Source organism: Vulpes vulpes, chromosome X, assembly GCF_048418805.1.
Source record: "Vulpes vulpes isolate BD-2025 chromosome X, VulVul3, whole genome shotgun sequence".
Lineage (NCBI taxonomy): Eukaryota > Metazoa > Chordata > Mammalia > Carnivora > Canidae > Vulpes > Vulpes vulpes.
Window position 1 is genome coordinate 46,659,117 of NC_132796.1, and position 71,516 is coordinate 46,730,632.

General features: G+C 43.2%; 2 protein-coding genes and 2 pseudogenes across 3 annotated transcripts; 1 reads left to right on the forward strand and 3 right to left on the reverse strand.

Moving 5' to 3' along the window:
- Positions 1-3,673: 3,673 nt before the first annotated feature.
- AMER1 (APC membrane recruitment protein 1) lies at positions 3,674-23,198 on the reverse strand. 2 transcript variants are annotated; one of them, XM_025989171.2, is made up of 2 exons: positions 22,960-23,198; positions 3,674-11,914 (listed from the first exon to the last, which is right to left on the reverse strand). In XM_025989171.2, the coding sequence occupies exon 2, from the start codon at positions 11,813-11,815 to the stop codon at positions 8,438-8,440; it is 3,378 nt and encodes a 1,125-aa protein (XP_025844956.1). In that variant the 5' UTR covers positions 11,816-11,914; positions 22,960-23,198; the 3' UTR covers positions 3,674-8,437. The 2 variants fall into 2 exon arrangements, with proteins under 2 accessions (XP_025844956.1, XP_025844957.1); XM_025989172.2 differs by having other exon boundaries at positions 22,801-23,187.
- A 411-nt stretch (positions 23,199-23,609) lies between these two features.
- On the forward strand, positions 23,610-27,337 carry LOC112912477 (integral membrane protein GPR137 pseudogene; annotated as a pseudogene).
- A 10,374-nt stretch (positions 27,338-37,711) lies between these two features.
- On the reverse strand, positions 37,712-44,539 carry ASB12 (ankyrin repeat and SOCS box containing 12). Its single transcript, XM_025989170.2, has 3 exons — positions 44,378-44,539; positions 38,480-39,329; positions 37,712-38,043 (listed from the first exon to the last, which is right to left on the reverse strand). Exons 2-3 carry the CDS (start codon positions 39,303-39,305, stop codon positions 37,910-37,912), a joined length of 960 nt encoding a protein of 319 aa, XP_025844955.1. The 5' UTR covers positions 39,306-39,329; positions 44,378-44,539; the 3' UTR covers positions 37,712-37,909.
- A 3,486-nt stretch (positions 44,540-48,025) lies between these two features.
- Positions 48,026-49,205, reverse strand: LOC112912482 (dnaJ homolog subfamily A member 1 pseudogene; annotated as a pseudogene).
- Positions 49,206-71,516: the final 22,311 nt, after the last annotated feature.

Here is a 71,516-nt window from a genome sequence, read left to right on the forward strand (position 1 = left end):
GACAGATGGCATAGGAAGAATTTAAGCATCAAAAGGGGAAGGGTAAAAAAAGGACTGAAGCTTGAGATTCTATGTTCTCCAGCCCTCTCATTTACAGATGAATAAACTGAGGTTCTGAGAAATCACCCAAATTTCCATCAGTTGCAGACAGAGCAGGGACTAATATCATGGTGTCCTCAATTCTAGAACAGTGAAATTTTTTTTTCAATAAAGCAGTTTTTTTGTGGCAGGGTGATTTCCAGAAATATTCACATTTGTGTGTGTGTGTGTGTGTGTGTGTGTGTGTGTGTGTGTGTGTGTGTTGTCCCTCTATGTCCTCACTTCCTATCTCCCTGCTTTTTGGAAGCCCCTAACAGACCTCTTGCAACAGGGATTTCACAGTGTAGAAAGCAGAAGCAAGCTTAGGTGACCAAATATTTTTTTATAAAAGCCTGAAAATCTCATTGATTATATACTATCATAAAGGAAAAGGAAGAGGCATTGGAAAGCCCAATGGGAAAAAAAATAGGAGAGGTCCCTACCCCTCCCAGCCCTACCGAGAATGGAAGAGTATGTCTGAGGCAGCAGGAACTCAAACACTGATTGAGTGCGATTCCTCAAGGATGGGGAGGGGATGGCTCTAAGGTACCTAGAGGGAAGCAGAGTTTATATCCCTAAGGCTCTCAGCTTTCTTTCTCCTACTGCTGGCATGGAAAATGAGGGTGTCAGTAGTGATTGGAATAAGTTAGAGATTAGTTGCCGTCACCCTAATTAATGGGTACCACAAATGTACCCTGAATTCCAGTTCTACCCTTGAAGGAGTCCTCAGTCATGACTGACAGAATTTTCTGCTTCTCTGTTAGGATAGGGAGTTTGAAGTCAGAATTTAGGTACAAAACAAAACAAAGTACTATTTATTACCTACCCACATCTTAGTTTGTGGACAGATAGATGCTCATTCCATTTTTGTTTCCTTGGAGAACATAACAGTACTTTTAATCTTGGGATTTCTGGCCAGGCAGATCATCCACTTCCTGTTAGCAATGGGTGCTGCACAGAAGCCTTTGAGAAACCTCATCAGATGCTCCATGTACTGAGAGAACAACATGGAAAATGTGCTCAGGCATCCAAAAAGAGAAAGTGGAAAAGCAGGAAAGAAACTGAAGGAGTGGAGGAGAGCAGCCTTCAAGAGCCCACCAGACAGCAGCTATTCTCCCAGAGAAAGAGACTGTTTCCCATTGTGGCTATTAAGTGATTTATAATTAAGTACCTCTTCATAAGGTGGTGCTCCAATTGTCATCATGTTTCCCAGACCACTTATTAACAGGTTTAAGGGGGTCTACCTGGCTGGGAACAATTCCCAGAGATCCAAGGCTAGGGGTGGGAGTAGGGGGAAGGGAGTCCTTTCTTGGGCTTACAAGGGCCTCTGATCTAGGCTTGGAGCTGGGAGACTGATCTGGGCTCAGTGGAATAAGGAAGCAGCCAGAGGTCCTCTTTAGTTTTAGGATGCTATTACTTTGGGCTTGCTGCTGAAGTCATTTCTGGGATTTATTCATCCGTAACATCCCTAATGTGCAACTAACCTGAAGCTTCACTACAAGTATGATAGAAAAATGGAGATTTGGAGTCCACTTATCTGTCTGTGTGAACTTTGGTAAGAGTCTTAACCTTTCTGAGGCTCAGTTTTCTCTTCTTAAAATGAGACATCCTAAAATGTACATAACAACATTAACCTCATAGAGTTAAAGATTGCACAAGATGACATGATTAAAGTGTCTAGTGCCTGCACATATCAATGATACAATTCATTTGGTGATGGATGAATTATTAGCAGTGATCTTTTCCATCATATCTTCCACCCCTACCTGCCCATTCTGTTTCTCATCTTGACTTACAGTCGATGTACTCCATTACCATGAGCAAATCATTTCACTTTCCCATGGCTCCTTTCCCACCTCTATAAAGTGGGGATGAGATCTTCTGCCTACTCACCTGCATCAGGGACCTTTTAAAAGATAATGGAGATGAAAGGAGGTTGAAGATTAGAAAGTGCTACCCTCTGGTCCCTTGCTTTTATTGGCCAGGTCTGGATCCCAGAAGCTATGCATCCCAGCTAAAGTGTAGGAACTATCCAGAGAAAGAACATGGTCGGTAAGGCCTAGAACCCACTGGGGGTGGGGGCAGTGGGGAGCTAGTAGCTTACCCACAGTGTCATCCAAAAGGCTTGTACAAAGATATTTTTTCTGTCGTATTTATATCTGTTCTAAACAGATACTAGGAACAAAGGCCTGTTCACCAGGCACAACCCCAGTCCTTAAGCAGACTAGAGAACAACTCTGGAGCTGACCAAGTTGGGTTTGGTTTCTTGGTGATCCAAAGAACCCTCCACCAACAACATCTCTCCACTGACATCCCCTTCCAGTATTGCAAAGGACTCCCCAGAGGGTCACAGCCATCAGTCACAGCAGAACAGAAAAAGCAATCATCTTGTCCAGCAGGTCCAACGCACCTGTTATGTGGGATCCACACCACAGAAAATAACTCCATCCCAGGCCAACTGAGTCAGAAAGGGGTGAGGAGTGCTGGATTTAGGCAGTTGAGAAAGTTCTATAGGTTACTCAGTGGTAGCCCAGTCCTCTGACTTGCATATGGAAACTAGCCTAGTAAAATCTATGCCCGTGCCACCCACATATTATTGATGGGGAAACTAAAACTCAGAAGGGATTTTCCCAAACCCAACTGATTAATGAGGGATGAAGATTAAGGCAGAAATTTAGGCTTCCCATACTACAAAACTACTTGAATTTCCAATGGATGTAATAAGACCTTCCTAAAAGGTCTTGCTACAAAAGCTGAGCAACCATGACCCCATTCCTTCCATGAGCAGTACATGGCAGGCAATTCAACATCTATGAATTATTAACTCCCCTCCCAGGAGCTTCTCTCTTTTCTCTCTCATTAAATTGCTTTTATTTTGGGTTTGCTTGATTCATGAGGTACTGGGGGCCACAAACTTCTTTTCTAGTCTGGGAAGGGACCCCAGGGAGCTTTCCTATGTGTCTGTGGCGATGGTCTACAGTCCATAGCAGTTTCAAGCAGCGACTATTTTAGGTCTTCTGGCTTGGGCATGGCAATTGGGAAGAACTCAAAGGAGCCCACTAGCAGGTGTCAGAATCCCTTGCTTATCAGGAGCCAAGGGTAAAACACATTTTTCCCACTCAGCCCCATAGCTGAATAAGTGGAGCAGGCAGCTGCCCAGGCAACATCTTTGCCCATAAACCTAGGTGAGGAATGCCATTTCTGCTGCTTGGCTGGGGAGTCCCACCATTGGTCTTATCCTTTTCATGGAGTCATCAGTAGGAAGTTGACACCTCTGCCTCCTGGCTGGTTGGAGATGCCAGCACACTTGCATTAACGGAGGCTAATTTTAGAAGTGCTAACCAGCCTCTGGCAGTTCTCAAAATGTGAAAAGTGTGATGGAGAGATTACCAACACATCATCAGACATATGGAGGGCATGACTTGGATAAAGAACTGGTTTCCCATACTTTTAGTTTCAGGTCTGGCTTCTGTTTCCCCAATGGATGACCCCCACCCCCTGACAGCCTTCTTGCTTTCTCCATCTCCCTTCAAGGGCAAACTCAACAACCATGGGTCACAGGTATGCTGCTATGGAACAAACCACAAAAATGCACTTTTGTGATGGGGAAGGGTCCTTCTTGAACCCAGTTTATTAGCATTCAGCAAAAGAAATATATGTTGTTACAAATAGGCAGTGCATCAAGATATCCAGGTGTCAGTGAGAGCTAGGATTGGAGAAGTCACAATCCAGACAATTATGTGATATCTCAGGGATAAGGAAGGGGAAACTAGGGCACATCCAGGGATCATGCTCCCCATTTTACACTGGGAGAGAAAAACTCTTACACTTGGGGTGGGTATGTACTGCAGTTACCAATTTCTTCCCTCTGTCCTCCAGCCATTTTATTTAATGTGACTTAAATATACATTCCTGGTTTCTTCTCCACTCCACCCCCATCTACAGCAGGGAAAATAAGCACCAATAGTAACAGGAATAGTAAATCCCTGCCTCTTGGGATGCCTGGGTGGTTCAGTGGTTGAGCGGCTCAGGGAGTGATCCCGGGACCCCAGGGTCCCGGGTTCGAGTCCCACATTAGGCTTCCCGCATGGAGCCTACTTCTCCTCTCTCTGCCTGTGTCTCTGCCTCTCTGTGTATCTTTCACGAATAAATAAAATATTTTAAAAACTCCCTGCCTCAGTAGGCCAACCCTCACACATACACATGCCATGTGGATTTTCTTCTTTGGAGTGACTGTAGGATAGAAAAGTGGGAATCAGGCCAGCAATCCATTACCCTCATAGTCACTGTTCCCCCAATGAACTGGAGCAGAACAGGGCAGGAGGAATGGTGGTAGGGGGATAGATACCCCCAAAGCAGCAAGAGGGGTCAAGGAGTTCTCCAACATCTCTTCTGGGCAAATGTCACAATTGACTGAGCTATTTGGAAAGCTTCACACAAGGGTTTCCCCAATGAGGTGGTTGAAGCATCACAGCCATCTGTCTCCTCAGCTTCTTAGGGAGAAAGGGCATGATAGAAACTCCATGTACTCCCCACTGGGTGGAGAATGTCCCCAAAATGCTCCTTTGGAGAAATTCAGTATGACAGCACAACATAGGGACTTATTTCAAAATGAAAGCATAAAACATAAAAATAACAGAGAGACAGAGACAGAGACAGAGAGATGGGTTCTTCCAGAAAGTCTACATGTAGGGAAGGGGTAGGGCTCAATAGAAAAAATAAAGCCATAAAACAACATGCTATCTACCAGGTTCTCCATGCCTGAGTCACCTGGCATTTGTCATAGTACCTGGGAATCTTTTGTTATCCCTATCATGGAGGGAGGGGATGGACACATTGGGGTGAAGAGACGGGAAAGAGAGAGGGCCCTAGGCAGTTGAGATACCAGCCCTCTGCACAAGCAGCAGCAATTTCTGTGTCATCTTTGTTTTGTTTAAAACTGTAAACAGCACCACTTAAAAATAAAATATATCAGAAAAGAACAATTGATACATTGTTTTCCATGAATATAAAATGCAAACAATACAAAAATAGATAATTGACTTTTGAGATATATATATGTATGTGTATATATATATACATATATATGTGTATATATATATATATATATAAAACAACTTATATGCAACATACACATGGGTAAACTTGAAGTCTCCCTGCTAAATCCCCCATGCCTCCCTCTAGCAATTGGGCCCAGGAGCCAAGTGTGAGTGGGGTGGTAGTACTGACAAGGGTGGGAAAGTTGCTGACAACAGGATGAGAGGAACACACTCTGGGTGTAGGAAGCTACTTCCCTGCTTGATACAGCACTAAGGAAGGAGAGAGACTAGTGTTGACCAAAGCTTTTGGCCCAGGAGGCTCATGGACAGGTGCCCAAGATGGGTGCCCCACGGCAGGGCTTTCTTGAAGGTGTTAAAACACTAAGAAACTGGTAGCCCTGAAAGAAGCCTGCTATTTGGACTTCTCTATCCAGTCACTGGTTCCCCAAGGATTGGCCTCATCTGAGGATTCTCAGGTCAGAGCTGTCTGACACTAGATTAGCCTGATGGGTAGCAAGATGATGGCAAACACCTCCTCTCAAGTCATATCTTCCCTTAAATCACAACCACAAGCATGATCCCAGGACTCTGCAATGCAGACATGTTGTTCATCTGGACACAGCCTAAGATATGTGGGCTTGACATCAATACCTTTAGTAGTCCAGGGCATACCTGGTGTCAGCCAAGCAAGCACTGGCTATCTTTGGGGAGAGGCCTGGTTGGTTCTCCCATTGTCAATCTGTACTGCCATCACACATTCCCAGCTAGATCTTCCTTCCTCTTCTAGGCTGCAGCTGGGATTTGAACATGAACTATTTGGATATAGAATGAGACTCAAAGGAGCCTGCTTCTGCAGCCATGTACCCTGATTATACCACTTCTGGTGGTGAGAATCCTGTCCCTGGGCTGGCAAGGACATTGAAATGGCTTGCAGGCAGCAATGTACAAACCATGACATGTTGCTCAGTTCTAGGCCCTACTCTGTGGTATATGACCTTCCAAAGCCCAACAGAGTGTATCAGTACAATGGCTGTTCCCCTCAGGGGCAGCACCTCTCTTATTTCCCTCTTTTCAATGAGAGAAGCCCTCTGCCCTTGGCCAAAGGCTGACCACCTACTTTTTCTCTTCTTAGATAGACTGGAGGCCCGGCAGGCTCTGGAGGCTGGTGATGGCTCTACTACCTGCTGTGGCTGGCACAGTCCACATACAGATAGGAGTTGAACTGCCCTGAAGGCCAAGCAGAGAGAAAGGAGGCAAGTAGTGGGATTTCCCCTGTTGTAAAGGCATTTGGTGTTTACTTCCTGCTAAACAGCCAGGCCTATTTCAGCCCCACCCTCCCAGGGCAGCTTTGATAAGAGGCCAGACAGTTGGAATTTGGGCACTTCTCTCCTGGAATGCTGTGCTTGGGGTGAGGGCCTTCCTTGTCCTCTTTCTCCAAATCCATGATTTATGTATTTCTTCACAATGCAAACAGCCTGGAGAGTTGGACTAGGTCCCTTGAGCAGTGGTGTTAAGTATAAACTCATTTGGTACTTCCAGTGGGTAAAGCTTTTATCAGAAGTTTGCTTTTTGTGGGAAGAAGCACTACCAACCCTAATCTGAGAAATGGTGATAAAAACCAGCACAAATACATTTCCTGGCCAAGGGGAAGTTTGCCATAAATTTTGCTTCCTTGACTCAGAGGCCAACATTCTGTTCACAAGAGCCCAGTTGCCCTCCTCTCCTAACAGGCATAGAGATAAGTGGGGTAAGGGACAGGGGTAAGGAGGCAAGCATTATAATTTAGGTCAACACATCCAGGCAAAAAATGTCCCATATTCTATTTCCAAAAAAGAAATTAAAAATAATTTTTCTCTTCTTGATTAATGAGAGGTTGAGTCAGGTTAGATTAAACTGTTGCAATGACTTCCTGACAGCAACTCTTCCTCACCAGTATTTCCCAGCTAGTTTAACATGAAAACTGTGGATGCAGAAGCGTGCACCATTCACTCCATAAAGGGCATGGAGTGAATGCAAATCAGAATCCTGAAGCTTAGTAGAGTGAGGGCAGGTCATAGTCTTTCTCTTAAGAAGGCCAGTCCTTTGAGGATGCTAAGGACTAGGCTAATTAGAAATGAAAGCTCTTTAGAGAGACCAGAATAGCAGCCTAGATGCTTTTGGTATCCTGTCTCTTGAGAGTGCTAGCCTGGTGTCTCTGGAGCCTCTTTACAGCATCCAAATGAAGGGGTGGGCAAATGTTGAGGAACTTTTTCTCTTCTAAGAAGCTGGGTTACCTTGAGCTCTGCAATGTCGAAAATTCTCTCCTGCCAGCAGGGACAAATGTACCTCCTCTTCCTATCCTTCCCTTGCAAGCTGCAAGAACCCTGACACCCTATAGCCAAGCCTAATTTAGGCCACTTCTCTTCCTGTATCTCAGTTAAAAGAATATTTTCCTTGTGAAGAAATTATTAAAATTTCCTTTGGAGTAAAAAAAAATTCAAGTGACTACAACTCAGGCATCACAAGCCTAAGAGAAGAAGAAGGAAAAAAAATCCCATCACTCCACAACTCAAGACTTATGGTAGTATCTACAATAGAGCCCTAATTTGTCTTATGTTTGTAACTGAATGAATTTGATCATTCCATTAAGTGGATAGCATTTTTGTCTTTAACCTAAGCTATGGCAGACCAGATTAAAAGGCCCCCATCTGGTTACAATGACAAAGTCCATAGCAATAGGCAGTGAAACACATGCTACTTGATCCTCTCTAAGGGCAGCTAGCTGGGGTGAATAGATTATAATCATCTGATGTAATGGTGAAAGCTATGCCAAGACTGAAGGAAGTGGGGGTGGGGAGGATCTGTACCATTATTTCACATTGTTAACAGCAAACAAGCCCCCTGTCCTAAAGTGGAAAGCAGTGCAGACCTGGCTGCTCATCAGTGGTTCATCATTCACTGTGTGGGGGGGGAGGGTGGCAGGGGTACTAAGCCTGTGTCAAGGATGCATGCTATATATATAATCATTAACTGGGCAACTGGAATAGGCACAAAAGTACAGCATCCCAAAAAACCCTACGTGGGTAACAAGAAACCCCAAAAGGAAAAGCTGGAGCACAGAGCAATAGCAGCCTCCTAGGGCAGATGTACTCAAGCTGAATGTGACCACAGATTGGCAGAAGAGAGAAGTGGGAAAACAAAGGCAAAAACTCATTGGAGCTTTCCTTGGCCAAAAGGATTTTCAAGTTAAATAGCAACCCCCACCACCCACCCCTCTGCCCAACCCCTGTTCCCCATTCACATGCTCAGGCCCCATGCCCCCACTCCAGAATAGATAATGACTACTCAGCTAGCTTTCCATTCACAGCAGTGGAGTAGCTGGTGGGAAGGGGGAGAGAGGCACCTTGCTCAGCCATCTCCTTTGATAGGTCAAGGCTGGAAGCCTTGCAGTGAATGGGTTGAGGTTGTTGGGGCTCAGGCTGGACCCTGAGCAGCTGAGGGATGCCATGAGTGACGCCCACAGGCTTGGCCTGGGACAGAGGACTGGAGCTGAAGCCTCCAGAACTGGAAGAGCAATTGGGCTCATCAATAGGCAGCAGCATATCTTGAGGCCTGGCCCTCACACTCTGAAAGGCCTGTGGCTGCAGGTTATAACAAGAGACCATAGGCAGGGGTAGGTACGAAGGCCGAGATAGCTGAGGCCTGGATATCCCAGGTACCCTTGGCTCTGGCCCTGGTACTGACAACAACATTGACATGGCCACAGGAGGTATGCAACAGGCTGTCTGCTCATATGGAGACTGGCTAGAAGACCCATCCAACTGGCTGGGACTTATCCAGGCAGGACCTGGCCCCACTGGGAGAGTACAGGGAGCCCAGGCAGACCAGTCGTAGGCCCCTGGTGGTTCAGTATAAAGGGACAAAGGACTGTCTCGACCCCATTCTTCCTCTTCTTCTTCTTCATTTGAATCTTCCTGCTGAGCCTGAAGCTCATCAGACACTATGTATCCCTGGGCAAGGCGGGAATTGGAAAGCTCCAGCTCCAAGGTCTCTGCAGTGTCCAGGGAGCGACTCCTCCTGTTGAGGGCCATAGCAGCAGGTGGAGGTCGAGGGTGCATGCCAGGCAGTCCCAAATAGCGAGGAAGACTGCTCACACCCCAGGGCAGGCCTTGGTAGAATCGGCTGTAGTAGTTGTTGAATGTATGTTTCTGGTAGTAGCCCAACTCAAAAGCTTCCAAGGAGGCTGCAAGGTCTTCATTGTGGAACTCAGGATGCTCTTCACACTTGCCTTCCCCCTCCCGTTCCACATCAGCGATGTCAAAAGTCACCATAGGGGGCAGTTCAGGGAGGTTTTGAGCGAAGGATGAGTCAGAATCAGAGCTGCAGGACATGCTGGAGAAGAGGTTCCCGCTGCTGGTAAACTCCACAAGGGCCTGTGAGAAGCTCACTGTGGCATTCCCTTCCTTTTCAGCCTCCTCTTCCTCTGGCTCCTCAGAGGGTGAATAAGTAGGGTAGGCCCTCCTGGGAGATCCTCCAAAGTTTGCTTCTTGCATGTCTGGCTCAAACATAGCATCACTTTGGAAGAGCTGCATCAGACAGGTACTTTGATCTTTCTTGGAGCAGATTCCCTCAAAACGCTTCTCCAGAGGACGGAAGTCCCTCCAGTCTGGCTCACTGCTTGCAGTGGCAGGGAAAGCTGAGGTGGTTGCCCGATGAGATGTCTGAGAGGCCCCTGATGCCCCTGCTACCAGGCCCATCACTGATGGGCCTAAGGGCCTCATATGATATTCTATGATGGGCTTCTCCTGCCAGGCCTGAACCTCTCGGACTTGAGCCTCTTGAGCCTCCCGGACCTGGGCTTCCCTGGCATAGGCCTCTCGGGCCTCTCTGACATGAGTTTCTCGGACATGGGTCTCTCTGGCATGAGTTTCTTGGGTATAGGCCTCCCTGGTGTGAATCTCTTGGGCACATGCCTCCTGGGCCTCTCGGGCCTCAAGCTGCTCTCGCCGAAGCTCCCAACACAACAACTGTTTCTGGATAGTCACTAGCCGTTCTTCCTCTGTCTCCATTGCCCCAGGTGGCCTAGAGGAAGAAAAGGGCTCAAAGTTCAAGAAGGGGTCAAATATCTCAGAGCTGTGACCATGGAGGTCATAAAGACAGTCATCCACAGGTGGGGAGGTCTCAAGACTATCATCTGGCTCATAGAACTCATACAGGGCATCTCCACTGTAACTGTCTCGGGGAAGGCAATCCCTGCGGATAAGCCCCAAGGCCTCGCCTGAATCATCCTCAAATCCAGGTGTTGTGGAGTCATAATAACCCTCATCACTATTGGGGGCAGACTCTTGATGGTCACTCTGAGGAGTCAAAAGTTCCCCAGGAGCTAAGCCAGGATAAGATCGAACTGAGTCAAGGAGCATGTAGCCATGGTGGCCTGGGGATGTGATGGGATGGTAGCTCAAATTCAGATTAGACTTCGGATACATCTGGGCACTTGCCCACAGATATTCTAAGTCATAATCTTCTTCCTCCTTGACATCCTCTTCTTCCTCCTCTAATTCCACCTCATCTTCCTCCTCTTCCTCCTCATCATCATCTGGCAAGGCCATCTCCTCTCCACCTCCTTGGTAGGTCACCAGGCAGGAACTTCGCTTGGTCCCATCTCGATTGGCTCTCTGGCCTCCAGAAGCCATGCTGTCTGTCATACTGTCCATGTCTTGTTCTGCTATGATATCACCACAACCTGTCAGTGAGTCAAAACTTTTCAGGGATGTGACATCCCCAAACAAGAGGCTCAGCTGGTCCCCAACAGGGCCATTTGGTGGATTTACCTCTTCTGATACCACTTTCTCCCCTGTTTCTGGACTATGGGGCTCTTCTGGGCCACTAGCTTCTAAGGTAGGCTTGGGTTGCATAAGTGCTGAAGCACAGGCCTCCACAGATTTTTCTGGATCTTTACAGGCTGTCTTCTCAATGACAGCTGGAAAAGGCTCTGGTACTAAAGAAACTTTTGACCCAGGAGCATCTTGAGGTTTGGCATTTTCCTTTCTGGGGGCTTGGAGGATATCCTCAGTATGGTGCAGAATGACCGAGCTCACATGTTCGTGAGGCCTAGCTCTAGCCCCTTCAGGCCCCTTGGCCCTTAGCTCACTTTTTTCAGCCCCAGAGACCTTGCTTTTCCGGTGACGGCGGATACTGCTAAAAAAACCTTTCAGGCCTTTCTTTGGCTTGGACACAGAAAGAGCCTTCTCAGCCTCAGCTTTCTCTGTGGCTCCAGCCACAGATGTCTTGCATCTGGAGTCTGTCTCTAAAACCCCATGGACACTCTGGGAACTGGGAAGTTGGCAGGATGATTCAGGCAAAGGTAAGGCAAAGCTGGTTCCTTCACTAAAAATGTCTTTAGGGCCATGGGCTGCTTCAGTCAGGCCATCATGAGTCTTGCTCTTGCTAAGACCCTTCCTGGAGATGCTTTTCCCAGAACCTTTGCTTCGCCCCCCTCCAAAGAAACTAGGCAGGGTACAGATGCCCTTCTTGCCACCAAAAAGTTTCATGGCAGTTTTCCTTAGCCTACCTGGGCCAGATGAGGGTGGTTCTGACACTGGCCCTTCTGTTATCTCAGCTACCTTGTTCTTAGCTCCTTTCTCTGCCCCTTGGTCCTGAGTGTCCATAGAGGCTGATGCTCCTTTGGCCTGAGAAGCTTCATCCTTTCCAGTCTCCATGGTGATGGAGACAACTCAGGTATGTTCAGCTGAAAAAGCAGCCTTCTGGCTTCCAAGCACTGTTATAACATCATCAGTCAGGAAGCATCCCAGTTGGGTCTAGAGAAGATGAGAGAAACAAAGATAGAAAGAGTATACTGGTAAGCAAGCATCTAGGCTGGGTTTGTTTTCACAGATGTCTGTTATTTCAGGCTTGAGTGGAACCAGAAAGAAAATAAATGAAGGGAAAACCTTAATGCATTCCATATGATTGGCTTGCTGGGCCAGCCTCCTCTGGGACCCATGCCAACAAAGTCCTACATTGAACAATAGGCAGCCATCACCCAGCCACTCACGGGGTTCACTCCCTTCAGGCCACCCTAGGCTCAGGAGAACACTAGGCAGGGAACTGCAGATGTGGGAAATGCCCAGTTGTGCTGACCACAAAAGGAATTATCAAAGGGGGTAGAGTAGGGGGAGGCAAGAAAAGCAGCAGGGAGGTCAGCTCCAATGACAGAATTTTTGAAAACCTGGCAAAATGGCCCATTGAGTCCTCACTGGGCTCTGCAAGACCCAGGCCATTAGTCTGGTTTCTCACTGACATTTTTCCTGGGGCTATATAGAAATGTAGACCTGAAGTTTTACCTCTTTCCCACAGGATCCCTAGATTGCCTACATGCCCATGCTCAGACCTTCAGAAGCCCAGAATAGGAACCTCATAAATCCACATTCCAGAGCTAAAATCCAGGATCTGCTAAAAGCACATGGTGGCCTTGGGGCAAGGCACTCTCCAAACTTTAATATCCTTGGCCTAAGAGGCCTGGCAATACTTCCCCCGCATAGTGGTTATGTGAAGGGTAGGTCTAGGTCAGATTCTCTATTGACTGTCCTGCTAGGAAAAAAATTTTAATGTGGCTCTTGGCAACTGGAGCCCTCATGTTCCACTTTATAATCATGAGGCCAACTATTTCTTCTCCACTTTTCTCATTATTTTGGCCCCCATATAGCTCCCTATCTAGAAAGGGAACTCCTGGAAGGCAAAACTCCTCGTGATTCATATTCCTGGCCTATAAGTTAGGATCTCAGTGCTACTCATAAATAAGCCTGGTATAAGGCACACCCTTCTGGTCTAGGCTCCCAATCCTCCAAACATCCAAATGCCACAGAGATGTAATAAAAATGACTATCCACAATCCACCTCAACTCATGTCCTTCATCCTAAGTCTTATGTTTTCATTCTAGTGACTATAGCTGGTTGACAGATGGATCAGTGACCAGTCTGCTAAAACCCTACGACCTATTCCTGGAAAGTTCCTCATCACTGTGTCCCCTCTCTGTAGGGTAGCCACCAGCAGACAGGCAGCTAGGGTAAAGAAGGGAGGCAAAACAACTGCTGGGACCCAGAAAGAGACAGGCAAGCCCTGTTGGTGCCCCTGGAGTAATCTGCCAGCTCATCAACCCTATCATTGGTTGCAAGAGTATTAAGACTCACATATTCACCTGCAGTGGAAGATTACGGACCAGCACTGGGGATGGAGAGAGAAAAGCAGCTACCTACCCCTGACCTCATTGGAGGCTCTGATCCTGAATGGTTGTGTATATGATTGTCTATTTTGGGAGGGGGGCAAACATTAATTTTGTGTCTTGTGCCTTGGCTTGACACTTGAATCATCAGTGTGACCAGGCTTCCATCAGGACCATTCTGCATAACTGAATATTAAACTTGGAGCAAGGTAATGGCTGGTTATCCAGAAAATAAAAGAGAAAAAATATCATCTGATCCTTTCTCTTCAGAGATCTGCAATGTCATTTGCTCAGGTTAGGTTTTTATTTTTTCTGGATGACTTATTTTTACATGATATTGTTCTAGCTCAGCTCCCTCTCCCCTACCAAGAGTTAGCCCTACAGAAGTGCCACCCTGCCCCCCTCCCAAAATAGACAATCATATACACAACCATTCAGAGTTCTCTCCTCATGGATGAGATGAAAGCAGGGGCCCTATCATCAATCTGAATTCCCCACTTTACAAAGCACAGATGTTTTTACTTCAGCTCTGAAAAATTTTGACAGTGTTGTCATTTATGGTGCTAGACATGGGAGAGATGGGACAGCAGTAGTGGAATTATGAAATTGTATTCCTCTCTGTGGAATTTGTGAAATAAACATCTCCTGAATATTTGGTAAGTGATAGACATTGAGCTCAGTTCTACAAAGTAGACCAAGAAGGGGAAACCCCTAACTAATGCTTTTGTGGGAGTGCCTAGGCTAATAGGGACAGGGTCCTAAATATAGGATACACAACATAATACAAGCCTTAATACATTGCTTAAGATGCAGGGTAGAGTATTATACTTCATACCTTGTTATCATATCCCAGGATAAATTTGAAAAGCAAAGATAACCCCTGGGTTCAGAAAAGCTACTTTGAGAAGGCATTCACTCTGAACCTTGTCAGACAGGAGTTAGTAGAAATGGCAATGATTTATGGGAGGGGATGAGTGAGACTAGTAAATATGGCTGGGCATCAAGAAAGACCAATGGCCAAGTGGAAAACCACATGGGCCTAAACATCTTTGTGGATAGAAAGCTGAATTTCCCTGCTAGGTTTGGGGATGGAGTTATGAACAGATTAAGCAAATTGAATTTAAAAATATTTTACTTATTTATTCATGAGAGACACATAGAGAGAGTCAGAGAGAGAAGCAGGCTCCCTGCAGGGAGCCTGATGCAGCACTGGATCCCAAGACCCCAAGATCATGACCTGAGCCAAAGGCAGATGCTTAACCACTGAGCCACCCAGGTATGCCTGGCAAATTGAATCTTAAAGAGGGTTGCTTTTCAGAACCTTGATGCCCTGGCTGGAGGGCAGTTCCTATTGGCCTTCTCTTACCCTTGCTCCTGTGCTCCATTGGGGTAAAAAGCCAGCCCACTACTTCCTACATTGTCCCCTTCCCTGCCACAGGAATCTGCAGTGTGTGTGGAAGGAACCATGAGCTGCAGAGCTGGGTTCCAGGCTATACCAGGGGACCTTGAATAGGCCAAGACACCCTTCTTAGGCTTGAGCACTTATGAAATGGAGATCACTAGGGTGGTGGTATGAGACTTAGATGGGATAATGGATACCAAACATACTTTATAAACTGTAAAGTACAGTGTAAATGAGAAAGATTGATATTGCTATTATTATTACCACCTTCCAAGTCAGATCTCAGTTTCTTATGAAGTAGTAGACCATGTATAAAAGGCCATTTATTTGGGAAAGGCATTCACTGTGAGGAGCCCAGGGGACCAGCTGCCTTGGCCATGCTGAGGAGGAGCCAAATGTGAGGGGATTTTAAAAACAGGAGTGTGCATTTATACAAAGTCTTTGTTAAGGGCAATTTTAAAAGCCCTCTACATGTATGTGGTGGGAGTGGGTGAACTAGGCAGCGGTATCTCTGAGACTGGGATTCTGTCTCCACAACTTCAGGGCCCCCTCCTAAGTAGGACCAGGGTCATCTCTGCTGGCAAGGACCAGCTTTGAAACTATGCTGTCTCCCATTTCCCTAACTTGTCCTTCCCAGGGCCATGTACCTCCCCATAGCCACCCATAATGTCTATGCCTATGCCCCCCACCCAAAGATAGAAGAATAGGAGGTGGCAGGAATCACCCATAGCTGGCATCCCCCTAGCCCAGCCCTACCTAGTTACCTCTGGCCCAGATCCCTTCTCCATACTCCTTGCTACCCTACCTAGTCCCAGTGCTGTCCTTCCCCAATGGGCTATGTGCCTTTATTTGGAGCCACATAATTGACTGGCCAGGGGAGTGAGGTGGGGCAGAAGGCAAAGGGGCCAGCAAGGGACAGACTCTGCAACCCTTCCAGGTTGTAGCTCACTTCCCTCATGGTTCTTGCCAAGAAAGTGGTACTGCCAAATGCAGGGCCCCTCAACCCTTAGGTTTCTCAACCTATATGACTAAGGGCTACTCTAGGGCTACTCTGTGGTCCCTGGCAGGGGCTGTTTATTACAGCTGCTGCTATCATGGCAGGGAGTGGGATATGGCCATCTCTGCTCCAAGGACCAGCCTCAGGTCATGCTGGGACCAGTAGAAGGCTGACTACTAGGGCAGAGCTTGTTTCTCCTCCCTTCTTCTCAAAACAGAAGCAGGAGAATAGCCACAAACTTGCCCCAGGAACCCTTCTTAGTGAGTAGGAAACAGCTGCAGCCTGAGCCTTACATATTTTGCTCCCAGCTCAATTTCCTGGGGCTAGCTCAGGCAACTTAGAGTTCGGGGAAGAAGTGTGTGGATTCATGCAGTAGCTCCAGAGGCATGACCTCAACCAGTCATAGTTCCCTAGACCTCCACCAAGTAATTTTCCTGGGGGCAAGCCTACTCTGGACCCATCTTGTCCTTGTGTATGGTGGGGGTGGGGAGGTGGTAACTAAGGAAGCAGTGATGAGGATAGGGACACCCCCCACCCCAATACACACAAGAGTCAGCCATTTCTGCACTATAATAGGCTCTGCCTACCTGGGGGGAATCTAGCAAGTTCTTTCCGTTTCCTCAACTGGAAAATGAGGCTATTTTAAGAGTGTCTACCTTTTAAACTACTGTAAGGAACAAAACCAATGTATATCTGTATACCAAATAAAATTCGTTATATAGTAGAGGCTCAAAAGCATAGCAACTAATTTTTAAAATATTTTCTTCCAATTATAGTTGGCCAATTTTCCAGCAGCATAACTGCTTGGTTTTTGTAAGTCACCAAAACTCCTTGGGCCTCAGTTGCCCCAAATGGTAAATGAAGGTGACTATGTAGTTATCTCACAGGAGGCTTTAGATGCTCTTTTAGCCAACCTTTGTTTTGTTATTCAGGGACCTCCAGTTGAGCACTTGCCTCCAGTTGCCTCCAGTCAAAAATGGCAATGCCGTTTTGCTGCACAGGGCTAATCCCAATCCAAATCCAAGAAGAAAGACTGAGGGCAAGGACTGAGCAGGTTTTCCTCACACCTGAAAGCCATCATCTCCCCTTCTCCTTACACACGTGTCCCAGCTCAGCTGAGCTTTCTCTGAATCATTTCCAGTCCTTGCTTGGCTACCACTGTTTTGGCCCCACCTAGTACATTCCAGAATGCCTGCTGACTTCAGAATCCAAGGGCTGCCAACCCAAAACTGTGGCTGCTCTCCTCATCAGCAACTCTACCACAACCACTCTCAAACTGTGGCACACATGCCTTTACTCTCCTTTTCCTTGGGAGATAAATTTGAGGGGCCAAAAAAAGGTTCAAACAGAAACCTGCCACTGGGGACAAAGATGAGAATTTGAGCTACTGCTTAAAGGAAATAACTTATGAGATGATCTGGACCTTGAACCACCCATTTCTGAAGCCCACAGCCAAGGTACACTCTCAAAACCATTTGTTCAGGGCCTGAAGGAAGGGCTGCCTGTCTTCGCACCCTTTCTTTCGTGTAGAGACTGCTGGCAGGGGTAACACAAGCAACCTCTGCAACCACCTCTCCCCTAACTTGCAGCCTTACCAATTAAGGAGCACATCCTCTCAAGGGGGTATCCCATAACCTCTAGATATAGCACAGACACCCAAAATAAGCCCTCTTGCCTTGGCTCCCATTTGCCCACCACCAGCCCCTCAAATAAGTTAGCATACATAGCCGAGGGCAATTCATTCTGGCAGGCCTCAGACTGTCTGTTCATCTCTCTCAAGTGGATCCTTCTTAATCTTATAGTCACTATACCTAATACAGAGCAGGATCTCAAAATAACGTTGGTTCAATCTAATTCAGCTAGAGTTTGTCAGTCCAGAACTAAAATGCTAACTTCACCCCTTACAAGTGGTAGGGTTTGAGAAACTGGCCTAACCTCTCTGAGACTTAAACACCTTATCTAGAAAATGAAGAAAATGCTACCTATCGTGCAGGATTGCTGTAAGAATCAGAGATTATAAATCAATAGGGTAGTTACTTAAGCAGATATTCAATAAAAGACCCTTGTGCTAGGGCCTCTTGCAGCCACCTTCTCCACTCTAGCTCCTCAGCTGCCAGCCCATGTCCTCTAAGGTTGACACAAGCCTCTTAGCTGAGTTCCCTCTGCTTCTTCCCTGCCACAACTCTAAAATCCCACCTTCCCCTCCCCATATTCATCTTCTTCACACTCTTGCCAGATTCATTTTTACAACCCTGATTTCAATGCAGCACTCCTCTACTTACCAAATTATTCCACGCTGCCTATAGGATCAGAGTCAAACCCCTTTCCCTGACCTTCAGGACTCACTCACATTGCATGCCTCCTGCTGTTTTCCTAGCCACACTTCTCTACTCTTTAGCCCTCAACACATAGGGACTTCTATAGTCTGGAAGGTATGGTCACCAGGACATCATTTCTTCCTAGAAATTGGCTTTCCTGGTAAGCCTTCTTCATGCTCCACCTTCTCCTCAGGCTGTTGAGATTCCCTGCCCAGCTTGCCTGGAATGATGGGGGCTCTAGGAGCCAAGCCATCTATTTGCTACTCCCTTCTCAGGGTCCCAAACTTCCTTAGAGAGGAAGATATCTGAGGTGGGTGCCTTGCCTGCATAGTAAGCTTCTATGTCAGCACTAACCCAGCAAGAGGGGCATCAAAGACAGGTACTACCTCCCCCCACCCAGTTGAGATGAAGAATAAGAGGAGCTAACTCCAAGGAAACAGATGTGACAAGGTAGCCAATAAAAGCCTGAAGAGGAACAGCTGGGTCAAATGAACAATGGAGATCCTGAACTTACCCATGTATCCACTCCCCTGTATGTACTATACTCTATATGAGAGACCAGGTAAGGAAATTGAAGCTTGTGAGGGGATCAGAATCAGTGTACTCAGAGGAAGAAATCTTGAATTGAGGGCCAGGATCTTTGTGCTCCTTTGTAAACTTGAGCAAATCCCTTCCCTGTTCATGGCCTCAGTTTCCATATCTAGAAATGGGAGATTAAACTAGGAGTCTGCTTGCCCCAGATTGTGTGTGAAGCCAGGAGAAGGATAGTCCTGTCCCCAGTTTTCCAGTGGCTGAAGAAAGAGGAGCCATGGTTGGGGCATGTGATTTTGGGGGTCCTAGGCTTCAGTGGAAGGCCTACATGCCTAGCCAATAGGGCTCAGTCCACCACTGTACTACAGCCCAGCCTCACTTCTCATGCCTCCCTCCATAGAACCCCACCAAACATTTTATTTTTTCAAAAAGCACTAGGCCTGGCCTGCAAATATTTCCCATATGTCCAGAGGGGAAGGGTATCATAACTGGACCAGCCCAGCCTCTCTCCACTGAGTACCCCCAAGCAGGGAGGACTGACGAGTGCTGGATGGAGAAGTTGAGTTAGTATCTGCTTGGAAGCCTAGCAGGGAAAAAATCCTGTAGGAGATGAAAGCACTGAAGGCTCTGCAACGAGAACTGCAGATCAAAAAGTCCCAAATGCCCCTGTAACACCAGTATATCTCTACCTGTGCTGCCACCAAGACTCCTCATATTATTTTCTTCATTGTCTATATTATCCCCTAATCCCAAAAGGGGAGGTGTGGGGAAGCAATGAACCCTCACTCAGACGGCACCTACACCTCTTCAGTGGCTCTGGTTTCCCTAACTTTATTCCTAGAGATAGACTTACACATGCACAGGTTTGAACAGTAAGACCAAGGAGAGGAGGTGAAAAGCTCTGTGACTATCTAATTCAGAGAACAGAAGTTGGGAGTAGGAGAGACAGTTTAATGCCCATGAAATCTCCAATGGTTTGTTAAGCAGGAGCAATGATGGCCAGCTGCCCCCAACTTCATCCCCCAACTCTCTCTCTCTCTCTCTCTCTCTCTCTCTCTCACACACACACACACACACACACACACACACGCTCACATGCACGCAAGCATTCACACACAGTTTATGTATGGCATGAAAGGCTCAGATTAGCCCTAAGAAGTTCCTGGCAGTGTGAGATGTGTGGCTGAGGAATGAGTGACACAAGGAGGAAATGCCTCGTCTGGAACCTTTACGTTTATCACTTAGTTTATTTGCCTGGACTGATTCAAGGCAGGGGAACTGACGGAATAACACAGGACATGCCTTCTTCTAGCCTAGAGTAGCCTATCTGTGAGGGAGCTGGAAGCCCCTCTGCCGTGGCAGCCTATCCCTAAATGCTGTGTGGCCTTAAGGAAGTCCCTGTTGCTTTCCAGGATCAGAATTTCCATCTCATAAGCACAGGAGTCCAAACTCACAATGCACAACCTCCCTGAAGGTCTGTCCAGTTGGAAGGATGGAGATCATCAGAGGCCTGCGAGATGTTTAGCCTCCACCATATTGGTATGCAGGCTCTAGGCACCCTCCTTCAACTTCATCCCCTGCAAAGCTTAAGGGAAGCCAACATGGCACAACTTCCTCCAGAGAAAGCTGCCCTTTGGTTCTATGTCCAGATTCAAAGGTGACCTCTTACAGTTCCGACTTACAGCATGCTTTCAATCTCTAAGACCTCTTTCTAAAATCCCATATTATGGCATATTTGTATATACACACAGAAGTATCAAAACCTCCCAATTTTCCATTCTTCAATGGCCCTTTGTTCCATTCTCCCAAGATCAAGATGCCCATTCCACAGCATTTGACATTTGGGAATACCCATCACTGGGCACTAATCTCCTCTCTACCTTAAATGCAACAATCTCAACCTGAAGTCACATCTTTCAGCTTGGTTACCAACCACACCCTCACATTCCTAATTTTGCTTATACTACTACCCTATACCTAGCCAAATCCCTCTAATTTCTGGAAGCTTCCAGGGTGATCTCTCTGCATATACAGATTTCTTCTCTCTCTCCACAGTAGTTTGCCTCTAGGCTCATGAATCAGCAACCAAAGATGTGTAGTCTGGGGTCTAGGCAGTACAGATCTTGAGCTTGCTGTTGAAGGGAGACATAATTTATTTTGTTCTTATAGTTGCAACCCATCACCCTTCTCATTAGGTATACTCAATAAATATCTGAGCGTTGAGTATCATTTCTCTAATCACTTTCATATGGATCAGGACAAGTGTAACTTGGAGAAGATCTTCTTGAAATATCCACAAGGACAGCAAGTCTTTCTGGAGCATTCATGAATTGTTATGCATTGCTAGGCTTTGAGGGGGTTGTGGCTGAGTTCAAGGTTTCATTTACCCTTCTGAGGGTAAATGATCCATGATATCACGAAGACAAAGTAGAGGCAGGGAGACCTAATTATAGTTTGTCTCCTATTATAATTTAGGCCCCTAAGTGGCCAAAGGATACAGGCAAGTCTGGAGGAGTTCTGAGAAAGAAGAGGTCATTATGGGTTGCAAGAGACAGGTGGAAAAGATACCCAGGAGAAGTTGGGCCCAGAGCTAAGGCCTGAGAGGGAAAAGCATTTGGGCAGTGGTTTGGGTGTAAGGAGGGGAGTTATATAGGGAAGAAATAGGTGGCTGTTGGTTTGAGGCAGGGCAGAAAGCAGGTCTAGCCCTGAGCTGCAGCCCTAGCTGCAGAGGGTTGGTTTCTGTTAGTGTCTGGTCAAAGTGGCAAGAAGTGACTATTGTGCATTATCTGCAGTCCTGGCTGGGTCACAAAGGTCCCCAGCTAGCCTTCCCCCAGGTGAGGGATTTACTCCTCTCAAATACCCAGTTTTTGCAGCCCACAGGGTTCGCCACCTCAGAGACTGGTTAAAGGTCCAAGAGCCTGCCAGCCACTTGGTCACTTTGTCTCTCCTGTTCTTGGGAAGGCCTAGAGTGTATTGCCAGAAGAAAAGCATGGGACAGTGACTGAGAGGTGGGTGGGGATGAATGTGAGAAGCTGTAATGGCCGGGAGAGGGCTCTGCTAAAATGCTCTCAGGTGGGGCAGGGAGTCTAATAGCACAGTACCCTCCACCTAGCCCATATCCATGCCTGTGCAGCAGGCCAGCAGAGTGACAGAGGTAAATGTTTGTGTGCAGGAGGAGACTCCCCTTGACCATGTGGGCCATGACAAGATGAGCCTGACCAAACCGAGGCCAGCTCTGTGGGGCTAGTTCAGCTGCTACCTGGGCACTTGGACTGTGGATCACATGGAGGCCACAGCCTGTCTTTGCCAGGGAGCCTAGGCAAAGTCCTGCAGTCAGGTGGTCACCAGTGTCAGAGGTGTCAGCGGTAGACAATGACAACAGCTCAGCAGGCTGGGTATTTTAAGTAACTGCAAAGTTGGAGGGTTTGGCTGTCTCTCTACCTCTCTCACACAGACCCAAACAGTGTGTTCTCTACTACAATAATTGCTCCTTCGGCCTCTGGCACAGAAATCCTCCCACCAACACGATGCTTATCACTATTTTTAAATGGGAGGCAGAAGAGAAAAAAAGCGGCCTGTGTTCTCCAAGGGGAGAAGAGGCGGGTTGAGAGGGGACAAAGCGGCCTTGCAGATCTAACCCAAGGACTAGCTTGAGCTGCAGCCCCAGCCTAAGGTCCAGCAAGAACTCCGTTGCCAGTCTGCCTTTCCGCGGGGGCGGGCGCCAGATGTGCCTGGAGGCCCAGGAGCAGGGGGTGAGGCTGGTTGGGGCCCACAAGGCCGAGGTTTCTAAGTGGACAGCCCACAGGCCCAACTGAGCTTTCTGGGAGAGAAGGCCGACAGTGTGGATAGCCCAATCCACGCCAAAGCTAGTATCCATTGGGCCCAGACCAGCGCGCTGGCTCCATCCCGCAGAGAAGCAGGCAGGAGATGTGCAGGGGAGAAGGGGCAGCAGCTGGGCCGCTGGGGTGAGCAATACCCACGTAACACAGCTGTTGCAGCTAATGTGCTACAACAAAGCTGCGGAGCTCCGGAGCTCCCGGCCTACAAATGCACCGCTGGGGGTGCTGGCTGGCGGCTCCCCTCCTGGGCCCCTGCGGTAGCACGTGTGGGCCCCATCCCCGCCTGCCCCGACAGCCTGGAGGAATGGCCCAGGCTAGCCTGCTAGACTACCCGCCCTCTACGCCCTCTCTAGCCGCGGTCGCCCGCTCCCAGAGGACTTTGCTTTTCCCCTCACCTGCCAGTCCTCAAAGCTGGTTCCCCGGGAGAACGGAGAGCGGCCCGAACGCCCACTGGCCCAGCTCTTGGAGCCCCTCTTCAGGGTGCCAGAGCGGAGCACGCGGGACTGCACCGGACTGCTGGCAGGCGGAGGCTCCCGGCTGCGCGCAACGCTTACCCGGCCGAGTCTGGTTTCCAGCCCGGTTATTGTCTGCTGCGCCGCACTGGCCCAGGCTGGAGCCTAGGCTGCTGTGGCTGAGATCACCGCCACTGCTGCTCCCGCCGCCGCCACCGCGGTTCCAGTCACCTCCTGCACCAGCTCCCCTTCCCCAGGCTTGGGGGAGCTCCCCCATACCCCCTCTCCACCGACTCCACAGACACAGGGTGGGGCGTCCGCGCCCTGATTGGCAGACGTGTGGCCCAATCGCCACTGTAGGAAGGCGTGTCCTGACCCGCCCACTGTTTTCCTTGGTGCCTTTTCCTTTAAATGCAAATAAGCACGGGCGTGGTGTTGGCAGAAGGCGGAGAGGGTGAAGAACCCCTTGCTGGGACTCCCTATTCCCGCCCCCACACTTGGCGGGTCTGGGCTTGGCTACCCAGCGAGCTCGCAGTGCCGGTCCCGCCCAGATGGGGCTCGCTGGAACCCTGGAGTTCGGTTTCGGTTTTGCATAAGCTCCCATTTCCGTGGACTCTGTGCAATCATTCTGAGGCGACCTGACCGCCACCCGGCAGTTTATTCTAGAAGGAGAGGCCGGGCGGAGAAGCTGGAGAACCTGGGGGACTGCGAAGACCCTTGACACCTCGCCAGGCCCAACCTTAGGTGTAGAGATGGGGCCCCGTGGCGCCCGCCCTCAGGCCACCCAGAGAGGGGACTCACCTGCCAGGAAATCTAATTGTAGCGTCCATGCCCCAGCTTCTTTGGCTTCTCAGGCACACCAAGAGCCCATCGAGGTCAGTTTGCACCTGAGGGCCTGCTGTTGCTCAGAAAAGGGAAGGCACTTTTCTGAGATCACCTAGCCTGCCAGCGACGGGGCAGATTTGGGATTCAGAACCCCAGGCTCCTGTCCTACACTGCTTTCAGTTTTCTCTGGAGAGACCTGTTCCTGTAGTTTGACCCTCACCCAAATTTCCCATCTTTCATGCAACAAGAGGGGATCTCCAAGGACTCTAGAGGGGTCCTCAACCTTTTCATGGTAAGCCAGGCTTTGCACATTTCCCTGTCCCTGAAAAGTCTACAAATTGAGGGGAAAATCTTGTGTGGGCCCAGATTGGAGGTCAAGGCTGAGGGTGGAGTGAGGAAGCCTGTACCAGCCCAGCTGGCTTCTGTGTTTGGGATGTGGCAGGTGGCCAGCCTGAGCTTGGGTCTTAACCAGCCTGAGGGCAGTAGGTGGCTGCCAAGGACTAGTGAGATGAGGCAATAAGGAATCCAGTTCTACCACTAGCTCAAGAATATCCAGAAAGCCCTACCCTAAAACTCTGAATATCTGAAAAGGGTGAGGGGATTAAAGTTGGAGAGAGAGAAGGGATTAGAGAACAATGCCTACTATTTTTGCATTGCAGCAGGAGTGTTCTCTGCTACTCTAGAGGGTCCTGTATGCCTTGAAAAGATCCAACTGCTAGAGTGGAAAGAGGAGGACTGTTGCCTCTGCATGTGTGGAGTACAGGAACTTCCATGGCTGTTAGGGCTGGGGTCTGGCTCCAGCTCTACCTCAGATTTGCTGTATCACATTGGCCAGTCCATTTTCCTCTCTGGGACAGTTTATCACCTCATCTCCACAAGCAAGGTATAAGATTGACCAAGTTCCTTGATCTCTTCCAACTTCCATGACATTCTATACATCTCCAACAAAAATCAGGAACTTGAACATCAGACCTCCTAATTTGGTCCTGGGTCTGGATAAATGGCAGGGAGTAGGGAGCCACCGGCTCATTGTGTGACTTTGTTGGGTGGGTACTTTCTCCTCCCTAGCCTTAGTTTTCCCATCTGGGTGGCTGATTTCCCTGGAGCTGTGCTTTGTAAAGTCCTGATTCTCATTTGTGGGATCTGATTTGGAGATGTCTTTTTTTTAGCACCTCCTCCATAGTCTTCTGCAACTCCCTTGTGCCTCTAGTTGCCTGCCATTTGTTCATGTTTCACCCAAAACCTTGATTTTCTGAAGTAGGCCAAATATTACAATTTGAGGAAGACGGTTTCCAAATCTTGAGCCAAGGGCAAAACAGGGCCAGGGCAGTCTCAGCTGTGGAAATAGGGAGATAGTAATTGTGCAAACAGTCAAGTGATGGGCTTGAAATAATTGTGAGGCAAGGAGGTACTGCTGTGCTACTCCTGTTACAGGAGGTAGTCTTCCATGTCCTCTTCCCAGCTACCAAACATTCTGCCATACCAGTTAGCCTTGAAAGTTGGACTGGGTCCAAAAGATAAAGGGTTTTAGAAAAACAAAAGTAGTCTTTGACATGCTAAATTGGTCTCCCAGCTGTGTGCCCTTCTTCTTGGTCTTGATATTTCTAAGTCTCAGGATGATATTGTATATGTGTACATTAAGGAGGAGAGGGTGGTGATGAGGTGGCACAGCTCTTGACTTGTATGATTCACTCCTCACCAGAGACATTGTATGGAACGACCAAGTATTGGCATAAACTTGTAACTCAAAATGTCTTCTCAAAGAGGGAGCCCTCCAGGCCCCACTTCCACATGCTGACTGACACATGATCAGCTCGTTTGATCACTGTAGGGGCTAGTCATGGGAGAGCAAGAATACTTTAAGTTTCTTCACCTACAAAATGGGGATAATACCTCTGCTGCTTGGTGTAATGTAGTGTGGAGGCCAAGAAAAATTAAGGCCATCCCACCTAAAGTTTAGCATTAGCACAAGTACAGCCATCTTAGGCCCCTGTGAATAAGAGCTGAACTTTACGGGAAAAACTGCAGAATGTCCTCAATGTCCTTGGCAGGGAATCCCATATCAGAAAAACAACAGAGCCCACACCTGTGGTAGAAATTCCCATATTAGAATGATAACAGAGCTCAATGCCCTTGAAAGCCCCATATCAGAATGTAAACAGAACTTGAGAAATTCCTCCACCCCTTCTGAAAATCCCCTAGACCAGCCTATAAAAAACCCAGCTGTAACCCACTTCGGGGTCCAAGTCCCTGCTCCCCTGTGTCGGGTATACTTGGACCCAAGCTTGAGCTTGCTAATAAACCCTCGTGCGCTTGCATCGGTGTCGGCTCCTTGGTGGTTTCTCGGATTCACAATCTTGGGCACAACAGTAGCTGCAGTGAAAAGCTTATAAGAACAGATGTGCAGGCTGTGTGGAGGCAATTTCATAATAAACTCTGGTAGACAGACTGGTCCACATGAATACAGTGCTTCTTTCTTTCTTTACTAAATGTTCCATAGGTACCTCCTCTATGCCAGGCCTGGTGATAGGCATTGGGAAGAGGGGGGTACAGTGGTAACATTCTGGGAGAATGGGCACTCTGTGGATGGAGTTCTGAGAGGAGCTGAATGCTCCTCTTCTGCTGGTGAATGTGCTGTGTGCTGTGCTGTCTCGCCGGCGCCGGGCACAGCCCTGGGCCCTCCTGCTGGTGCGAGTCCTGGTGAGCGACTCCCTCTTTGTTATCTGCGCCCTCTCTCTTGCTGCCTGCCTCTGCCTTGTTGCCCGGTGTGCACCCTCCACCAGCATCTACCTGGAGGCCAAGGGAACTAGTGTGTGCCAGGCAGCTGCGATGGGTGGTGCCATGGTCCTGCTGTATGCCAGCCGGGCCTGCTACAACCTGGCAGCCCTGGCCTTGGCCCCCCGGAGCCGGCTGGATGCCTTCGATTATGACTGGTACAACGTCTCTGACCAGGCGGACCTGGTGAATGATTTGGGGAACAAAGGCTACCTGGTGTTTGGTCTCATCCTCTTTGTGTGGGAGCTGCTGCCCACCACCCTGCTGGTGGGCTTTTTCCGGGTCCACCGGCCCCCACAGGACCTGAGCACCAGTCGCATCCTCAATGGGCAGGTCTTTGGTTCCCGCTCCTACTTCTTTGACCGGGCTGGGCATTGTGAGGACAAGGTCTGCTCCTGGGAGCATGGTCACAGCGAAAGCACCAGCATGTCAGGCAGCCTAGGCTCTGGCAGCTGGTACGGCGCCATCGGGCGGGAGCCAGGCTGGTGCGGGGGCAGCCAGACACGGACCACTCCGCTGCTCTTCTCCCAGGTGCTGGGACCAGGTGGCCACCACCACAGTCTCTACTCCACCCCACAGACGTGATCCCCTTCTCTTCTCCCCTAGAACACCCAGACCCCAGTCCTCCCAACCCAGGCCCCGTGCCAAGTTCACCTGCCGCTTCTTGCCCAGGATCACGGGAGACTGTGGCCACCTCTTCCCCTGGCCGGCTCCTTGTTCCTCCTGTCGTAGTGAGCTTGTGCTATCCCCACAAGGGAACATGGCTCTGGCTGCCAGATGCCCACAGCACCTTGGCATGACCTGCCGCCTCTGCTTCTACACTGGAGCCAGCTACCTCTCCTGCACCTGCCACTCAATAAACAGTGTCTGTACCCCTCAAAAAACAAAAAAAGGCAAAGGTGATCTTGAGCATTGTAGATGAAGAGCTTCCTATCCCCAAGGGTGGAGAGGGGCATCAGATAAATGTTCCCCTGAAGGGATGACCTTGATGATTTTGTCAAGTCATGAAATTAGGGAAAAGATTCCTGCCCAATCCAAAACCCATCAATATTAGAGGATGTAGTAGGTTGGGCAAGAGCTAGGACTCTGGACACCTGGGGATGGTGCATATTGGTATAGGGGGAGAGAAAGAACTGAAAATTAGGGCTAAAAAAGGTAGGTCTGGAGCCAGTGTATGAGACCGTGACTGGCTAAAAGACTGAGGCTCAGCTAAGCTAAATTTATCTTTCTCAGGGAAGCAAGTGTAGTGACTTTGCTACCAGCCTGCCTGAGCTGGGATGCTGGCCCCACCACTTAGGGGTGATGTGATCTAGACAAGTTATTCCACCTCTCTGAGTCTCAGTTTTCTCTTCTGCAAAATAGGAATAATAGTACCCATATCACAGAGCTGAGGTAAAAATTAAGTATTTCATATAAGTATTTAGCACAGAGCCTAATACATCCAAAGCCCTCAATAAATGCTAGCCACTGCTACTGTTATTATTATTGTTGGTCTCCTAATCCAATGTACATCTTCAGAGTTATAGAACTTATGACTTTGAAGCCACTTTTTGATATGAACACACACGAGTCTATGATTTTTTTTGAGTCTATGATTTCTTATACACAACTTTTGATTGTACAGAATCAGACCAAATTTCTTAGAGGATCTCTTTGATCATCTTTGTATCCTTAACACCCAACAGAGAGTTTAGCACAAACTTAATGCTCACCCTATGTTTGTTGAAGACAGCAAAGTGAGGCATCTTCAGGTCTAATATTAAGCTTAGTTGCCAGTATCCACCAGAGTGGTGTTGCCACTTTCTAAGCACTGCTGTGTCAGGCTCTGTGTTTGGATAATGGTAAACTAGACACAGATCCTGGCCTTAGCACAGCCAATATAGTGGAAGAGGCACATGATATCAGACCAAAGCCCTGTTGTTTCTGACTTAGGCAAGACACTGGATGGTGTTGCCATCCACTGAACTGAGAAATATTAGGAACAGGATTAAGAAAAATGCAACAAAGTGGATGGAACCAGAGCATAGTATGCTAAGTGAAATAAGTAGAAAGTGTAATGATTCTGTTTAGAACATTCTAACTTTGACCTGTCTGAAATCCTACCTCCAGGGCTTTGTACTTGGTGTTCCTTCTGCCTACAGTGTTTGTCCTCTGAATACTGACATGGTTTGTGTCTCATTTCCTTCAGATGTCTGCTCAAATGACATCTTATTAGTGAGACCTTTCCTGGACACTTAACATATAAAATAACAATCCCCATTTTTACCCCCTTCACTCTCCAATCCCTTAATTGGGCTTTTTTTTTTTTCTTACTCAGAGCTTATACCACCTCCTGGCATACTAGTTTTTATTGTTATTTATTTTTGTCAGTTTTAATTTTTTCCCAGTAGGAAAAAGGGCTAAGCTCTGAAGCAGGGAGTTTATTAATAAGAAATTCATTTTTTTCTAATTGAAATATAATTGACATACAATATTAAATTAGTTTTAGGTGCACAACATAGTAATTGACATTTTCTAATGTAAAATATTTTTTAAAGATTATATTTATTCATGAGAGACAGAGAGTGAGAGAGAGAGAGGGAGAGAGAGAGAGAGGCAGATGGAGAAGCAGGCTCCATGCAGGAAGCCCGATGTGGGACTCAGTCCTGGGACTCAGGGATCATGCCCTGTGTCAAAGGCAGACTCTCAACCTCTGAGCCACCCAGGCACCCCAGTAATTGACATTTATATACATTACAAAATGATCACAATTAATCTAGTTACCACCTGTCACCATACAAAGTTATTACAATATTATTGAATATATTCCTTATGCTGTAAATCATCCCCATGACTTATTTTATAACTGGAAGTTTGTATCTCTTAATCACCTTCCCTATTTCACCCATCCCCTAACCCCCGCACCAGTTTTTCTATAAATTTAAGAGTCTGTTTTGTTTAGTTTATTCATTTATTTTGCTTTTTAAAAATTTTACATATAAGCGAAATCATATGGTATTCATCTTTGTCTGACTTGTTTTACTTAGCATAATACTCTGTAGGTCCATCCATGTTTTAAGAGTACACTTATCATGATGAGCATTGAGTAATACATAAAATTGTTGAATCATTATATTGTACACTTGAAACTAATATAACATGGTATGCTAATTATACTTTAATACAAAACTAACTTTAAAAAAGAATAAAAGGAATGAAATTTATTATCAATTTTTAATTGTCTGTTTCCCATCATGATAATGAAATCTCCATGAAGGCTGACAATGAACAAAATATGTAAGTAAAATATGTAGTGTATCAGATAGCAGTGAATGTGGAGAAAAATAGAGCAAGAAAGGAGTACAGGGAGTATTGGTGGGAGGATGCTATTTTAAAAAGGGCTGTTGAGATAGGCCTTACCAAAAAGGTGATATTCAAGCAAAGATCTGAAGAAATTGAGGGAGCAAACTATGAGAATATCTAGAGAAAAAGCATTCTAGGCAAAAGGAACTAAAAAGACCCTGAGGTGGGAACATACTGTAATGTTAGAGGAACAAAGCAACCAGTGCAGCTAGAGCAGAGTAAGTGTAGGTGAAAAGTGGTAGGAGAGGGGGGTCTGAAAGGGGCATGGGAAATAGATGGTTATGGATTTATGAGTCATTTAAAAGACTTTAGACTGTGTAGGTTTTTAAGCTGAAGAGTGGCATGGTTTTAGTGAAACATCCAGGGATCTCTAACAACAAGGGAGGAAGCAGTGAGGTGTAGAAGGAAGCTCCTAGTGATGTAGGTGAGAGATATTGGTGGCTCAGACCAGGGTGGAGATAGCAAAATGTTGAGAAGTGGTTAAAGTTTGGATGTATTTGGAAGATAGAACTGTCCAGACTTGGTGATGGCACCTTAGATAAAAGGTGTAAGAGAAAGAGAGGAGTAAGGGATAGGAGCCCACAAAGCCCTCAGAGGGGAGGATTGACAAGGTGAACCAGGAGCCAGGAGAACTGAGTCTCTCAGAAACCAAGGAAGACATGAGAATTTTATGGAAGATCGTATTACTAAGATGTATGTGTCACATGCTACATAGAAGTCCAGCAAGATAAAGGTAGAAAAGATAACATTGTACCTGGGAAGTCACTGGTAATATGGGCAAGGCCACTGTGGAGCAAGGGTAAGGGTATATACCAGACTACAGTGGAGTGTCAAGAGAATGGTCTGCAAGGAAAGGGAAACCTTCTTGTTCCAGAAGTATGACATCTATTGAGATGGTGGCTAAAGAGGGAACTGGAGCTCAGATTTGTTTTTACAAGATGGAAGGATGTAAGTTTGCTTATATGATTAGGGGGAAACCTATCAAGTTGAAGATACAGGAGACAGGATTATTGATGGGTGGGAGGCCCTGAATAGAGGTGGAGGATGGGAACCAAAGCCCCTAGAGATGAGTTGGGGAGGAGGGACCAAGATGAAAGGAAATGATGGATAGATGCAGTAGAGTCTGTTGTAATGACAAGTTGAAGATGTCATGCCTCATGACCTCTAGGTACTCTGGGAAGTGGGAGATAAAGTCCTCAAAGTGAGAGGAAAAATAGTAGGTTCAAGGAAGTTGTTAATATTGGACAATATTTGAAATAGTTACAGCAGAGAATGCGCAAGTTGCTAAAGGCCTGTCATCCAGGAATATACTGTGATCTCACTCAGTTTCATGAGATCCCGCTTCCTGTCTGTGTGACCTTGAGCAGGTTACTTTACTATGCCTGTTTCTTCATCTATAAAGTAGACATGAGTAAAATAAGGTCATTGAACTAAATGAGTTAATCCATGCTTAGCAATTACTGAGCACATTGCTTGGCACATAGTAAGTGTTCAATGTATATCAATTCTTTAGATTTCTATGATGATTACTTACTTTGATTTCTTCTATGGTGTTCATCAGCCCGGGCTTAGGATAGGATGGGCCCAGCGTGGACAGGCCAAGGCCCTTGAGCCCCCAGCACTGTGCTCGCCACCACCAACCTCCGAGTGAGACTCCTGCCTGCCTCTGCTGCCCCAGGCTCAGGCCACCACCTCTGGGGTCCAATGCTGTCCCTTCTCAGCACTTGTCAAAGCTGGATCTGGGGCCTCTGTATCCCCTAGGCCTGTGCCAAAGTGTGACCAGAGACTAGGCTGGCCATGGGACCCATCAGCCCACTTCCCAGGCTGCCCCAGATGGGTCTGCCTCTGCCTTGCAGCTCCCAGGGCACCTTGTCCCACGTACTGGGCCCTGTTCTAAAGACACCTCTTATAGAAACGCCCTGGCCTGGGCCATGGGAAGGGGGGAGGAGGTTGTCCCTGGCCAACTCTCAAACATTCCAGACTCCCCTCTTAACAATAGACACGTGTGCCCAGCAATAATCCATCCCTCCCTGTGTGTGCCTGTGGTATGTGTGTGTGTGAGAGAGAGAGAGATTGAACATGTGCATGAAGGGGGTAGGTCGAGGTGTGTGTGTGCCTATACCCCAGGACCCAGTTCTGGTCCTTCCCAAATTGTGATGGCCATCCTGGTCCCAGTGTTAGGGTACCATGGGATTACAGGGCCCTGGTTTTTCCATATTCAAAGTAATTTTTATTACTCATTTTGTCCAATGTAAGCTGCCACATGTCTCTAAGTGAATACAGTCGAGCACATACCTGGCAAAAAAAAAAAAGTTAGTTTGGTACTGGGTAAGAGATTGAAGTGATTGAATGGATTGAATGAACACAGAAACAAAGATGGATAGGGAAGGACATGAAGGTAGGGGAGAGGAGCAAATGGACAGAAAGTAAGAAATCATATAGTACCTGAAACTCAGAGCCTGGCACATATTAGGTCTCAACAAATCTTCATTGAGTGAAAGAATGGGAGAGTCTGTGGGGTCAAACCATATGGTTCCAGCAAGGTCACTTTTGGAAAAGCAGGTGGTTCTGGTTGGAAAGAAGGATCTGTATTTCCAAGTGAGGCCAAGGAAGTAGGGTTAAAATGGAGGTTATATGATGGTGTGAGAATCAAGGAGGTAAAGGAACTGCAGGTGAACTGACCACTGGATGAGACTCTGCCATCAGCCCAGCCTCTGCTTTCCTATTGGGAGGAGGCTGCCGTGCTAGGAGGAAATTGGCAAAGTAGGAGCTATTAAATACTGTCTGGAAGCAAATGCCTTCTGTGACTATAGATGGACAGAACTTAGATGGCGCCAGGATGAAGCAGATGGTCATTCATCTTGCATCTTGGTCAAGCAGATTGCTTGACTGTGGAAGAGCAGGATTTCCCTAGGTAGCTCAGAAACTATTCTAGAAGTAAATGAAGTGATGAGTGCACAAATAATTTGTAAGCAACCAAACGCTCTACACTTGCAAGAGGATAGTTAAATTAATGCTGCCAGAATAAATCCAGGAATATATGGTCAATTAATTTATGGCAAAAGTTATACAATGGGGAAAGGAAAAATTTTTTAATAGATGATGTTGGGAAAACTGGACAGCCACATACAAAAGACTGATACTAGACCACTATCTTACACTATACACAAAAATTAATGTAATATGGATTAAAGACTTGAATGTAAGACCTAAAACTTTAAAAATCCTAAGATAAAATATGAGCAGTAAGTTCCTTGACAGAAGTCTTGGCAATGACTCTTTTGGATTTGACACCAAAAACAAAAATAAATAAGTGGGACTAAATCAAACCAAAAAGCTCCTACAAAGTAAAGGAAGTCATCAACAAAATGAAAAGTCAACCTACTGATTGAGAGTAAATATTTGTAAGTCATATAACTGATAAAGGGTTAATATCCAAAATATATAAGGAATTCATACAACTCAATAGCAAAAAATACAAAATCAAACAATCATTAAAAAAACAGGCAAAGGATCTGAATAGACTTTTTTTAAAAAAAAATACATTCATTATATGATTTCACTCATATGGGTACTATGAAAAATAGTGAAAGGGATTATAGGGGAAATGAGAGAAAATGAGTGGGAAATATGAGAGAGTGACAAAGCATGAGAGACTCCAAACTCTGGGAAACGAACAGGGGGTAGTGGAAGGAGAGTTGGACGGGGGAATGAGGTGACTGGGTGACGGGTACTGAGGAGGGCACTTGATGGGATGACCACTGGGTGTTATACTATATGTTGGCAAATCAAACCCCAATAAAAATATACAAAAATAAGTAAATAAAGATAAAACTGAGGTTCAGAGAAAAAAAATAATGATGGCCAACAGGTACATGAAAAGGTGCTGAACATTATTAATCATCAGGGAAATGAAAATCAAAACCAAAATGAGATATCACCTCACACCTGATTAGAATGGCTACTATCAAAAAGGCAAGAAATAACATGTGTTGGTAAATATGTAGGGAATAGGAAATCCTTGTTCACTGTTGGTGGGAATATAAATTGCTTTGGCCACTATGAAAAATAGTATGGAGTTTCCTAAAAAAATTAAAAATAAAACTACATATGATCCAGAAATTGCAATTCTGAGTATCCAAAGGAAAAGACAACACAAACTTGAAAAGATATATACACTCCCATGTTCACTGCAACATTATTTACAATAGTCAAGATATGGAAGCAACCTAAGTGTCCACTGATAGATGAATAGATGAAGTAAATGTGATATATATACAAATATCATATGATCTCCTTTATATGGAGAATCTAAATATTTAAAAATGAGATTATAAGTACAGAGGAAAGATTGTGGTTGCCAAAAGTGGGACGTGGGGTTAGTTGAAATGGGTGAAGTGATTAATAGGTACAAACTTCCAGTTGTAATGTAAATAATTCATGGGGGATATAATGTACAGCATGGTAACTATAGTTAATAACACTGTATTGCATATTTGCAAGTTGCTAAGAGTAGATCTTAGAAGTTCTCATCACAAGAAAAGATTTTGTGACTATGTATGGCTATGGATGTTAACTAGACATTGTGGTGATCATTTCATTTTTTTAATATTTTGAATCTTTTTTAAGATTTTATTTATTCATGAGAGAGAGAGAGAGAGAGAGAGAGGCAGAGACATAGGCAGAACGAGAAGTGGGCTTCTCGCAGGGTGCCGGATGTGGGACCCAATCCCAAACCCTGGGATCATGCCCTGTGCCAAAGACAGACGCTCAACTGCTCAACCACCCAGGCATCCCATGTGATGATCATTTCATATGATATATAAATATTGAAGCAATGTTGTAGATCTGAAACTAATAAAATGTTATGTGCCAATTATATCTCAATTTAAAAACATGATACCAGATTTTCCCTGGGAAATCAGGGAACATGTTCTCCATACATTCAACAAGCCATTCTTATGACTGTGCATACCCCATTCTAAGAATTGAAATCTTTAAGTCCAAAATAGCAGAGTATTCAGGGCCCTCTCCAGTCTAGTCCCCAGCCCAGTTCTTTTTCAAATACATTGAATTCAAACCAAACTAAACTGGTTACCCAAACTGGCCTGCTTTTTCCTACTTCTGTGTCTTTACCCATAGGGTTCCCTCCACTCATACCTTTTTTCCTCTCTACTGATTAAAACTCTTTCCACCAAGGTCAAGACCAAGTACAACCTCTTCCATCAGACTTTCCCGCAAGTTAGCAACTGACAGGGATCTATCTGGTGTCTGAAGTCCAGTGGGCCATTTTGCACTTTGGGTCTAGTCTTTGAGGTCCACCTTTCTGAGTAAAGCAAAAGAATTATCACATTGCAGGAGAGAACACAAACTTATCAGTACCAAGTGCAGAACTGAACAAGTCCAGGTTTATGACAATGCCAGGAAGGAAGGGAGGAAAAGAAGGAAAGAGAGAGGGAAGAAGGGAAAGGGAGAGAGGGAGATGAGGGGAAAGAAGTGGCCTAGCTCACCTGAAAGGGTTAATACATGGCTTCCTGGAAACTGGTAGTTGTAGTAAGGGAAAATGTGAGTGTGGTGGTGCTGGGGAGACTGGGTTATCACCTGGGGCCAATACCAACAAGAAACTAAAGGCCAAGGGTAAAGTTTCACTCCAGGAACAGACACATCATCTCTGCCTCCTCCTCCTCTTCCTCCTCTGCCTCCTCCTCCTCATGCCTTCTAGTTAAAGTTGCCTCAGAAGATTCATCATCAGAATTTAAGATTACCCATTCCAATCCTTGGCCTTTTGTCCAAATGGGAATGGTCAGGCCTGGGGAGGGGAGGGGAAGAAACTAAGGCACCAGGTCTTGAAGTTGTCTCTGCTCACCAGCAACACAGGCAACTGGAAAAATAACAGCTAGGGGTAGTCTGGAGAGCTGGAACAATATGGGAACTTGACTTTGTCAGGTTCTCAGTCTGTTCATTTGAGTTCTAGCCCTTGCTTTCTGCCTAGAATTTGGTATGCTCTTACATTCTTCTCAAATGCAATTCCTTTTGAAATGCCCAGAGTGTCTACATGTTTTCATGAGTCAGCCAGAGAATCTGGTCCCAGATGCCACAGGAAAGGCCAACCTGGCCGGGCCCCATTTGAAAGGTGTACTTTCCTAGGATCCTATAGCAGATGGAGCTGCTGAAGTTGAATCCTCATCCTCAAGGGCCCTAAGGAGATGGGGGAAAGAGCCAAGCATGGGGTCCTGGAATACTCATTCCTCAGGACCCCAGATTGAAAGAAATGTAGAAGAGAGCTAGGGCTGACTTCCCTGAAGCTCTGTCTGTGCTTACAGCTGAGTCCTTTGGTTCTGTTGCTCCTTGGAGATTAACAGTTGCATTACTTTCCAAAATGAGAATGAACGTCTAGAAGCTGAGTGGGGTAGGACTATGGAGATAGATGTCCAATTTTAAAAAATCTTCCTTCCTAAAGTCTCTCAGGCTCTAGGAGCTAGGGAGAGTCGGGGGAGGTAAGAAGGGGAGAGGCAAGTCATCTCAAGACCTTATTCCCTGCTTCCCTTTCCTCATAATAGGAGATCGTGTTGTAGAGGGACTGTCAAGGCAACTCCCAAGAAGAGCTCTAAACATCAAAGATTATCTGGGAACTTTCTTCCACTCTTTCATCTTGTGTCTCTTTTAGTGTTTGCCCACATCCCCACCCACAGTTGTGCAGGAGAAATACAAGAAGATACTGTAGATGCCTAGATCTGAATTTGGATGGTTAACTGCACTGGTCCAGGGCATGTTTACCTCCTTCTCCTGTTCTTCTCTACATCATGGGGGGACTGACCACTGTAGGATGCATTTCCTAGTTTCCCTCAGCAATCATCTGGCTGGGTTCAACAAGGCACTAGTAAGAGATTAGAAAAACATGGAGAAACCATGGTATTCAGCCTCTGTCTTTTGTCCCTCTGGTGGTGTCTCTTCAGTGTCTCTTCTGTGGCTCTCAAGGTCAATAACTTCCAGTTCAACTGTGTGATCCCATCTCCTGGCTCAGATCATACCACTTTTCCCCACTGCTTTTCCATTTTTTACCGTCCCCTGCTCTGCCCTATGTAGCAATGGGGCTGACTCCTGTAGGCTGTGTTTCCCAGGCTCTCATATTAGTTCACTTCTAGTTTCCTCCAATGAGATTGACATTGGAGGCAATATGAAGGGCAACAATGAGGAAAAGGAGTGGGTATCTCTTCCTTTCTTCTGGTTTGAATAGTGTCTTTTTTTATGGTTCTAGTACCTGTGGACAAGCTTATGATTCCATTTTCCATCAGGTGACCACTGTCCCTGAACTCTGAACATACCTCCTCCCTCACCCCTTAAGAGTAAGGGTGGTGTTGACATCCTCCTATAACTAATATCTGGGCTACCTTCCTGTCCTGCTTGGGTTCTCAACCTATCCTCTATGTAATGTATTTCTTATCTGCATTAAATTCTCTACTGTAAATATTTGGTAGTTTGTTTTCCCACTTAGATTTTGACTATAAACTAGACTAGTAGAAATGTGGTCCGTGATTCAAGGTGAATGAATGGGAGGATCCTTAGTTACTTGGCTCAAAAGAACATGAGGTTGGATGAAAGCCCCAGAAAGAATGCCTTGTAGCAGCCAGAGAAGTGAATGGAGGTACAAGGCTGAGCAAGCAGATGCTACTTTTCTATCCACTTGAATTCTTCAGGACCTTGCTTCTAAGGACAACACAGCTCTAAAGTTTCTTGAGAATCTTGAAGGAGGTGTGAGGCATGGGGTTATTTTTTCTTCTTTTTCAGTTGCCAGGACTCCTATGCCTGTCAAATGGCAGATAATTACCATCCTTCCCCTTGGCCAACCAGACCCCTTCCCCCAATGAACCCCCTTTCCCTACACACATAGCAGTCATAACAGCCTCCAGGATTTATTTCGATGAGGATTTTATTGTGGAGGATAATACAGGAGAGCAGCCACCAGGATTTATTTTGATGAGGATCTTGTTGTGGAGGATAACACAGGAGAGCAGCTTCAGGTGAGTGGGTGGAGCTATAGCACCCTCCAGCTACCTGGATCCCTGGGTGGTTTTTGTAGGTGTTGTGGATTTCTGGTAAGGCTGCAAGATTACAGTTGATGTTTGAGGTAGCTAATCAACACAGGGGCAATATCCAACTGGTCGATGGCTTGTGGTTGGCTGGCCTGGCGCAGGGCTCTGCGGATAACTAAACGGGCCTGTGATAGTAGTGACCGTGGAGTGGCTACAGCAAGGAGAAACAGGTCATAAGAAGCAATTCTTGGTGTAATTCTCACACCCAAGGCTGCATTCACTGTGACCTGGATCCTGGAGCCTTAAATTGCTTTCTCCATTCTGAGAAATTCCCCCCACTCTGTCCTCAGTGCATTGTGCCAATAAGAACACACTGAGGCCTAGATAGGGCATGCTCAAGGCCACAAAGACAGTTATTGGCAGAGCCAGAAACAGAAATTCTGCTGTTGCTATCCCCCACTTTATCTTATTGATCCTTTCCCTAATAAGGTATCTGTAACTTCTTCTCCACTGGAGTCCCAGGAGAGGGAGGAAGATGGTATTTTCTCCAACTCATCCTATCCTAGAAAAATTCACTTGTGGGGTGACTTGTGGCCTTTGAACCTCTAAGCAAGAGATTCCATAGAGCTGAACTGCTTGGTACTCACCTCGAGCCTGTAGCAGCAATGCAGTGCTTTTATCATCTTGCAAGTTCGGATCCAGGGAGAGAGATGGAAGGTAGATGTTAGCACCAAAATCAATTAACAGCTGGATGTACTCTGGTTCACAATTATGGTGGAGGCAGATTTCGAGAAGGGTGCGGGGCTGTGGGACACGAGCCAATAGGCTCTGGTCAGTACAGTTGTAGTTGGGATCTGCACCATGGAGCAAAAGCAGACGGAAACAGTCAAGGTGCCCATAGACTGCTGCCAAATAGAGGGGGCCAGAACATGAAGTTATGTTTGATGCCCAGACTGGCAGTTTAGCTTTGATATTGGCTTCTGCACCATGGCCCAGGAGTTCCTGAAGGATGGCAGCAGCGCCATCACGGGCAGCTGTGAGCACGGGAGAACAGTTGTTGTAGATGCTACCACCAGGACAGGCACCAGCTTCCAAAAGCACACGCACACAGTCCAGATGACCATGACTGACAGCAGTAAAAAGTGGTGTCTGTGCCTTGACATCCAAGCTGTCAACATCAGCACCATGTGCCAGGAGGACCTGCAAACAGCTGAGGTGACCATAAGAAGCAGCCAAGCGCAAAGGTGTCCCAGGAACACCCCAGCCACTTCTACTGTTGATAAAACGTTTGTAACGCTCCTGGCACAAAAGCTGGTCCAAGGTATGGGAGTCATTGTCATACACTGCTTGATTGAGAGCCTGCTTCTCCACCATGTCGGTGTCCTCCTCCTCCTTGTCGGGCTGCAGGAGGGAGAAAATCTTGGTGATGTCCATGAGGTTCATCTTGATTGATTGGAGCAGAACTATTCTCATTATGAGCAGGAGGATATGCCAGGTCTGTAGGTGACAAATATTGGAGGGAGACTGAGGGCCCACATCAAAAAGCCTGCATGCCAGCCCTTGCCCCTCACCCTTCACCATCAGATGATTCACTCATGGACCTCCTTCTTCTAATTCTTACTCCATCTTATTTTAGGGCTCAGAGATGGCTTCCAAAACAGATCAGGCCATTTCACAGCTTGGTGCCTTTGCATATGCTGTTCTGCTTGACCTGCAAACTCTTACTTCTTGGAAGCATTCCCTAATCTCCTCCTCTTGCTCAGGGATTTCAAAGGATCACAACTAAACTTTAGCTATGAACTTTCACACTACATTGGCACTTATCTGTGCTTCATTGTATAAACTCCAGGATAAGGAACCCTGTATCCATCTTGTATTTCTCCACTCCCAGTAGGACCTACATCATGACTGGAGATTTGGTAGAGGCATCTTCCTTAGTTCAGAATGTGTGGACTAGTGAGATGGCTCCAGTCTGGCAGTTGCTAGGCCAGCAGAATACGGTTTTGTGGTGTTAAGTTGTCATCCCTGAGAATTCTAACATTAGTCTCTTGATGTAGGCCCTCAATTCCATCTGTCAGCCTTTTAGGTGGAGTTCAACCTCCTCACAGTCCTTTATGTGTGACCTCCCCTCAGACTCAGGCCCCATGATGAACAAGAGCTACATAGGAAATGGCTGTTGAATGACATTTACTGATTAAATAAAGAGATGACATTAAAAAGAACATTTCAAGTAAAATGAAATCAAAGAGATGGCAGGAAATAGTTATTTCCAGGGCAAGTCCTCCTATTTGGTGGACAACTGGTTTATCCTCCAAGACCACTTAAATACAGAAGTCCCTTTGATTTCTAGCACCACTTGCAACCCGTGGATTTCCCATTCCCTTGGGTCAAAATTTTTACCATCATCTCTTCCCCAACCAGCTTAGAGCCTTGCCCCAACCTTCAACTCTTCTCTCACCATTATCTCCAAGCCTTACAAAATTACCCATGGCCCAATAACTGACTTAACCCCTTGACCTTACCTGTCCTGTTCCTAGTGCTCCAAAGCCAAAGTTACCCACATCAGTTTGTAATGTCATCAGGGTAAGCTGGTAGGTTTTTCAGAATTCAAGTCTCCCTACTCTCCCATACCCTGCAGCCATGGTCTCAGGGACACACATCTCCTTTTATTCACTGTCTACCTCCACCTCTCTTTGTTAGCCTGGGACCTCAGATACATACCTCATAGAAAAAAATTGTGAGGTGGGTGGGTGGGGTCTCCCTCAACTTTAGGCTCCTCCTCACCCACTAGCATCAATTCTATGTATGGTCTTATTATTTATTCATTTGTGGTATGCAATAGTAAGTAGAGAGTTTTAGATATCAGACAAACCTAAGTTTGCAACTCAGCACTCCTAGCTGAGAAGACTTGGGAAAATCTTTTCCCTTCTTTGGGACTCAGTTTCTTCATCTTAAAAGACAGAAATGATAGTCCCTGCTTCATGAGGCTGTTCAGAAGAAAAAAGCTACCATACATTAGGACTTTTTTTTTTTTTTAAATATTTTTTTTTTATTTATTTATGATAGTCACAGTGAGAGAGAGAGAGGCAGAGACACAGGCAGAGGGAGAAGCAGGCTCCATGCACCGGGAGCCCGATGTGGGATTCGATCCCGAGTCTCCAGGATCGCGCCCTGGGCCAAAGGCAGGCGCCAAACCGCTGCGCCACCCAGGGATCCCTACATTAGGACTTTAAAGGTGAGTTTTCTCTCTCTACCCCTTCAACCTCCTCAAAGGCTCCTTCCCCTCAACCACCTTAGGAAACAAAACACTTCTATGCCTCACTCTAGCTACCTTTTCTCTTTCTCTTTCTCTTTTTCACCAAACATATCCAAAAAGTTGTCTACTATCTACTTCCCTATCTCCCATTCATTTCTTCACCCTTTGCAGTCTGGCTCCATCCTTCCTCAATCACATACTAAGATAGCTCTTTAAAAATCATCCTTGTAGTTAAATCTTCTGGCTGCTTCTCAGATCTTTCCTTCTGTGACCTTTCTGGTACATCTGTCCCCACTGATCACTTTCTCCTACACACCCCTCACTTAGCTTCCTGACCAGCACATTCTCCTGATTTTTCTCTCCTATGTTCTATCTTGAAATAGTTATGCTCCCCTTTGTTCTCTCCTTGATCCTCTTCTTTCCAGTCCCAAAGGGGCAGCTTTTATGTTAATTCCAATGATTTCAAGTTTATCACTCCAAGCCCCTCAGCTCTCTTTTCAGCAAATGTATTTGAAATGAGTTTTTTCAGGTACTTCAAAGTAAGCAGTATCACACCACCACTACCATTACCACCATCACCAAATGATCCATATCTGTTTCTCACTATCCACCTGGTCAACCAAATCTGAAACCCAAGACTCATCTCAGTCCTCTTATCTTTTTGCCTTGCTTTCATCTAATTCCTCATCAAGTCCTGTGGATTTTACTTCCTAGAGTCCTCTATAGCCCACCCCATTCAGACTTATCCCTACTGCCAGTGCTTTACCTAAGCCCTTATCATTTTTTGTGTCAACTGTTATAGTAGTCTCCTGTTTTCCCTTCTCAATATCTTCTCCACATTATAGCTAAAGCAATCACTTAAAAATACAAATCTGGCCTGTGCCAATCCCCTGTTTTAAAACCCTTAATGGCTCCCCTTTCTTTCAGAGCATAGCCCAGATACTTTAGCCTGGCTCACAGATCCTTCCTTTATGAGCAAATCTTGGCCAACATCTCCAGGCTCACTTCCTGCTACTTCTCTACTTATACCCCAAGACCCAGCAATAAGGAAAAATAAATGAAGGCTCTCCATATACATCATGCTTCTTTCTGACACATGCAGTTCCTTCTATTGGGTTATTTCCTCCAAAGTCTACTCTCATATAACTATAGCAGTCATGACATTGTATTGTAACTTCTTTATATGGGTTTGTTTTACATCCACTGCAGAATGAGAAGCCATATAAAGTAGTGGTAAGACATGGTCTGGAATTCTGGTTCAATCCCAGCTCCAGCTACTACTTAGTAGCTGTGTGACTTAAAGCAGATCACTTCATCTCTCTGTGCTTATTTCTTCATCCATAAAGAGAGTATGATAATAGTACCTGTCTCAGAGAGTTATTTGTTAAGATTAAATGAGTTAATACTTAAATTAATAATTGAGTTAAGTGTTTAGAATAACACATGAATGTATTAGTCAGGTGTAGTAACTCAGTAATTGTAGTATCAAGTGATTATTATTACCTAGGTCTCTAATTTCTACTATGGCTCCTTTACTTAAAGTCCTATAATTTCAGAGCTGTAATGCACCAAATAAATCATTTAATTCCCTTAATTTAGAGATAGAAAACCCAAGTCAGACAAGAGCATGGACTTTTTCCTAAGGCCACATGAATGTTATTGTCAATTGTCTCATTAGCAAGAACCCAGAACACGTTTATAATCTCACGCTTTTCAAAGCTATTTCACATAGTGGGACAGGTAATATCATGCCCATTTTGTGGATGAAGAAAACTGAAGTCTGAGAGGGAAGGGATTTGCCAGCTACCTTACATCAAGGTAATAGCAGAGATAGACCCATGTTTCCCTATTCTCCATCTTATTCTTTATATTGCAAATTGAAAAACAAACATATGCCCCTTTCCCTTGTCTTAAGTAGAATCACATTGCAGCTCCCAGAGTCCTCAGTTTTGAGGATCATGCTGAATTCCAGGGACTTTATTCATGGAAAGTTTCTTCACAGATCATTTTTTCTGATAGCCAATAGGCATTCCCTTACTATTTCATGGGGGAGGGGGAGGTTGATTCCAGGAAGATGAAGAGAGGAGGGAGTATGGAAGGAAATGAAGCTCTCACCAAGGTCATACCAGGAGCCCCCAGCAGAGACCATCTAATGGGCCTCCATAGGAAAATCAAGTCATGGACCTCAGCTGGCTTGGGCACTTGAGTGAACTGTGCCTTTTTAGATAGGATAAGAAAATCTAATTAGTCTATTGTCTAACTTCACCTTTCTGTGGTTTATTAAGCTAAGAATTATTATGTGACCATTCTATGCAAGGATCCCCTTCCTGATCCCCAAAGAACAGAGGTTTTAAATCTTTTTTTGTGTGTGACATTGACCTCTATGGCAATCTGGTTAAGTCTCTTATCCCCTCTTAGAATAATTTTTAATACATAAAATACATAAGATTAAAGGAAACCAGTTATATCGAAATATAGCTATTTTTAAACCACATGATATAGTAATAAATGTTCTTTATTAACATATAAATACCAAGATCTATTAATAATTTCTAAGTGATGATAAGCATAAATGACATTTCCAGATCTCTTTCACAAGTGTAATATGATATGAAATGCCTGACTCCTTCTGGTGACCAAGTTATAGGAACTGGTAATACTACTGCCATTTGCTGTCTGCATTTGTCCTTGAAAGGAAATGGTAAATTTCAGTTAGATATTAGAGGTAAAAAAAAAAAGGGTAATTGTTTGCTTCATCCATGTTTTTGGACCCTTTGAATTCTAAGACCCTCTTGTGGGTCTGTGAATATAAGTTAAGAACTACAGAGAAGTGGCTAGTTTCAGTGGGCCCTAGAACAGTCCTCTAAGTATTAGTAGATTATTTTCAAGCTTTAGCTTCCTTCCTACAACCCGAGGAGCTCTGCCCTTCTGCCCTTGAATCCAACCAGATGCACCCCACAACACAGACAAATAAAACACAGGGACACAAAGACAAATCTTTACCATCCCTGTATTGTATAACCACAATTTCCCTCTAGAAGTAGGTCCATTTGGACCCCAGAGCCTAGGCACACACATCTTCTTGGGACAGACATAGCAGGAAGCCATCTTCATAACCTTCCTTCCCTCTAGGGGCAGATTTCTCTACCAGTCTTCCACACACCCCCCAGAAACCGGATCCAGTGGGAAACATCTATTAAGGGTGGTAGTTACAGGTCCATGGGCCTGCAACCCTAAGGGTTCATTCCTCCCCGGCAGCATAATTAGGTTCTAGGCTCCAGATACTCACTGGGATTCCACCTGAGACCAGGCTGCCTGGTGTCACTGTTGTCTGCTGCCTCTCTGTGAAGCACTGGGCCCTGGTGGTCCCTCCATAGGGAATTCCTATTTGCCCTGGGGCCTAAGCAGGCAGGTCCTTGACTTCCACTGTTAACAACACTGCCTAAAGGCTAGGTGTCAGGTCTAGGGGCTAATTTTAGGTTACCCTCTACTCCCCTTCCAAGGGCCATCTTATCTTACTAGTGCCTTTCTGGGAGCGATCCCAGCAAAAGGGAGGGCATTTGCAGAGAAGTCCTGGAAGTTCTGACTGACAGACTGACAGGTGCTTGGTGAGGCCAGGGCTCAGGCTTCTAGTGTGTCCCTGCTTACTCCTCCCCACCATTGAAACAGGCAACACAGCCAGACTCCTGCACTGTGGATGTTCCCACCTATCCACCAAGGGGCCTGAGAAGGCCCAGCCTCCTCTACTGCATCTCCCTCTGAGCCACAGACTCTTTTCTTTCCATCCCTAACCTACTTAGCCTTTCTGAATTTCCTTTTTACATTCTTGAAGATCCAGCAACACATTGTTCTCTCCTTATCTCACCCTGCCCCCACTCCCAAGAGTGAGGAGGACAATGGGAAGCAGAGACTCCCATACTGGAACATGTATCAGTAAAATTTAAGTTTTTAAAGAAGGTTTGAGAAGGCCCTGCTCATTTATAAAGGCCTCCCCAACCCAGTAACCTCAGCTCTGCTGAAAGAAAATGCCCACAACCACCCTACTCTTCTCATACCTAAGACATCAAGCCAAATATGTCCAGTGCTAGAAACTTTGTCAAAAGCTCAGTTTTGATTTTAAGATTTTAAGATTTTTTAAGATTTTTTATTTATTTACTCATGAGAAACAGAGAGAGAGAGAGAGGCAGAGACACAGGCAGAGGGAGAAACAGGTTCCATGCAGGGAGCCCAACATGGGACTTGATCCTGGGTCTTCAGGATCATGCCCTGGACCGAAGGCAGCACTAAACCACTGAGCCGCCCGGGCTGCCCCCAAAAGCTCAGTTCTTAAGAGTATCATTTTATCTCCCTGGCTGTCTTTAAATGAAGGAAGTGGTGGAAGATACTTTTAGAAATTGTCACAGTATTTGTATAAGGTGTTGTGCAAAAAAAAACCTGGGAGCCAGCTCCCTCTTCCCTCTGTGAAAAAAATGCCAGCCTAGTATTTGGTATACACACTATACCACAAACAATCTGATCATGTCTAAGAAACTCTTTATGGAGGAACTATCAAGTAGCCACTATGTGTAAGGTTCTAGATGAAGAAAGAACACACAGAAAAGACAGACATGGTGTCCCTGAAGGAGCTCACAATTTATTAGGAAAATCAGATATGGAAACAACTATATTTCATATAATGCAGAAATGCCAGAACTAAAAGCTGGCCATGGTTATCCTGCATCCACATCAGTCTCTCAAACTAGTTCAGGGAGTTAATGAGGGGTTCTGTGTCCCTACATGCTCCCACAAACAATAGTAGCTTGAACTTTTCTGTAAAGATATTCCAGTCTACATAGAATACTGATCCCAAGACATCAGAGTACTTCTATTTCTCTTCCAATCAATCACCAAGGAAGAGAGGGTTTCAATTAGGAAAAAAACAGCAAGTCAATGAAGGAATCAGAGATTATTGAGATAAAGCACTAGCAACCTAGCTTCACATGATTACTTTGGTGTTAGAATTTGTACATTGAAAAGAAATTTCTGCATTTCTGAAAGATGTTCAATTACTTCTAATTAAATCCTTCCAAAAATAGGGCACTCTCCACATTTTACATGCAGTAAATATTACTGGGCAGCTCAGCTAGTCTTTCTGCTAAACCTATATCTGCACCTATAAAGCACCCCTGAAGTTTACTGCTGATCCTATCTTTGCTCACACTTAGAACCTCAGAGAACATGGCTACTTCCTTTGCCCCCCAAAAATCCTTTAGGGATCTGAACTCAGGGGTCCTATCCTTTATGTCACCTTATCTCAGGGAAAATAGTCCAACTCTTCCAATTATTTCTTTCAAGCTGGTATTTACCCAGTCCCTTCCTTAGCCTTGTATACCATACTTATGAAGTGGTCATGCAGCCTGATTACACATTGACAGTACCAAGGAATTCACAGGATGTCAGATGACTTCTTAGGAAAGTGTAAGAGTATCCCAGTGTGATCAACATCTCTGAAGATCAGAAGCATCAAAAAACGAACTAGGGGTGGTGGAAGGGGAGGAGGGCAGGGGGTGGGGGTGAATGGGTGACGGGCACTGAGGGGGGCACTTGACGGGATGAGCACTGGGTGGCAAATTGAACACCAATAAAAAATAAATTTATTATTTTAAAAAATCATATCTACTTCAGCTTAGTTTGAACCAGTGGCCCATAGCTATTCATTATCTGAGGCCTTGTCCAAACATTATTAGCAGCCAGTAAATAAGCTATTATGATGCTAAAGATGAAAAAGGGAAAAATATTAGAATTTTTTGTGGTAGTAATTTTATTGAAATAATTGTACATTCATATGCAGTTGTAAAAATTATACAAAGATCTCCTGTACACTTTACTGTTTCTGCAAAGACTATATAGTACAATATCACAAGTAGGATATTGACATTGATACAGTGTTATTCAGACTTGTAGTCATTTGTGTACATGTGTATATTTACTGTTATACAATTTTATCACATATGTCAATTCTTGTGTATACAACCACATAATATACAGAATAGTTCTGTCACACTAAGGATAACTTATGTTGCCTATTTTTTTCATGTTGCCTTTTTTGAGCTCTTATATTTGAGCTTATCCTTTTTATTTATTTTTTTTTAATTTTAAAGGTTTTATTTGTTTATTTGTTTTTTTTTAAATAGGGACATATGACTTTATTTTTTTCTTTTTTTTCTTTTTTTTTAATTAATTTTTATTGGTGTTCAATTTACCAACATACAGAAAAACACCCAGTGCTCATCCCGTCAAGTGTCCACCTCAGTGCCCGTCACCCATTCCCCTCCAACACCCGCCCTCCTCCCCTTCCACCACCCCTAGTTCGTTTCCCAGGGTTAGGAGTCTTTATGTTCTGTCTCCCTTCCTGATATTTCCCAACATTTCTTTTCCCTTCCTTTATATTCCCTTTCACTATTATTTATATTCCCCAAATGAATGAGAACATACACTGTTTGTCCTTCTCTGATTGACTTATTTCACTCAGCATAATACCCTCTAGTTCCATCCACGTTGAAGCAAATGGTGGGTATTTGTCGTTTCTAATTGCTGAGTAATATTCCATTGTATACATAAACCACATCATCTTTATCCATTCATCTTTCGATGGACACCGAGGCTCCTTCCACAGTTTGGCTATTGTGGCCGTTGCTGCTAGAAACATCGGGGTGCAGGTGTCCCGACGTTTCATTGCATCTGAATCTTTGGGGTAAATCCCCAACAGTGCAATTGCTGGGTCGTAGGGCAGGTCTATTTTTAACTATTTGAGCTTATTCTTCATTTAACTTTTAAAACACTACTATAGTTGAATATTAAAACAAAAACAATAGCAAGTAGTGAGCTACGATTATAGTCCTTCATTCATTCACTACTGCATATAATATGCCAGCAGCAGTGTTATTCACTGTCCCCATTAAGAGGTCTGACACTGAACACCACTCCTAAGATGATGTTCATCATCCTCATATGCTTCCCCATTGTAATGGCGCTGTCTTTTCTGATTGGGATCAAAGTCCACCAGTTCTACCTGGTCCATTTCATCAGTTTCTTCTACTTCCTTCCTCTCAGGTAGGAGTTTTTCTAGCAAAGAAAGTTTATCAGGAGAGAGAAAGCCATTCTCAGGGAAGTTTACCTTAAATTCAATGATTAGGCGACCCTTCTCATATGGTCTATGATAAATTGGCATGCCTTCGTTTAGCACACTTGATATCCCCATGCCTGACAATATGACCTGGATGAAAGGTGTTGACGATGGTTGGGTTGTCAAGAGTAGATATTTGCTTTTGAAAGCTACACAGGGCTTCAACCAGCTGTATATCCATACACATGAAAAGATCTTCTCCTTGTCGAGTAAAAACAGCATGGTCCTTCTGATCTAAAACAATGATAATATCTCCTGGTTCCAGTCCTGGTTCTTGGTCTCCCTCACCATGGAATGTTATCTTCTGGACATCTTTCATGCCTTTGTCAATATGCACTTCTAGAATCTTCTTCTCTCAAACTATCTTCCTTCCGTTGCAGTTTTTACATCTATCTTTAGGACTGATCTGTTCCCCATGGCCCTGGCACTCCATGCACACAGACTGAATTTGCTGAACCATTCCAGGTCCTATCTGATGCATTCCAGTACCTCTGCAATTGGAACAACATTTGACTGTTCCTTTCTTACCACCTCGGCCTTCACATTTATCGCAAATCACATTCTTTTGCAGAGATAGTTTTCTTGTTGCACCATTACATAAATCTTCTAAGGTTACTGAGAGCTGATGTACAACATTTTTACCTCTCCGTTTTCTCTGCATCCTGCCTCCTCCTCCAAAAAACATATCAAGGATGTCCATGAGGGAGCCAAAACCACCACCAGCTCCACCTTCTTTAATTGCCTGTTCTCCTCCTTTGTCATATAATTTCCTTTTCTTTGCATCAGAGAGCACTTCATAAGCTTGAGAAATTTGTTTAAACTTCTCTCCTTCATTTGGATTCTTATCAGGGTGGTACTTCAAGGCCAGTTTCCTGTAAGTCTTTTTCCATACCTCCTGGGTGGCATTGGGTTTGACCCCCAAAACATCATAGTAAGTGGTTTCTTTCACCATTTTCTATAGCTGGTGAGAGGGCCGAGGCCGGTGTGGCGAAGCGGGAAGGAGCACGTTGCTGAGCGCAGCTCGGGCAGCTGCCACTCCTCCGCGTCTCACCAAGCATTCTGGAAAGTTCCCTCATGTTGCCTTTTTATAGCCATATGAACTTCCTTCCCACTCTAACCACGTTGGTCCCTAACCCCTGGCAACCTCTGATCTGCTGTTCTTCATTTCTATAACTTTGTCGTTCAAACTTATATAAATGAAACCATACACTTTGGAACTCACTGTTTTTCCTCTAGCATGCCCTTGAGATTCATCCAAGTTGCTGCATGTATCAAGTTTGTATTTGTTACTGAGTATGATTATGTAGTATGCATGTTTGTTTAACCATGGACTCTGTGAAGGACATTTAGGTTGTATCTAGTATTTGGCTATTAAGAATAAAGCTTCTATGGACATTTCTGTACAGGTCTTGATCACAGTAGTTATATTGTAGGCTTTATTATTGGGAAGTGTGATTACTCCCATTTTACTTTTCCATAGCAAGATGGTTTTAGCTATGCTAGGGCCTGTACCTTTTAATATACATTTTAGAATAAACTTGTCTATGTCTATTAAAAAAAAAACCTTTGCTGAAATTTTGGTAGGAACTGTGTTAAATCTATATATCAATTTGAGGAGAATTGACTGCTTTACTGTATTGTCTTCTAATCCATTCACATAGTGTGTTTTTACATTTATTTAAGTTCTCTTAATTTCTTTTCTTATCATTTTGTAGTTTTCAGCATATAGACCATGTACATATTTTAAGTGTGTACCGAAGTATTTCAATTTCTTCAGCAATTGTAAAAGTTATCAGGTTTTGATTTTGGTTTCCATGTGTTCATTGTTACTACGTACAATGTGATTGTTGCTTGCATGTTTATCTCATATCCTGCCACAGTGTTGAACTCACTAGTTCCAGGACTGTTTTTATTTTTTGTAAATTCCTTGGGAATTTTCTAAATAGTCAATCATGTCATCTGCAAATTGGGACAGCTATATTTCTTCCTTTCCAATCTGTATGTTTTATTTTCCTTCCTTGACTTGGTGCAGTGGCTAGAACTCCCAGAACTATGTTAAATAAGAGTGGTGAGAGTGGATGCCTTTGCCTTTGTCTTTTCTGAGTCCTGGGTGAAAGCATTTAATTTTTCACCATATAGTTAACCATGATGTTACCTTTAAGTTTTTCATATATGCCCTTTGTCTGGGTTCATGAAGTTCCCTTCTATTCATACTTTGCTGAGAGTTTATTATCAGGAATGGATGTTGGATTTTTTTTCAATCCTTTTTCCACATTAATTGATGTGATCATATGATTTTTCTTCTTTAACCTGTTCATATAGTGGTTTATGTTCATTGACTTTCAAATGTTGAACCAGCCTTTCATCCTTGGAATAAGATTGACTTGGTAATGGTATATAATTCTTTTTATGCATTGTTGGATTAGGTTTGCTAATATTTTTTGTGAGGAATTTTGCATATAGGTTGATGAGAAATACTGGTTTTTAGATTTTTTTTATTCTTCTAAATTTGATTTTGGTACCAGGGTAATATTGGCCTCATAAAATGAGTTGGGAAATATTCTCCCCTGTTCTAATTCTGGATGAGATTGTATAAATTCATAAGATTGGTGTTAATTATTTAATGTTTGGTAGAATTCTCCAGTAAAGACATCTGGGCCCTTTTGGAAGCTTTTACATAATGAAGAGCATTTCTTTAATGGATGTAGAACTACTCATATGTATTTCATCTCTATTAAAGTGTTAGTAGGGGTAGCCTGGGTGGCTCAGCGGTTTAGCACAGCCTTCGGCCTGGGTTGTGATCCTGGAGACCCGGGATTGAGTCCCAGATGAGTCCCCCATCGGGCTCACTGCATGGAGCCTGCTTCTCCCTCTGGCTGTGTCTCTACCTCTCTCTGTCTTTCTCTGTGTCTCTCATGAATAAATAAATAAAATCTTTTAGAAAAATAAAGTGCTAGTAGTTTGTTTTTGAAGAATTGGTCAGTTTCTTCTTAATTGTATTTATAAGTGCAAGGTTGTTCAAGGCATTCCCTTTTGTAATTATTTTATTATAGTAAAAATATATGTAACATAGCATTTTAATAATTATTTTTTTGTTTTTTTAGGAGAAGTTTAGGTTTACAGGAAAAGTGAGAGGAAGGAACATAGATTTCTCATATACTTGCTGTTCCAGCACATGACTAGCTTCCCACATTATCAATATTCCCCAGGAGTGAGACATTTATAATAATTACTAAACCTAAATTGACACAAAGTAATCAACCTAAGTCCCTACTTTTCATTAGGGTTCACTCTCAGTGTTGTACATTCTATGGGTTTGGACAAATATATGAATCCATACATGGATATGAATCCATCATTATAGTATGCAGTGTATTTTCTCTGCATCAAAAATCCTCTGGGCTTTACCTGTTCATTCTCTCACCACCTCAAGCCCAATCAAACAGTGACCACTGACGGTACAAATACTGTCACCATGGTTTTGCCTTTTCTAGAATCATGCATAATCGGAATTATGCAGTATGTGGCTTTGTAGCTTTCTTAGATTATCTTTTCACTTAATAATGTGCATTTAAGTTTTTTTCCATGTATTTTCATGTCTTGATATCTCATTTTTAAAGCATATTTCATTGTTCAGATATACAAAGGTTTATTTATAATTTCGCCTACTGAAGGACATCTTTGTTGCTTCTAAGTTTAGGCAATTATGAGTAAGGCTGCTATAAACATCTGCATGCAGGTTTTTGTGTGTATATAATTTGCAAACTACTCTGAGTGGGTCCCAAGAAGTATGATTGTTGGACTGCATGATTTAGTATTGTAATAAAATGCCAAACTGTTTTCCAAAGTGGCTGTACAATATTGTGTTCACACCAGCAATGAATGAGAACTTCTTTTGTTCCATATCCTTCTCAGGATTTGGTGTCAGTATTAAAAATTTTGGCCATTTGGGCAGCCCGGGTGGCTCAGCGGTTTAGCACTGCCTTCAGCCCAGGGCCTGATCCTGGAGACCTGGGATTGAGTGCCATGTCGAGGCTCCCTGCATGGAGCCTGCTTCTCCCTCTTCCTGTGTCTCTGCCTCTCTCTCTCTCTCTCTCTCTCTCTCTGTCACTCATGAATAAATAAATAAAATCTTTAAAAAAATTTTGGCCATTCTAATAGGTGTGTATTTGTCTCTCTCTCTCTCTCTCTCTCTCTCTCTCACTCTCTCTCTCTCTCTGTATTTCATTGATGGCATATGATTTGGAGAGACTTTTCATATGCTTATTTGATATCTGTGTACATTCTTCAGGGAGGTGTCTGTTATGACCTTTGGCCTATAATTTAAAATTGATTTGTTTTCTTATTGTTGAATTTTATTTTATTATTTTTACATTTTTTTATTTATTATTTTTTGTACTTTTTTATTGGAGTTCGGTTTGCCAACATATAGTATAACACCCAGTGCTCATCTCATCAAGTGCCCTCACCACTGCCGTCACCCTGTCACCCAATCCCCCCACCCACCTCCCCTTCCACTACCCCTTGTTCATTTCCCAGAGTTAGGAGTCTCTCATGTTTTGTCACCCTCTCTGATTTTTCCCATTCATTTTCTCTCCTTTCCCCCTTAATCCCTTTCACTATTTTTTATATTCCCCATACAAGTGAAACCATATGATGATTGTCCTTCTCCAATTGACTTACTTCACTCAGCATAATACCCTCCAGTTTAATCCCTGTCAAAGCAAATGGTAGGTATCCGTCATTTCTAATGGCTGAGTAATATTCCATTGTGTATTTATATATTTATATATATATATGTATATGCATATGTATACAAATTATCTATATACATATGTATATACATATGTATGTGTGTATATACAAATTCATATCTATCTATCATCTATCTATCTATCTATCTATCTATCTATCATCATCATCTACCTATCTCACATCTTTTTTATCCATTCATCTGACAAAGGACATTGTGGCTCCTTCCACAGTTTGGCTATTGTGGATTTTGCCGCTATGAATATTGGCATGCAGGTGTCCCATCGTTTCACTACATCTGTATCTTTGGGGCAAATACCCAGTAGTGCAATTGCTAGGTCATAGAGTAGCACTATTTTTAACTTCTTGAGGAACGTCCACATTGTTTTCAAGGGTGGCTGCACCAGCTTGCATTCCCACCAAAACTGCAAGAAAATACCTCTTTATCCACATCCTTGCTAAAATTTGCTCTTTCTTGTCTTGTTCTTTTTAGCCATTTTCACGGGTGTAAAGTGGTACCTCATTGTGATTTTGATGTGTATTTCCCTGATCTCAAGTGATGTGGGGCATTTTTTTCATGTGCTTGCTGGGTATGTGTAGGTTGTCTTTGGAGAAATATCTGTTCATGTCTTCTGTCTATTTAATGACTGGATTGTTTGTTTCTTGCATGTTGAGTTTGATAAGTTCTTTGTAGCTCTTGGATACTAGTCCTGTATCTGATATGTCATTTGAAAATATCTTCTCCCACTCTGTAGGTTGTCTGTTAATGTTGTTGACTGCTTCTTTTGCTGTGCAGTGCCTTTTTATCTTGATGATGTCCCAATAATTCATTTTTGCTTTTGTTTCCCTTACCTTTATGGATGTATCTTGCAAGAAGTTGCTGTGGTCAAGTTCAAGAACACAAGTTCCTGTGTTCTTCTCTAAGATTTTGATGGAATCTTGTCTCACATTCAAATCTTTCATCCATTTTGAGTTTATCTTTGTGTATGGTGTAAGAGAATGGTCTGGTTTCATTATCTGCATGTGGATGTCCAATTTTCCCAACACCAGGTATTGAAGACAGTGTCTTTTTTTCCAGTGGAAATTCTTGCCTGCTTTGTAAAAGTTGGTTGACCAGAGAGCTGACAGTCAATTTCTGCATTATCTATTTTGTTCCACTGAACTGTGTGTCTGCTTTGTGCCAGTACCATACTGTCTTGATGATGACACCTTTGTAATACAGCTTAAATTTAGGCATTGTGATACAACCAGCTTTGGTTTTCTTTTTCAACATTCCTCTGGCTATTCAGGGTCTTTTCTGGTTCCATACAAATCTTAGAATTTTTTTTATTGGAGTTCAATTTGCCACTATATATCATAACACCCAGGGCTCATCATGCCAAGTTCCCCCCTAGGTTCCCATCACCAGTCACCCCAACCCCCACCTACCTCCGCTTCCACCAACCCTTGTTCATTTTCCAGAGTTAGGTGTCTCTCATGTTTTGTCACCCTCACTGATATTTTCACTCATTTTCTCTCCTTTCCTTTTATTCCCTTTCATTAATATTTATATTCCCCAAATGAATGAGACCATATAATGTTTGTCCTTCTCCAACTGACTTATATTACTCAGGATAATACCCTTCAGGTCCATCCACGTCCAAGCAAATAGTGGGTACTTATCATTCATAATGGCTGAATAATATTCCATTGTATATATGCCACATGTTCTTTGTCCATTCATCTTTCGATAGACACCGAGGCTCCGTCCAGTTTGGCAATTGTGGACATTGCTGCTATGGACATCAGGAGGGAGGTGTTCCAGCATTTCACTGCATCTGTATAGTTGGAGTAAATCTACAGCAGTGCCATTGTTGGGTCCTAGGGCAGATGAATTTTTAACTCTTTGAGGAACCTCCACACAGTATTCCAGAGTGGCTACACCAGTTCACATTCCCACCAACGGTGCAAGATGGTTCCCCTTCCTCCACATGCTCTCCAACATTTGTGGTTTCCTGTCTTGTTAATTTTCCCCATTCTCACTGGTGTGAGGAGGTATCTCATTGTGGTTTTGATTTGTATTTCCCTGATGGCCAGTGATGTGGAGCATTTTCACATGTGCTTATTGGCCTAGTCTATGTCTTCCACTGTGAAATTTCTGTTCATGTCTTTTGCCCATTTCACAATTGGATTGTTTGTTTCTTTGCTGTTGAGTTTAATAAGTTCTTATAGATCTTGGATACTAGCCCCTTATGTGATAGGTAATTTACAAATATCTTCTCCCATTCTGTACGTTGTCTTTTAGTTTTGTTGACTGTTTCTTTTGCTGTGCAGAGGCTTTTTATCTTGATGAAGTGCCAATAATTCATTTTTGCTTTTGTTTCTCTTGTCTTCATGGATGTATCTTGCAAGAAGATGCTGTGGCCAAGTTCAAAAAGGATGTTGCCTGTGTTATTCTCTAGGATTTTGATGTAATCTTGTCTCACATTTAGATCTTTCATCCACTTTGAGTTTATCTTTGTATATGGTGTAAAAGAATGGTCTACTTTCATTCTTCTGCATGTGTATGTCCAATATTCCTGGAAACATTTTGAAAAAAGACTGTCTTTTTTCCAGCGGATAGTCTTCCTGCTTTCTCGAATATTAGCTGACCTTAAAGTTGAGGGTCCACTTCTGGATTCTCTATTCTGTTCCATTGATCTTTGTGTCTGTTTTTTTTTAATAAATTAATTTTTTCTGGTGTTCAATTAACCAACATACAGAAAAACACCCAGTGCTCAGTGCTCATCCCGTCAAGTGTCCCCCTCAGTGCCTGTCACCCATTCACCCCCATCCCCCGCCCTACTCCCCCTCCACCACCCCTAGTTCATTTCCCAGAGTTAGGGTCTTTATGTTCTGTCTCCCTTTCTGATATTTCCCACACATTTCTTCTCCCTTCCTTTATATTCCCTTTCACTATTATTTATATTCCCCAAATGAATGAGAACATACACTGTTTGTCCTTCTCCGATTGACTTACTTCACTCAGCATAATACCCTCCAGTTCCATCCACGTCGAAGCAAATGGTGGGTATTTGTCGTTTCTAATGGCTGAGTAATACTCCATTGTATACATAGAACACAGCTTCTTTATCCATTCATCTTTCAATGGACACCGAGGCTCCTTCCACAGTTTGGCTATTGTGGACATTGCTGCTAGAAACATCGGGGTGCAGGTGTCCCGGCGTTTCATTGCATCTGAATCTTTGGGGTAAATCCCCAACAGTGCAATTGCTGGGTCGTAGGGCAGATCTATTTTTAACTCTTTGAGGAACGTCCACACAGTTTTCCAGAGTGGCTGCACCAGTTCACATTCCCACCAACAGTGTAAGAGGGTTCCCTTTTCTCTGCATCCTCTCCAACATTTGTTGTTTCCTGCCTGGTTAGTTTTCCCCATTCTCGCTGGTGTGAGGTGGTATCTCATTGTGGTTTTGATTTGTATTTCCCTGATGGCAAGTGATGCAGAACATTTTGTCATGTGCGTGTTGGCCATGTCTATGTCTTCCTCTGTGAGCTTTCTCTTCATGTCTTTTGCCCATTTCATGATTGGATTGTTTGTTTCTTTGGTGTTGAGTTTAAGAAGTTCTTTATAGATTTTGGAAACTAGCCCTTTATCTGATATGTCATTTGCAAATATCTTCTCCCATTCTGTAGGTTGTCTTTTAGTTTTGTTGACTGTATCCTTTGCTGTGAAAAAGCTTCTTATCTTGTGAAGTCCCAATAGTTCATTTTTGCTTTTGTTCCTTTTGCTTTCGTGGATGTATCTTGCAAGAAGTTACTGTGGCTAAGTTAAAAAAGGGTGTTGCCTGTGTTCTCCTCTAGGGATTTTGATGGAATCTTGTCTCACATTTAGATCTTTCATCCATTTTGAGTTTATCTTTGTGTATGGTGGAAGAGAATGGTCTAGCTTCATTCTTCTGCATGTGGATGTCCAATTTTCCCAGCACCATTTATTGAAGAGACTGTCTTTCTTCCAATGGATAGTCTTTCCTCCTTTATCAAATATTCGTTGACCATAAAGTTCAGGGTCCACTTCTGGGTTCTCTATTCTGTTCCATTGATCTTTGTGTCTGTTTTTGTGCCAGTACCACTCTGCCTTAATGACAACAGCTTTGTAGTACAATCTGAAACCTGGCATTGTGATGACCGCAGCTATGGATTTCTGTTTTAAAATTCCCCTGGCTATTCAGGGCCTTTTCTGATGCCACACAAATCTTAAGATGATTTGTTCCAACTCTCTGAAGAAAGTCCATGGTATTTTGATAGCGATTGCATTCAATGTGTAAATTGCCCTGGGTAACATTGAAATTATCACAATATTAATTTTTCCAAACCATGAGCATGGAATATTTTTCCATCTCCTTGTGTCTTCCTCAGTTCTGTAGTTTTTAGGGTATAGATCCTGTACGTCTTTGGTTAGGTTTATTCCTAGGTATCTTATGCTTTTGGGTGCAATTGTAAATGGGATTGACTCCTTAATTTCTCTTTCTTCAGGCTTATTGTTAGTGTATAGAAAAGCCACTGATTTCTGGGCATTGATTTTGTATCCTGCCACACTGCCGAATTGCTGTATGAGTTCTAGCAATCTTGGGGTGGAGGCTTTGGGTTTTCTATGTAGAGTATCATGTCATCGGCGAAGAGGGAGAGTTTGACTTCTTCTTTGCCAATTTGAATGCCTTTAATGTCTTTTTGTTGCCTGATTGCTGAGGCTAGGATTTTTAGTCCTATGTTGAATAGCTGTGGTGAGAGTGGACATCCCTGTCTTGTTCCTGATCTTACGGGAAAGGCTCTCAGTGTGTCACTATTGAGAATGAGATTTTCTGCGGGCTTTTTTAGATGGCTTTTAAGATGTCGAGGAATGTTCCCTCTATCCTTACACTCTGAAGAGTTTTGATCAGGAATGGATGCTGTATTTTGTCAAATGCTTTCTCTGCATCTATTGAGAGGATCATATGGTTCTTGGTTTTTCTCTTGCTGATATGATGAATCACATTGTTTGTTTTACAAGTGTTGAACCAGCCTTGCATCCAGGGGATAAGTCCCACTTGGTCATGGTGAATAATCTTCTTAATGTATTGTTGGAACCTACTGGCTCCTATCTTGTTGAGAATTTTTACATCTGTATTCATCAGTGATATTGGTTTACAATTCTCTTTTTTGGTGCGGTCTTTTTCTGCTTTTGGAATTAAGGTGATACTGGCCTCATAGAACGAGATTGGAAGTACTCCATCTCTTTCTATTTTCTGAATAGCTTTAGTAGAATAGGCATGGTTTCTTCTTTAACCGTTTGATGCAATCCCCTGGGAAGCCATCTGGCCCTGGACTTTTGTGTCTTGGGAAGTATTGGATGACTGCTTCAATTTCCTCCCTGGTTATTGGCCTGTTCAGGTTTTCTATTTCTTCCTGTTCCAGTTTTGTTAGTTCGTGGTTTTCCAGAAATGCGTCCATTTCTTCTAGATTGCCTTATTTACTGGCGTACAGCTGTTAATAATAACGTTTTAATATCATTTGTATTTCCTTGCTGTTTTTTTCCAGCTCCTTTAGGTGTAAGATTAGCTTTGGTTTTGAGTTCTTTCCCCTTTTTGGATGGATGCTTGTATTGCGATGTTTTCCTCCTCAGGACTGCTTTTGCTATATCCCAAAGATTTTGAATGGTTGTATCTTCATTCTCATTAGTTTCCATGAATCTTTTTAATTCTTCCCCAATTTTCTGGTTGACCCTTTCATCTTTGAGCAGGATGGTCTTTAACCTCCAAGTGTTTGAAATCCTTCCAAACTTCTTCTTATGGTTTAGTTCTAGTTTCAAAGCATTTTTGTCTGAAAATATGCAGGGGACAATCCTAAACTTTTGGTATTGGTTAAGACCTGGTTTTTGACCCAGTATGTGGTCCATTCTGGAGAAAGTTCCATGTGCACTGGTGAAAAATGTGTATTCAGTTGCCTTTGGATGTAAAGTTCTGTAAATATCTGTGAAATCCATCTGGTCCAGTGTATTATTTAAAGCTTTTCTTTCATTGGAGATGTTGTGCTTAGAAGATCTGTCGAATTATGGAAAGCACTGTGTTCAAGTCTCCAAGTATAAATGCATTATTATCTAAGTATGTCTTAACTTTGCTTATTAATTGATATATTTTGCAGCTCCCACATTCGGGGCATGAATATTCAGATTGTTAGGTCCTCTTGTTGGATAGATCCTTTAAGTATGATACAGTGTCCCTCTTCATCTCTTACTACAGTCTTTGGGATAAACTTTAGTTTATCTGATATAAGGATGGCTACCTGTGCTTTCTCTTGAGGACCATTTGAATGGTAAATGGTTCTCCAACCTTTTATTTTCAGGCTGTAGGTGTCCTTATGTCTAAAGTGAGTCTATTGTAGACAGCCAGGACAAGTCTTACTTTTTTATCCAGTCTGAAACCCTGTGTTATTTAAATTTTTGGTAGAATTCCTCTGGCCCTGGACTTTTGTTTTTAGGGAGGTTTTTGATGACTGCTTCAATTTCCTCACTGTTTATGGATCTGTTCAGGTTTTCTATTTATTCCTGATTCAGTTTTGGTAACATATAGCTTTCCAGGAATGCATCTATTTCTTCTAGATTGCCTAATTTGTTGGCATGCAGTTGCTCATAATATGTTTTTTTAAATCACTTGTATTTCCTTGGTATTGGTTGTGATCTCTCCTTATTTCATGATTTTATTAATTTGAGTCATTTCTTTTTCTGTTTAATAAGTCTGGCTCGGGGTTTATCTATCTTCTTAAATATTTCAAATAACTAGCTCTGCATTTTATTGATCTGTTCTACAGTTCTTCGGGTCTCTATTTCATTGTGTTCTGTTCTAAGCTTTATTATTTCTCTTCTCCTAATTGATATAGCCTTCATTCACTCTTCTTTCTCCAGTTCCTTTAGGTGTAAGGTTAGCTTGTATATTTGAGATTTTTCCGGTTTTGGGGGGAGGCTTGTGTCCAAATGTATTTCAGTTAGGCCTGCCTTTGCTTTATCTCAAAGGTTTTGAATAGTTGCACTTTCATTTTTATCAGTTTGCATGAAACTTTTAAATTTTTCTCTAATTTCTGAGTTGACCCATTCACTTTTAGTAGGATGCTCTTTAACCTCCAAGTGTTTGAGCTCCTTCCAAATTTCTTCCTGTGAGTTAGTTCTAGTTTCAAAGCCTTGTGGTCTGAAAATATTCAGAGAATAATCCTAATCTTTTGGTATCAGTTAAGACCTGATTTATGATCCAGTATGTGGTCTATTCTGGAGAAAGATCCATGTGCACTTAGGAAGAATGTGTATTCTCGGGGGATCCCTGGGTGGCACAGCGGTTTAGCGCCTGCCTTTGGCCCAGGGCGAGATCCTGGAGACCCGGGATCGAGTCCCACATCGGGCTCCCGGTGCATGGAGCCTGCTTCTCCCTCTGCCTGTGTCTCTGCCTCTCTCTCTCACTGTGTGCCTATCATAAATAAATTAAAAAAAAATTTAAAAAAAAGGAAGAATGTGTATTCTCTTGCATTAGGATGGAATGTTCTGTAGATATCTGTGAAATCCATTTGTTCCAGTGTGCCAGTCAAAGCCTTTGTTTCTTTGGTGATGTTCTGTTTAGAAGATCTGTCTTTTGCTGAGAATGCCATGTTGAAATTTCCAACTATTAATATATTACTATCTGTGTGTCTTTTTCTTGTTTATTAATTGGTTGATATAATTGGCTGCTCCCTTATTGGTTGCATAAATATTCATAATTGTTAGGTGTTCTTGTTTGATAGATCTTCAAGTATGATATAGTGTCCCTCTTCATCTCTTACTATAGTCTTAGGTTTAAAATCTAATTTATCTGGCATGAGGATCGCTACTCCAGCTTTATTTTGAGGACCATTTGCATGGCAAACAGTTCTTTAACCACTCATTTTTAGGCTGAAGGTGTTCTTGGGTCTAAAATGAGTCTCTGCTTTTTTATCCAGTCGGACACCCTGTGCCTTTTGACTGGATCATTTAACCCATTCAGGTTTAGAGTAACTATTGAAAGATATGAAATTAGTGTCAATGTATTACCTATACATTTCCTGCAAATTGCTTCTTTGGGATCCCTCTTCGCTTACAGGGTCCCCCTTAATATTTCTTGTGGAGTTGATTTGGTGGTAACATTTTCTTTCTGTTCTTGTCTGTCCTACAAACTCTTACTCTCTCCTTCTATTCTGAATGACAGACTTGCTGGATAATGTATTCTTGGCTGCATGTTTTTCTTATCTATTACTTTGAATATATCATGCCAGCCTTTTCTGGCCTGTCAAGTCTCTTTGGAGAGGTCTGCTGTTAATCTGATATTTCTCCCTTTAGTCACCTCTTTTCTCAAGCTGATTTTAGGATCTTCTCTTTATCCCTGAAATTTGCAAGCTTTATATGTCAAAGTGTTGATCAGTTTTTGTTGATTTTAAAAGGCGTCCTCTCTGTCTCTTGGATATGAATGCCTGTTTCCTTCCCCAAATTAGGGTAGTTCTCAGCTATTTTTTATTCAAACATAATTTCTGCTCCTCTCTGTCTCTCCACAGCCTCTGGAATACCAATAAAATGGGTGTTATTCTTTCTAAAACTATCATTTAAGTCTTGGAATCTCTCTTTGTGGGCACTTCGTTGTTTTTCTCATTTTTAATCAGCTTCATTCCTTTCCATCAACTTGTCTTCTATGTCACTGTCTCTCTTTTGCCTCACTTGCCTAGCTGTTAGAGCACACAGTTTAGAGTGCATCTAAGTTAGAGTATTTTTAATTTTGGCCTGATTAAGTCTCATTTCTGCAGCAAGAGATTCTCTAGAGTCTTTATGCTTTTTCCAAGAGCCATCAGTAATTTTATAATTGTAATCCTGAATTCTACCTCTGACATCATACCTCAATCAATATCCATTATATCTGTGTCAGAGAGTATTACTTATGGTTCTTTTTTTAGTGGTGAATTCTCCCTTCTAGTCATTTTGTCCAGTGCAGAATGGTTGTACCATTGAGCAGAGTTGAAAACATCAACCATGACCCAAACAAAATAAATCAGAGTGGACCAAGATAGTGAACCCCTTGGTTCTAAGTGTATTTTTTTGTGTGTATTTATGTCCTAAATTCCACATTTATATAAAAAAGCAAAACTTATATAGAGAAACAACAGCAACAACAAAAATAAAAACAAAAAGATATAAGAGAGGAGCTGATTGAGAAAGAAGAGAGAATATAATTTCAGAGTAGACCAACCCAGTGGTTCTTGGTTCTGAGTGTATTTTCGTCTGTATGTTAGAAGGCACTAAATTCCAAAATTATAAAACAAAACAAAACAAAAAACCCCTCAAAACATATATGTATATATACATATATATATGAAAATTAAATTGAATATGTTGAAAGGAAGCCAAAAATGAAGAATATATCTATTGCACATAATTGTAAAAAATATGAAGGTCCAAAAGGAATAAACTTAAAAATGAAGAGTTGATAAAATATTGTAGTTAAGACAAGAAGAAAGAATATTGGAAATTTTTAACCCAAAAGATAAATGAATCATAAGGAAAAAACCTCAAGTTGTATATTCTCTCAGTCCTGTAGTTTCCTGTCCTGTTTGGTCAGTAAACTTGCTTTGCCCTTGTTCTTCTAGCTGGTCTTCTGTAGGAGGCGCCTGCTGTGCTGATTCTCATGTGTCTATGACTGGGTGGAGATGCTCTGCCCCTTGCCAGGTTCCCTGGCTCTATGTAAGCTGTTTGCACTGTTAGGTCTTTGTTCTCTGGAGGCTGCACCTCTATTGAGAGTGAAAGAAAAAAAAGTGGTGGTGGCCAGATCTCCAGCCCCTGGAGCCAAGAGCTCCCAGCATGCATGGGCCTCTTAGTGCCCACTGGCTTAGATCCTCTTGGGGGCAGGCCTGGGGGCACTTATTCTTACAATCTGAAGGGTGCCATGCTGTGGGAGAGCTTTCACTGGCTTGTGTGATCACCGGCTCCACCCCTCCTAGAGGAAGTGGAGGATAGCTTGGTTCTGTCTGCTGCTGGCACTGGGGTGGAGCACATTCATCTGCTCCAGTGTGCACCTGCTCAATCACTCCCAGAAGCAAGGGATTGTGGGGTTGATGTTGCTGCTTTCCAGTCTTTTCAGGGACCTAGAGCCTACAGAGGTCCCCCAATCCAACTGCAGTTTGCGGTTTATGGTACAAGTTGAGCTTTCTCCCAGGTTCACTGACTTAAACCCATTTCTTACTCCAATGCTTGGGAACTGTGCCAGCTTAGGCACCCCTGTTCTTTCTGTGTCTCCATAAATATTGAGACTTCACTGCTCCTCCTATGATTCTGCCCTGTTTTACCACTGAACACTTTTCAGGCAGGGAAGACTCTCAGGATCATAATTCTAAAGGTCCTCATTGTGTGCCCCACTGCTGGATCACTTTCCAGCAGCCAGCTTACAAAGGCTCGTGCCCCCCATGTCCCAGCCACTGTTTATCTTCTGATATATCCCATCTGTTTCTCTTCTCCACACTCCTACCTTGCAAGAATTGGTCACTTTCCTATTTTTAGCACTCCAGTTGTTCTTTCTTTACATCTCAGGTTTAATTCATAGGTGTTCAGGATGGTTTGAAAGGTATCTAGCTAAATTTGGAGGACCAGATGAAATGAGGACCCCTACTCTTCCACCATCTTGCGTCCTTCCTCGGATATAGGCCTATTCAGAGATGGTCTATTTCCTCTTGTGTGAATTTGGTAGAATTTGTCTTTCAAGGAATTGGTCTATTTCATACAGGTTATCAAATTTGTGATCATAGAATTTTCATAATATTTCTTTATTAACTTTAATTTCAGTTAATGATTTGTGTCTTCTTTATCTTTTGCATAGTTGACATGGCTAGATGTCTAGCAACTTTAGTGATTCTTTCAGAGAAAGGAAGTTTTATTGATTTTGTTTTTGATTTAATAAATTTCTGCTCTAATTTTCTTTCTTTTCTTCTCCTTTCTTTTGTTTTTTAATTATTATATTATTTTTCACTCTAGTATAGTTAACATACAGTGCTATATTAGTTTGGGGGTGTACAATATAGTGTTTTAATTTTCTTTTCCTAGTTTTTTAAGGTAGAATTTAGATTATTTAATTTAGGTCTTTCTTCTTTTCTAATTAAAAGACATAAATTTATTGCTAAGTATTACTTTCACTAAATCCCACAAATTTTTATATGTTGTATTTTAATTTTCATGTAGTTAGAAACAACTTAAAATTTCTCTTGAGAAATCTTCTTTGACCCATGTGTCATTTAGAAGTGTGTTGTTTATTTTTCTAGTATATTGTGCTTTTCCAATTACCTTTTGGTTATCAATTTCTAGTTTAATTGTGTTGTGGTCTGAGAATATATTTTGATTTCTATGCTTTTATTTATTTTTCCTGCTTTATTTTTGTATGATTGACATGTATCATTATTTAAGTTTAAAGTTTACACAGTAATGTGATAATGTGATACCCATATGTATTCTAAAATGTTTCCAAGTTAGGTTAGTTAAAACATTTTTCACCTCATATAAATTACCATTTGATACTGTTTGTATAAGAACACAAAAGCTTTACTCTCATAATAAATTTCAAGTATAAAATACAGTATTGTTGACTGTAGTTAGCATATTGGACTTTAGATGCCGTAAATCTGTTCATGATTAAAAGTTTCTACATTTTGACCAACATCTCCTCATTTCCTCCACCCATTAGTCACTGGACACCACCATTCTCTTCTCTTTTTCTATGAGTTAGAAGTTTTTAGATTCCTTCAAGTTTTCTATTTCTTCCTCATCCAGTTTTGGTAGTTTGTGGTTTCCAGAAATGCGTCTGTTTCTTCTAGATTGCCTAATTTATTGGCAAAAAGCTGCTCATAATAAGTTTTAAAAATCGTTTGTATTACCTTGGTATTGGTGGTGATCTTTCCTTCCTCATTCATGATTTTATTAATTTCAGTCTTTTCTCTCTTCTTTTTAATAAGGCTGGCTAATGGTTTATTTATCTTATTAATTCTTTCAATGAACCAACTCCTGGTTTTGTTGATCTGTTCCACAGTTCTTCTGGTCTCGATTTCATGGAGTTTTGCTCAAATCTTTATTAATTGTCTTCTGCTGTCTGCTTCTTCTGCTTTTATTTGCTGTTGCTTCAGCACGTGAGGTGCAAGGTTAGCTTTTGTATTTGAGTTCTTTAGAGTTCTTGGAATGATGCTTGTATTGCGATGTATTTCCCCCTCAGGACTGCTTTTGCTGTATCCCACAGATTTTGAACAGTTGTATCTTCAGTCTCATTAGTATCCATAAATCTTTTTAATTCTCTAATTTCCTGTTTGGCCCTTTCATCTTTCAGCAGGATGGTCCTTAACCTCCACATGTTTGAAATCCTTCGAAACTTCTTCTTGTGGTTTAGATCTAATTTCAAAGCATGATGGACTGAAAATACACAGTGGACGATCCCAATCTTTCAGTATCAGTTAAGACCTGATTTGTGACCAGTATGTGGTCTATTCTGGAGAAACTTCCATGTGCACTTGAGAAGAATGTGCATTCAATTGCATTTGGCTATAAAGTTCTGTAAATATCTGTGAAGTCCATCTGGTCCAGTGTATCATTTAAACCTCTTGTTTCTTTGGAGATGTTGTGCTTAGAATACCTATCAATTGTAGAAGCACTGTGTTCAATTCACCAAGTGTATTGTTATCAAAGTATGTCTTAACTGTAGTTATAATTGATTGATATACATAGCAGCTCCCGTATTTGGGGCATAGATATTCATGATTGTTAGGTCTTCTTGTTTGATAGATCCTTTAAGTATGATATAGCGTCTCTCTTCATTTCTTACTACAGTCTTTGGGATAAAATTTAATTTATCTGATATGAGGATGGCTACCCCTACTTTCATTTGAGGACGATCCGTGGGGTTTTTTTGTTCTGTTTTGTTTTTATAAATTTATGTTTATATATTTTTAATAAATTTATTTTTTATTGGTGTTCAATATGCCAACATACATACAGAATAACACCCAGTGTTCATCCCCTCAAGTGCCCTCCTCAGTGCTCGTCACCCATTCACCCCCAACCCCCACCCTCCTCCCCTTCCACCACCCCTAGTTCGTTTCCCAGAGTTAGGAGTCTCTTTGTTCTGTCTCCCTTCCTGATATTTCCCACACATTTCTTCTCCCTTCCCTTACATTCCCTTTCACTAATATTTATATTCCCCAGATGAATGAAAACATACACTGTTTGTCCTTCTCCGATTGACTTACTTCACTCAGCATAATACCCTCCAGTTCCATCCACGTCGAAGCAAATGGTGTGTATTTGTCATTTCTAATGGCTGAGTAATATTCCATTGTATACATAAACCACATCTTCTTTATCCATTCTTCTTTCGATGGACACCGAGGCTCCTTCCACAGTGTGGCTATCGTGGACACTGCTGCTAGAAACATCGGGGTGCAGGTGTCCTGGCGTTTCATTGCATCTGTATCTTTGGGGTAAATCCTAATCAGTGCAATTGCTGGGTAGTAGGGCAGGTCTATTTTTAACTCTTTGAGGAACCTCCACACAGTTTTCCAGAGTGGCTGCACCAGTTCACACTCCCACCAACAGTGCAGGAGGGTTCCCCTTTCTCCACATACTCTCCAACATTTGTGGTTTCCTGCCTTGTTAATTTTCCCCATTCTCACTGGTGTGAGGTGGTATCTCATTGTGGTTTTGATTTGTATTTCCCTGATGGCAAGTGATGCAGAGCATTTTCTCATGTGCGTGTTGGCCATGTCTATGTCTTCCTCTGTGACATTTCTGTTTATGTCTTTTGCCCATTTAATGATTGGATTCTTTGTTTCTTTGCTGTTGAGTTTAATAAGTTCATTATAGATCTTGGATACAGGCCCTTTATCTGATATGTCATTTGCAAATATCTTCTCCCATTCTGTAGGTTGTCTTTTAGTTTTGTTGACTGTATCCTTTGCTGTGCAAAAGCTTCCTATCTGATGAAGTCCCAATAGTTCATTTTTGCTTTTGTTTCTCTTGCCTTCATGGATGTATCTTACAAGAAGTTACTGTGGCAAAGTTCAAAAAAGGTGTTGCCTGTGTTCTCCTTGAGGATTTTGATGGAATCTTGTCCCACATTTAGATCTTTCATCCATTTTGAGTTTATCTTTGTGTATGGTGAAAGAGAGTGGTCTAGTTTCATTCTTCTGCATGGGGATGTCCAATTTTCTCAGCACCATTTGTTGAACAGACTGTCTTTTGGCCAGTGGATCCTCTTTCCTGCTTTGTCGAATATTAGTTGACCATAAAGTTGAGGGTCCACTTCTGGATTCTCTGTTCTGTTCCATTGATCTATGTGTCTGTTTTTGTGCCAGTACCACACTGTCTTGATGACCACAGCTTTGTAGTACAACCTGAAATCTGGCATTGTCATGCCCCCAGGTATGGTTTTTTTTTTAATTCCCCTGGCTATTCGGGGTCTTTTCTGATTCCATGCAAATCTTAAGATAATTCACTCCAACTCTAATGAAATTCATGGTATTTTGACAGGGATTGCATTGAATGCATAAATTGCCCTGTATAACATTGACATTTTCACAATATTAATTCTGTCAATCCATGAGCATGGAATACTTTTCCATCTCTTTGTGTCTTCCTCCATTTCTCTCAGAAGTGTTCTGTAGTTTAGGGTATAGATTCTTTACCTCTTTGGTTAGGTTTATTCCTAGGTATCTTATGCTTTTGGGTGCGATTGTAAATGGGATTGACTCCTTAATTTCCATTTCTTCAGTCTCATTGTTAGTGTATAGAAATGCCATTGACTTCTGGGCATTGCTTTTGTATCCTGCCACACTGCCAAATTGCTGTATGAGTTCTAGCAATCTTGAGGTGGAGGCTTTTGGGTTTTCTAGGTACAGTATCATATCATCTACGAAGAGGGAGAGTTTAACTTCTTCTTTCCCAATTTGAATGCCTTTTATTTCTTTTTGATTCCTTATTGCTGAGGCTAGGACTTCTAGTACTATGTTGAATAACAGTGGTGAGAGTGGACATCCCTGTCTTATTCCTGATCTTAGGGGAATGGCTCCCAGTGTTTCCCCATTGAGAAGGATATTTACTGTGGGCTTTTCATAGATGGCTTTTAATATGCTGAGGAATATTCCCTCTATCCCTACACTCTGAAGAGTTTTGATCAGGAATGGATGCTGTATTTTGTCAAATGCTTTCTCTGCATCTAATGAGAGGATCATATGGTTGGTTCTTGGTTTTTCTCTTGCTGATATGATGAATCACATTGATTGTTTTACGAGTGTTGAATCAGCCTTGTGTCCCGGGGATAAATCCTACTTGGTCATGATGAATAATTTTCTTAATGTACTGTTGTATCCTATTGGCTAGTATCTTGTTGAAAATTTTTGCATCTATGTTCCCGGGGAAATTGGTCTGTAATTCTCCTTTTTCGTGGGGTCTTTGTCTGGTTTTGGAATTAAGGTGATGCTGGCCTCATAGAACGAATTTGGAAGTACTCCATCTCCTTCTATGTTTCCAAACAGCTTTAGTAGAATATGTATGGTTTCTTCTTTAAACATTTGATAGAATTACCCTGGGAAGCCACCTGGCCCTGGACTTTTGTGCCTTGGGGTGTTTTTGATGACTGCTTCAATATCCTCCCTGGTTATTGGCCTGTTCAGGTTATCTATTTCTTCCTGTTCCAGTTTTGGTAGTTTGTGGCTTTCCAGAAATACGTCCATTTCTTCGAGATTGCCTAATTTATTGGCGTATAGCTGTTCATAATATGTTTTTAAAATCGTTTGTATTTCCTTGGTGTTGGCAGTGATCTCTGCTTTCTCTTTCATGATTTTATTAATTTGAGTCTTCTCTCTCTTCTTTTGATAAGGCTGGCTAGTGGTTTATCTATCTTATTAATTCTTTCAAGGAACCAACTCCTGGTTTTGTTGATCTGTTCCACAGTTCTTCTGGTCTCGATTTCGTTGAGTTCTGCTCGAATCTTTATTAACTCTCTTCTTCTGCTGGGTGTAGGATCTATTTGCTGTCTTTTCTCTAGCTCCTTTATGTGTAAGGTTAGCTTTTGTATTTGAGTTCTTTCCAGTTTTTGAATGGATGCTTGTATTGCAATGTATTCCCCCTCAGGACTGCTTTTGCTGCATCCCAAAGATTTCGAACGGTTGTATCTTCATTCTCATTAGTTTCCATGAACCTTTTATTTCTTCCTTAATTTCCTGGTTGACCCTTTCATCTTTTAACAGGATAATCCTTAACCTCCACGTGTTTGAAATCCTTTCAAAGTTCTTGTTGTCATTTTGTTCTAATTTCAAGGCATTATGGTCTGAGAATAGGCAGGGGACGATCCCAGTCCTTTGGTATTGGTTCAGACCTGATTTGTGACCCAGTATGTGATCTATTCTGGAGAAAGTTCCATGTGCTCTTGAGAAGAATGTTTATTCAGTTGAGTTTAGATGTAAAATTCTGTAGATATCTGTGAAATCCATCTGGTCCAGTGTATCATTTAAAGCTCCCGTTTGTTTGGAGATGTTGTGCTTAGAAGACCTATCGAGTGTAGAAAGCACTAGATTGAAGTTACCAAGTATAAATGTATTATTATCTAAGTATGTCTTAACTTTGGTTATTAATTGATTGATATATTTGGAAGCTCCCACATTCGGGGCATATATATTGAGGATTGTTATGTCCTCTTGTTGGATAGATTCTTTAAGTATGATATAGTGTCCCTCTTCATCTCTCACTACAGTTGTTGGGATAAATTTTAGTTTATCTGATATAAGGATTGCTACCCCTGCTTTCTTTTGAGGACCATTTGAATGGTAAATGATTCTCCAACCTTTATTTTCAGGTTGTAGGTGTCCTTCTGTCTATAATGAGTCTCTTGTAGACAGCAAATAGATGGGTCCTGCTTTTTTATCCAGTCTGACACCCTGCATCTTTTGATGGGGTCATTAAGCCCGTTCACATTCAGAGTTACTATTGAAAGATATGAGTTTAGTGTCACCATGATATCTATTCAGTCCTTGTTTTTGTGGATTGTTCCAATGGACTTCTTCTTAAAGGAGAATTTTGAGAGTCCCTCTTAAAATTTCTTGCAGAGCTGGTTTGGATGTCACATATTCTTTCAGTTCCTGCCTGTCTTGGAAGCTCTTTATCTTTCCTTCCATTTTGAATGAGAGCCTTGCTGGATAAAGTATTCTTGGTTGCATTTTCTTCTCATTTAGGACCCTGTATATATCCTGCCAGCCCTTTCTGGCCTGCCAGGTCTCTGTGGAGAGGTCTGCTGTTACCCTAATACTCCTCTGCATAAAAGTCAGGGATTTTTTGTCTCTTGCTGCTTTAAGGATCTTCTCTTTATCTTTGGAATTTGCAAGCTTTACTATTAAATGTTGAGGTGTTGAATGGTTTTTATTGATTTTAGGGAGGGATCTCTCTATTTCCTCGATCTGAATGCCTGTTTCCCTTACCAGATTAGGAAAGTTTTCAGCTAGGATTTGTTCAAATACATATTCTGGCCCTCTGGCCCTTTCAGCGCCCTCGGGAACCCCAATTAAACGTAGGTTTTTCTTCCTCAGGCTGTCATTTGTTTCCCTTAATCTATCCGCATGGTCTTTTAATTGTTTGTCTCTTTTTCCCTCAGTTTCCCTCTTTGCCATCAACTTGTCTTCTATGTCACTCGCTCGCTCTTCCACCTCATTAACCCTTGTCACTAGGACTTCTAGTTTGGATTGCATCTCATTCAATTGATTTTTAATTTCTGCCTGATTATATATAAATTCTGCAGTCATGATTCTCTTGAGTCCTTTATTCTTTTTCCTAGAGCCACCAGTAGCTTTATAATAGTGCTTCTAAATTTGCTTTCTGACATTGAATTGTAATCCATATTTTGTATCTGTGGGAGAGAGGACTGTTTCTCATTGTTTTTTTTTTTTTTTTTTTTTTTTTTTTTTTTTTTTTTTTTGAGGTGAGGTTTTCCTTGTAGACATTTTTCTCAGTGCAGAGTGGCCAAAAACAAGTTGTACTGGGAAAAGGAGAAAAAGAGAGGAGAGAAAGAAGGAAAGAAAAGAGAAAAGGAAAAATGGAAGAAAAAAACGAGAAGAAAAATAGAAAGAAAAAGAAAGAAAGGAAAAAAAGGGTGGGGTAAGCAAGCAGAAATCAAAAAGCAAAGCAAAAAAAAAAAAAAAAACCACAGGAGAGTATCTTCTGATTCTGTACACTTAAATCCCTTGACTTCCCCTGGAACTTGTCTGTCTAGCTGGTCTTCTGGGGGAAGGGCCTGTTGTGCTGATTCAGGTATTAGCACTTGGGGGAGCTGCTCAGCACCTTGCCTAGTGCAGGGCTCAGGCCTGCACCCCGTGAGGCCCCAGGAGGAACAGCAACAGTGGCGGCGGCCAGCTCTGGAGCCCTGGATTCAGCTCCCGCAGTCACTATGGAGCTTTCTGTCTGCAGGCGCCTGGATGCTCTGGGGCGTGCCGCTGATCT

Excerpts from the sequence above, each read along its gene's own strand:
- ASB12 (XM_025989170.2), bottom strand. The coding sequence starts at position 39,305 with ATGAGAATAGTTCTGCTCCAATCAATCAAGATGAACCTCATGGACATC. Across the intron at positions 38,044-38,479 it reads ATTGCTGCTACAGGCTCGAG|CCACTCCACGGTCACTACTA; the intron begins GTGAGTACCAAG and ends TCCTTGCTGTAG.
- AMER1 (XM_025989171.2), bottom strand. The coding sequence starts at position 11,815 with ATGGAGACTGGAAAGGATGAAGCTTCTCAGGCCAAAGGAGCATCAGCC.